Source organism: Gastrolobium bilobum, unplaced genomic scaffold (assembly GCF_033153095.1).
Source record: "Gastrolobium bilobum isolate Gb01-03AN ecotype WA unplaced genomic scaffold, APGP_CSIRO_Gbil_v1 utg45908, whole genome shotgun sequence".
Lineage (NCBI taxonomy): Eukaryota > Viridiplantae > Streptophyta > Magnoliopsida > Fabales > Fabaceae > Gastrolobium > Gastrolobium bilobum.
Window position 1 is genome coordinate 16,439 of NW_026899248.1, and position 62,569 is coordinate 79,007.

Sequence of the window (62,569 nt, forward strand, 5' to 3'; positions counted from 1 at the left end):
TTATTAACCATTTTTCCTTTATTTATAAAAATTTATCAATTTGCCCCCTATTTTTAAACTATATATCAATTTGTCATTGTTTGACCAAAATTATCAACATTTATTCGAGTATATAGGATCACTTACTCGAGTAAATGATTTGCTCGAGTAACAAGCTCCCTTAATTGAGTATATCGTTTACTCAAGTAAGTGACCTCATTTACTATAGTAAATGTCAGACACGGGGTTATGCTTTAAAATCATCATTTACTCAAGTAAGGCATAACACTACACACTTAAATATCTCCCTTCGAACCTAAGGTCTGAAATCATTTTCTAAACCCTTGAAAACTTCCAAATCATTTGTGAAGGTTGATTCGCATCTCCAATCTCTATTTTTGGTCGAACTGTTCACAATTTTGGGTGGATTGTAGTGCAAAAATCCTGATTTTGATCTCTAACCTATTCTGTTCTTGACTTAAATTAATTTGTTTTATAGTTTTCGATCGTCATTGTTTGTATTTGGTGACAGATCAAAGATTATTAGTGCTCCCATATTGCTAATAAACACTCACAAAAGCGCCTTGCTAATGGCAGACGCACGTACTAAGAATAGTCATGATCGAGCTGCCAATTCATCCTCAACTTTAGTTGATGCTGGCGATATAGACATATCATATTGTTATTTGTTTCAGAATAGTTAGTCTGAGACAAGTTAATTCATCATCGATTATTTTCCTAGACCATAGTAAAGCCAAAATATTTGGATTCAACATTTTCATAGAGAGAGCTTCAATGTTGTATCTCTATTAGAATATGTCCACTTAAGGATACTTGCGGAGACATCTTCTCTATATTTAGAGGTGAATGTGACATCCTTTTAGAAGAATTTGTGCTACATTTGTGGAGAATTGACATCTAAGATATGCGGCATTGGAATTATCATGACTTCGATGTTTGAGTTGATTTGCTTAGTTTTGTTTTTGATGTTGTTATCAATGATGTGCTTTATAATAAGGGAGCACCATACTACCATTGAGGCTTATAGGCGTGTTGACATTGTTTCGCATTATGAAGAAAACTGATGTAAGACTTGCTCAGCATACACAGTTCGACATTAGGTTGCTGACTATTAAAGCCAAGATCCTTTTCTAAATTATGACTCACATTATTTTTCAACGACCTCATAATCCAAATTATTGGACTATGACTTGATTGTTATGTAGCCATCCATAATGAAGCGCAGGACAAATAGAGGCACTATATTTATTTTCTTATGCAACATATTGTTATGAAGGGCACGCTTCCATACGTCATGCTTGTTTAGAGAATCCTAGAGCACTTACAGGTACCCATAGATGGTGAGACTTTGAAGACTGAGAAGTTTGAATTATAGGTCTGGAAAACGTCTGCTAAAACATTGTGGAATCACTTAGGTTGGGAATGCGTGGCAATAAAAGTATCATCCTGAGCCTAAAATAAATTTGATGGATTAGGAGGATGCACATATGGAGAAGGCCAATGATGGTGCTGATGATACTGGTACTGATCAAGATATCCCTTTACTTTATGTGGATCCACCTGCTCCTGCTGTTGAGAGAGGATATACTCTTCATGAAGTCATGACGTCCACTGATGAGTCTCTAATTTACTATGTATTAAGGGTTAATATGAGCATGAAATTGATTTAAAAGTAATTAAAAGTTATGAGAATTATAATTAAATTGTTATTTTATTCTCAATAATATTCTCATAAAATTTCTTATATTTTGCAGTAAATTTCAGCTCAATAATGAGATAAATTGGAGAGATCAAGTAGAGTTGCTTTGAATTTCTAAATCATTGAAGATCTTATCAAATCTTCCTTTGAATATTTGTAAGGAAATTTTTCCATTAAATAAAAAGGGAAAGATTTAAAGGATTGGATCAAAGATATGATTAGAGATTTTAATGAAGAATCCATTGAAGATATTACGAAAAATTAAAAGATATAGTTTCATCCCTATAAAAATACATCTCTTGGAATCACAGAGACACATTTGGACAAAGGCAAGCAGATTTAGAGGAAGAAAGAGAACACCAAAAACCAGAGTTGGAGATCTCAGAGAGAAATGAGCTTGAAGGAAACTGAGCAACATTGATTCTTCTTCTTCTTCTTCTTTATGAGTTATTCTTCTTTTTATTCCTTTATTTTGTTTAAGCCAGTTATGTCTGGCTAATTTTCTTTTGTAGTTAGGGTCATGGATCCAATGTGAACCCTTTATGAATTCTGAATTATTTTTATAATTATTTTAATTCAATTAGTTTTGTTTTACCTTGAATGAATTTTTTCATATCCTTATTAGAATTGATCACACTTATAGGGCTTTGAGGGTTATAGCTCACTATAGACATATTGGAGTTTTAATTCAGACTGGGATAAAATAACAATTTGTACATGATCGAGGCATAGGCTTGTATGAATTGCAGACTTTTTAATTCATCCACTTAATGTTTGATTCAAGAGGGATTACTAGGACATTAGGATTTGAATTGGGTTAAAGGGTTAAATACATTAAGATATTAAGGTTTAACTTATAGATTTGAGAAAGATAAATTGTCTGAACTATTGAGTTAATTAATTATAAGAATTAATTCAGATTTCTAAGGGAAGATCAAAGGTGAAGTGTATCCTGGCTAGAGCTTCGTATTACAATCTTTATTCATATCTTTCTTTGCGTTCTTGATTATTCTTGGATGTTCTTGATAATTACTGCATTTAAATTTAATTACTTTTATTTTGTTTCAAAATCTATTTTCTCAACCAACCGAATTTTCCAAATTAAGGGGACTAGTTATAATAATACTTGGTGCATTAATCCTCGTGGGAACGATACTTTTTTATCACTTTTATTACTTGAAACGACCGGTATACTTGCCATAATCGCAACATCCACCCATGCAATGACACAATAGTCAAGGGGGATGAGGCGGTAACATAATTTAAGGTGGAGATCAGTTGACACTTGCCTGATTAGTCTTATGAATTGGATCCGGCGCTTGGAGGTTGCGTATATGGAGTCTGTTCCAATTGAAGATGATGGACAAAATGGCGACGATGAATAGGAGCATAAGGAGCGCAATGATGATGGTGATTTAACGCCCCAATTTAAAAATTGGATTGTTAACTAACTTACTGATATAAAGCTCCTCTAACTAGATTAAATTAGCGGAAAACTTAATAAAATTTTTAATTATCCGACGTAATTTTGCAGTATAATTTTTTCTTTCAATTAATTCCTACTTATCGCTATAACTATAATATATTTCTTATTTCAAAAAATTGTACAGTCCCATACCTGTACAGAATTCTAAATTAAATTCCAAGTGACCATAATCAATGACCAGTCACTATCCGGATATGATAATTTATACCATTCCGTATAGAGTTTAATGGACAACATAACGGTTGTAAATCAAACTATACCAGGGATTAAATCCCACTATTTTAACCTGTTCCTGATATACAGAAAAGTCTAACCAATATATATATACTGAATATGGCTTCGTACCAATACAACATCAAACTACTGGACTTGCTAATACACACATAGGCAAACACATGCCTCTCAAAATGATTACCAACTATACACATGCATGATCATATACTTCATGCACTAGCAACATAATTAGGTGTTTCCTCATGTTGAATTCACACTGCATTGGTCCAATGTTCCTACGACTGATGTACCTGTGATTTAAATCACAGCCCCACGACGGGGTGAGAAATGAATCCCAATAAGACTCTGAGTTTATGGAATAGTCTCCACCCTAGAGTTCACTTTCTGCATGAAAGGTCAGATATAAAACATATAATATAACATGTAATTTTATCAGTTTATACTACTGATTATATCTCACTGACTATATCTCACTGACTTGTTTCGGAAGCCTTTATACTCCCTTATATCTCACTGCTTTATATTACGGAAGATTTATACTTACCTTCCTGTTGATAATACGGAAGATTTATACTTCCCTGCTGATATAATTTAATACCAATATATTTCTAACCGAAAACACATTTCTACGTCTTGATTACTCAATCACATTTCTACGTCTTGTTGATATTAATACTACGGAAGATTGATTTGTATCTCCGCTAGATATCTATTACTACGGAAGATTTGTACTTCCGCTATCCCACTTTCTACCTGTCTACTTATGTTATATCACATCACAATATCAATGTACATAAATTAAACACATCATCAATGTACATAAATTAAATACATCATCAATGTATCTGACTATATGAATGCACATGCATGAATCTATACTATCTCACTTTCAATCATATATACAATTTAACCATCATCCTTAATGGACTTTGGTGGAACAACAAGAAGGTTTCGAAACCAAGAGCTTACCTGTAAAAGCTCAAAACCAATGCTTACTTGCCTGTTCTTCATCCTATTGTATCACCCAAATTATAATTAATACCAATTCATGCCACCACATAAGTCAAATAGGTTCGATCAAGATTTGTTTCTCTGGAGTTCCAAAAGCAAGCATGACATCATTATGGACATAAAGTCCCAAAGTATGGAACAGATTTATTAATTACATATTGTTATTTCCACATAAACAGTAGGTAAAAAAGGTTTTTAATACATTAAGCCTGTATACAAGACCCAAATAGAACCTCACTCATTTTCTTTGTTTTAAATACTAACCTATCATTGTTAAATATCGTACGAATCATTGTTTTACATAGTCAATAGATTAAACACTTAATTTGCACAATTATTTCAATATGGCCGAAATGCACACAAAATTTTCAACATTGACATCTTGTACCATTTCAATCACGCAATCTTCGTTTCTTATCCAATTGATCTGAATTTTTTTTATATGTTATAGTAGACACAAGTGCCTTTAATTTGCAACAAGCCAAGCTTCATTTGGAGTCCTATATCTTCATATATGATTTTCCTAAAATGATAGCCCCAAATTGACATATAACCAAATTCAGGCATCATTTTCACTTCTTTTGATTTTTTTACCACTTGAATCTTAAATCCGATCATACCATGACTTCAATTTCACTTGACATTATTAAAAACACATGGTACACTCTATTTAACACTATATGGCTGATTGGTTCATTGAAGAATCACTAATCCCACATGCTTGCTTTTAATCTTTTCTATGCATAGTTTTACATAGATTTAATAAACAACCTCAAAACCATATAAAACCACATGAAACAACATCATTTAATCATGATATTATCAAACCTTAACCCATCATAAAACACTTAATAAAATAACTTTCAACCATCAAAATTTAGATGTAATACCTTATTAAGCTTCCTTGTGAACTAGGCAACACTTTCCATCCAAATACTTGTCAAAACTCTAAATTTCTCTCTGGATAAATAGTACCTTCCCTCTTTGAATGAGTGTTTTTCTCACTAAAAAGCTCTTCAAGAAGAAAATAAATAGGATTTAGGTTCACAAGACCAAAAGTTACAACTTTTGTGTAATAGATTTTATCTAAAAATGCCTAGAACCACTTGAACTCTCTTTCTCTTTCTTCCACCATGCTCACGGCCTCAAGGAGAAAGGAAGAAGAAGAAGTGTGCATGGGATACTTGGAAGAAGAAAGATGACTACTTAAGTATTGAAAAATATCTTAAAAGTTAGCTTACTTTAACATTTTCCAACTTTGCAACTTGCTAAAATCATATTGGTTCTTTAATTTTCCACACACCTTGCCATCATCTTATACAAGATTCTAGAATCCTTCCAAGTCACTTAGCCACCTCACGTGTAGAAAATGACTAAGCTTGCTTACTTGGACACTTTATCACCTTTAGAGTTTCAAACTTTCCATTCATTGGTCCATTTGTTCAAGACTAGTCAACCTTGATTGTAATTGGTTGGTCAACACTAGACTTTGACCTTTAAGAATATAGGATATACAAGGTCACAAAGAATCAATCATCCATAAAAAATCATGCAAAGAATTCACAAAGTTAAGTTATGTTACTAACTTAACAACTTTGTATTCATCTTTAACCTAAATTAATTTCCATTGGTTTATTAATTTCCTTACTTTTACCTATTTTTAGAAATTAATCTCGACATTGTTTGATCACAATAAGATCACTTTGGATCCATGAAATTAACTATAAAACTTAATTACATCATTAAAATCAACCTTTGACTTAACCTTGGTCAATTATCAAGTAATCCTAACTTTTTACATATTGACATCTATGTCCCCACATATACCTTATACTTATTTTAGGGTCCTATTAGACTTGTTTGACATGAACTGTATTTTTAACCTATTTATCATGTCAATAGCAAAAGGTTGAGTCAAAAAGGACTTGGGAACCTTGAAAAACATTCAAATGATGGTATGAAACCTTGAAATAGGATAATTACCATCCACATGTGTGCTGGGCCCACAAACACCCATTCCAAACCCATTTATACATATAAAAGACATTAGAACTTACTACTTGTTTGTTATACTCTAGTAAATTAGACTTATTTACTTGAGTAAATGACTCACTTGAGCAAGTAAATCTAATTTACTTGAGTAAATAGGATATTAATTGGAGTAAATGTTGGTCAAACTTGGATCAAACAAAGCAGATTAATCTATATTTTGGGAAAAGGGCAAAGTTATAAAAAAATTAAATGGGGACACAATGGTCAATCAATCTTAAAATTAGGCTTAATTTAACTTGATTTTAAAATATAAGTAATTTAAATTCAACTAAATTTTAATGACTTTATACTGTGTTATGTGTCCAACTTATAGGCACTCACATCTTGACAACCCATGTAAGAACCTGCACCGTTAATTAAGGAAGTTAATTAATTAATTATGTGAAATTAGAAAATAATTTTATAATTGACCCTAATAATTATTATGAGGCTCTAATAATTATAATAAGTGATTAAGAATGCTGGAAGTCGCTTTTCGGAAGAAAAGTGCAGATATTGGTTCTGCTAGTCGGTATAAATGCGTACCGATAAAGTATCCCGGAAAATTATGAAAAGTGAGTATATATTACTAGAATAATATATATATATAGGACTTGTAAAACGAGTTTCAAGTTAAATTAATGAGAACTAGTGCCAGAACTAATACTGTCAGCGTGAAAAACGCGTACCGAAAAAGTGTTGCGAAAAATAAAATAAAAATATAAAAATTCCTAGAAAAATATCTAGGTTAAGAATATAAAATTTTAGAGTTAAACGAAGAGCGAAACTAATTCAACTAATACTGCTAGTTTAACTTAAGTGACTTTATAAATAAAAAAAGGGAGCAAAATCCTAAGTTTTGCTTTTAGAAACTCAGCAGCTGATCGTGGCTCACATTTGGGGTTTTCTTGGGGTCTTGGTTTTTCTCTTGGTAAGCCTCCAAAGATTTCACCTTTATCCTCCTCTTCTCTATTGAAACAACACTCATCCATTAAAGCTCTAGTCTTGTTGAAGGAGAATCCATTGTTGAAGAAAGATTTGGATATTTTCTCAATCTCTAAAGCTTTCATTTTTCTGCTCTCAAAAGAATCTAGATAAATTGAACTACCCCTTTGTAAATCCATAAATTGAATATAATCCTTATTATATTTTACTGCTACAATAGCATTCTGAAAATGACAGTGGGCTATTTTCTTCGGTTACACCTTTTGTTTTTTTTTTTTTTTGATTTCATCGATTTACCAACTGTGTACTCAAAGGTTTTATTTTGGTTTCATCGATTGTCTTAAATTTCCGTTGGATGCTTATATATATATATATATATATATATATATATATATAAGTCAATATGTGAACCCATTAGAAAAAGCATGCTTACACTTTTGTTGGTCCAGGGAGCCAAGCCATTACTTTTGTTTATCCATGTTTTTATATATTATGTATGCGATTTGAACCCAGGGAGTCAGAGGCGTGGTTTTTGTAAAAGGTCACGTAGTTTTATATATATATATTAGTCTTATACTTATATTGTTATATATATATATTGTTATATTAGTTTTAAAAGGTCACGTTTCTTTTTAAAAGGTCGCGTAGTCTTATATATATATATTAGTCTTATATATATATTGTTATATATATATTCTTATATGGAATCGTTAGTTATATATATTTATAAGACAATAATTATCTAAAATTAGATAAGTTAAATGATATGTCTTAGAAAGAATCTCCAGGTTCGAATTGGAAAAGAAATAATATTCAATTGTCTTGGAATTTTAGAATATGTATATTAATACTATGATGGTCATTGAACTAGATCTGTGAGTGCATTGGATTCTATTTGTGGTGTGGACCCTTCTGATACCGAGTTCGAGTCGGAGGGGCATACGGGTACAGGTAAGCTTTTGTGTCCTCGGTTTAGCCATGTTGTGGTTCCACCATGTCTCATGGGGGTATAGTTATATGCATGTTGCGTTACATGCTTTTGATGTTTTGGAAATGTTATTGAGCTGTTATATGCCAGTGTCTTTTGGATATGCATGTGGTGTTCCACCTATACGGTAAGCCTGACTATGTGGTACATACAATATGGTGAGGTTGTGGGTGAGGTGCAAGCGGTGTTCCTTGTACTACATGTAGGAGATAGACGTATTCCTGCATTTCTCTGGCCAGTAGAATAGTTATACACACATGGCATGGATATCTGTTGCACTGCATAGTTTTGGAACTTATATTGAATTACTGCTTTTAGAACTTATATTGCACATGTAAGTGAGCTTGGGATGGAAGATCCTTGAGGACCCCTTGTCTTACTGAGATTTCTGTTTAGAGATCTCACCCACGTTTGGGGCACCATTTCAGGTTCAGGTAATGCTGGGGTTGAGACCTCAGGCGGCAGGAGGCCGGAGCTGAGATAGATTTGCTGCTTATATGCTGACATGTTGATTACTGGATATGCCTGTTGCTATTATGCTTTTAGCTTCATTTAGTATTATGGATTATCTTGTTGAGACGCGGTTGTTATTTGGTGAGCATGGGGATTGTCCATGTCACGTTGACTTGGCTATGTCTTAGTTTGGATTGGAGTTGTAATAATGTATCAGGATATTGTCTGGACTACGTGTTGTAGATCCGTGATTTTGGATACTCACTGTTATTATATTATGAGGTATTTCAGTTAGTTGTCTTTGCAATTACATACAGGCAATGTTATTTTGAAAACGATTAAGTAATCAACTTGGCTAAGTGTAATGACGTCATAATTGAAAAGAAAAAGATATTCCACATTTTTAAATTAAGCGCAGCTTAATACGATGATATGATAACAAACCGGATGTATACGGGGTGTTACATTTTATGGTATCAGAGCAGGGCCTCTCTTCCAGTACGGTGTGGTTCGAGGACGAACCAGGTGGAAGCTGGTGGGCATGTAACATCCCGAGCGCTGACGAGGGAGGGGAGTGAGCGCCGGTGCGAAAGGGCATGGACAAGGAGCGGCTCCTGACAGGCTTCCAGCGGGGGGTTACATGCATGAATGAATCGAATCGACACCCGAAAGAGAGGGATTCCAAAGACTGTGCAGGTATGAGACTGCACAGTTTGTGATAGCTTATAAGAATTAATTGGTACTACCTATACTAACAAGATGCATCTGCTTTTCAGTAGCCCGGATCGGAAGAACTTCACAGTTAAGCGTGCTTGACTTGGAGCAATTCTGGGATGGGTGACCTCCTGTGAAGTTTTCCCGGGAAGTGTGCGAGTGAGGACAAAGCACGCTGAAAAGTCTCGTGTTAGTATGTGGGGATAGTCATTGATTCTTGAAGCGGTCGGGCGTTACAAGTGGTATCAGAGCAAAGGTTCTAGGGACAAGCCTGTATGTATTGCAATAATTAGGATGCTTGGTTGTGTCTGTCTTGTGTGTTTGCTCCGTTGGGTGTTATTATGAGGATGCATATGTTATCACACTGCATGGGCCTGATCAACTCATGATTTGTGTAACTTGTGTACAGTCATGGTAATACCCAGGAGAACCCGTGAGACTGTTGAGGGTCAACCCGACCCAATCCTGACTGCATTGGCTGAGATGCAGGAGGCCACTAGATTGGCCAACATGGCAATGATGGATGCTGTTAGAGAAGTGTACCAGAAGGCCACGGAGGATGCTCTTGAGGCGAACAGGTTGGCGAACATAACTATGATGAGGGTTATGTTGGAGGAGATGAGAGCTGGTCCTGCTGTTGGTCAGTTCCCACCGCCACTACCCCCGCCGCCTCCACATGGTGTTCAAGATGAGAGCCTGAATCACGTTGGTAGTGCTACTCAGGTCACTGGGGTGATGGAACCCTTTTTGGAGCCTGCTGAGGACCGTGATGTGATTGATCGCCGGCTTAATGCTTTTCGCAAGCATAAGCCACCTTCCTTTGATGGATCTTACGATCCTATTGCTGCAGCGAGATGGCTACAGGCGCTGGACAAGATCTTCTGGGTCATGCAGTGTTCAGATCCGCAGAAGCTGATGTTTGCAACCTATATGTTGGAGGGCGACGCCCATGAGTGGTGGACGAACACCTCTCATGCTTTTGAGATGCAGAGTCATGTTATGACATGGCCATTCTTCGAGGATTGCTTTCTGGGTCGGTACTTCCCGTATGACGCGCAGGAGAGGAAGCAGGGGGAGTTCGACAGGTTGGTTCAGGGCTCGTTGTCGGTTGACGAGTACCTGGCCAAGTTTAATGAGCTTGTGAAGTTTGCACACTTTTAGATGGAGAGACCTACTCCGATCTTCTTGGCTGCTAAGTTCCGTAGGGGACTTAGTGAGGATATTGCTGGTTACCTCGCTGGTTCTGCTTCGAGAGACTTCGGGACACTAGTGCAGCAGTGCCGGGACATCGAGGATTTCTGCAACTCGAGTAGGGCCAAGAGGGCCAAGGTTGCTGAGGCGACGAAGGTAGCTGGTAGTTCCACTTCTTGGAGAGACAGAAAGTTTGGGAACAAGGGCAACAGAAATCAGATGGCGGCTCGGCAAACGTCGAATGAGTTCAAGAGGACTTCTGCTCATGGGAGTGCAGCGAGACCTCCTGCTCCCAGGTGTTCGGGATGCGGGAAGACTCATTTTGGGCCGTGTTCTACCGGGAAGTTGATTTGTTTCCAGTGTGGCAAGGAGGGCCACTTCTCTAGAGATTGTCTGTCGCCGACGGCGAGAGCTGCAGCCGTTCAGGCAGTTCTTTTGTAGATGATTCCCTTGGCATCTACTTCGGCACCTGCAGTGCCACCTGCTACTGGGCGTGTGTACATGTTGGATTGCCAGCAGTCGGATAGAGCTCCGAACCTTGTATGAGGTACTATGTCTTTTGGGTGATTCATCTGTTGATGTTTTGTTTGATTCCGGGGCTACGCATTCTTTTGTTGCAACCCCGATTGCTTTGGGGCTTGAGTGCCCATTGTTGTGCCTTCTCCACCGTTGCGGGTGACTACCGCCACCGGAGAAACGTGTGATGCTACCACTGTACATCGAGATGTCGTGTTTCAGTGGGGTGGTCGTGACTTCTCGGTAGATCTGATAAGATTGCCGATGGCTAACTTGGAAATCGTCCTTGGCATGGACTGGTTGTCCAAGTATTGTGTTATGATTGATTGTTGTGCCTTGCGAGTGGTGATGTCTCCGTGTGATTCCACAACCAGTTCCTCGCCTTTTATTGCTACGGGATAGAAGAGCCTTGTGAGCAGGGACATTGTTTATGTCATGTTGGGAGGTTGGTGAGTGGGACACAAGAGGATTTCACTGGCATTCCTGTGGTGAGAGAATTCCTCGGAGTATTTCCGGAGGAGATTCCTGAGTTTCCGCCTCAGAGGGAGATAGAGTTCTGTATTGAATCGCTGCCTGATGTGGGGCTTGTTATTAGCTCCATACCGGATGTCGTCACCAGAGTTGGCCGACTTGAAGTAGCGTTATGAGGGTCTTTCGGCGAAAGAATTCATCCAACCGAGCGTGTCCCCTTGGGAAGCACCGGTCATGTTGTTTTTGAGGCAAGATGCCTTTCGCCATTACTTAAGCGTGATGGTGCTCTGTGTGAGAATGTGAAACTGAGTGTGTAACACTTGGAATTTGTGGCAAAGGCCATGCGCGATCTTGTATATGCGAGGCAGTGCATGTACAATTCGTTTGTGAGTTGAGTGGTCTCCATAACTCTAGGTTCACTTGTTATTATTGATATGTTTCATAGGTAACTGACATGTAGATACCATGGATAGTGCTGAACATGAAGTAATTATGATAAATCATGGTAATGCATCGATGTTATTTCACCGTTATTGACTTTCAATTTTGCAGAGGCCATGGAGATTGAGGTATATTGTTGCATTTAGTATTCGAATTATTATGTTACAGAGATTGAAAATTTTGCAGGTGTACGTGAACTAAGGTACGTTATTATGTGAATGAATATGCTAAATGACATGTGATGGTTGAAATGAATATGATTTTGATTTCATACAATAAACATGAATATAAAGTTATTTTGAAAATATTGATTTATCAAATTGTGAGACTAGTCGATGTTAGAGTCATGGAATAGGACCAAACTCACTCGAGTTTTGCGTGGATTCTTGAGTTGTGGGGTTAGGTCACCGCTATTGAGAGAGTGACTGGTGATCCCAGAGAATTGAATGACATTTTTGATGTCATTGTGAAACTTCGAGTTTTGTCTGTGACCTCTTTGTTGGGGGTACACTTCTCGAGATGGAGACTGTGAGAGTCAAGAATGAGCTCATGGAGAATATCCAAGAGGCGCAAGTGCAGAGAGAGTGCCTGGACTACGTGAAGAACCAAGACGGTGTGCCTTGGAATGCGGATGGACTTCTGTTGTTTCAGAAGAGGATTGTGGTTCCTCGAGGTCCTTCGACCGAAGAGGTTATGGCAGGGGCCCATAAGGGCCAGATTACTATCCACCCTGGTGCGACAAAGATGTATCTAGACTTGAAGAGGATTTTCTGGTGGCCATAAATGAAGAAGGACATAGCTGTGTATGTGTCCAAGTGTTTGATTTGCCAAAAGGTGAAGATAGAACAACAAAAGCCGTCTGGTAAGCTTCAACCTCTTAAGATTCCGAAATGGAAATGGGAGAGCATTTCCATGAACTTCGTTGTGGGTTTGCCTAAGACTCAGGCTTACTGTGACTCTTTTGGGTCATCGTGGACAGATTGTCAAAGTCTGCCCACTTTCTTCTGGTAAAAGTGAGCTTTTCTTCAGAGCAGTTGGCCTAACTGTGTGTTCGCGAGATCGAGAGGCTTTACGGGGTGCCCGAGAGTATCATCAGTGATAGGGACCAGAAGTTCACATCTCGGTTCTGGGAGGCGCTGCAGGAGGCTTTTGGTACGCAGTTGAGATTGAGTACCGCCTATCACCCTCAGACTGATGGACAGACTGAGAGGACCATCCAGACCTTGGAGGACATGTTACGGGCTTTCACGTTGGAGCAGGGCTCGGCATGGGATAGGTACCTTCCGTTGGTTGAGTTTTCGTACAACAGCAGCTTTCATGCTAGCCTGGGCATGGCGTCCTACGAAGCACTGTATGGTAGGAGGTGTCGGACTCTTACCTGTTGGTCTGAGGTTGGAGACAAGGAGCTTTTTGGCTTGGACTTTGTCCAAGATACCACCCAGCAGATCCAGATGATCAGAGAAAAGTTGAAGCAGGCGCAGAATCGCCAGAAGAGCTACTATGATGTCAAGCATCGTCCACTGGAGTTCAGTGAGGGTGAGCACGTGTTTGTGAGACTTTCACCTGTCACCGGTGTTGTTCGGGCACTCGGAGTGAGGAAGCTGAGCCCGCGATATATTGGGCCATATCAGATCCTTGGTAGAGTAGAACCTGTTGCCTACCGGCTTGCCTTGCCTCCGAACTTGGCCAACATCCACGACGTGTTTCACGTGTCTCAGCTTCGGAAGTACATAGCAGATCCTTCGCACGTGGTGCAACCTGATGATGTGGAGGTTCGGGAGAACCTGAAGACTCCCGTCGGACCACTAAAGATTCTCGATCGTGGCGAGAAACAGCTGAGGAGCAAGATCATTCCAAAGGTCAAAGTGCAGTGGACTGGAAGAACTCCTGAGGAGTGTACTTGGGAGCGTGAGGACGAGCTTCTCCGGCAGTACCTCGAGTTTCGAGACAAGTATGTTTCTGATTTTGAGGATAAAATCCTAAAAAGGTGGGGTGAATGTAAGAACCCGCACCGTTAATTAAGGAAGTTGATTAATTAATTATGTGAAATTAGAAAATAATTTCATAATTGACCCTAATAATTATTATGAGGCTCTAATAATTATAGTAATTGATTAAGAATGCTGGAAGTCGCTTTTCGGAAGAAAAGTGCAGATACCGGTTCTGCTAGTTGGTATAAATGCGTACCGATAAAGTATCCCGGAAAATTATGAAAAATGAGTATATATTACTAGAATAACATATAGGACTTTTAAAACGAGTTTCAAGTTAAAATAATGAGAACTGGTGCCAAAACTAATACTGTCAGCGTGAAAAACGCGTATCGAAAAAGTGTTGCGAAAAAATAAAATAAAAATTTGAAAATTCCTAGAAAAATATCTAGGTTAAGAATCTAAAATTTTAGAGTTAAACGAAGAGCGGAACTAATTCAATTAATACTGCTAGTTTAACTTAAGTGACTTTATAAATAGAAAAAGGGAGCAAAACCCTAAGTTTTGCTTTTAGAAACTCAGCAGCTGATTGTGGCTCACATTTGGGGTTTTCTTGGGGTCTTGGTTTTTCTCTTGGTAAGCCTCCAAAGTTTTCACCTTTATCCTCCTCTTCTCTATTGAAACACCACCCATCCATTAAAGCTCTAGTCTTGTTGAAGGAGAACCCATTGTTGAAAGATTTGAATGTTTTCTCAACCTCTAAAGCTTTCATTTTTCTGCTCTCAAAAGGATCCTAGGTAAATTTAACTACCATTTGTAAATCCATAAATTGATTATAATCCTTATTATATTTTACTGCTACAATAGCATTCTGAAAATGACGGTGGGCTATTTTCTTCGGTTACACCTTTTGTTTTTTTTATTTTGGTTTCTTACACTTTTGTTGGTCCAGGGAGCCGAGCCATTACTTTTCTTTATCCATGCTTTTATATATTATGTATGCTATTTGAACCCAGGGAGTCAGAGGCGTGGTTTTTGTAAAAGGTCACGTAGTTTTATATAGAGAAATGATAGTGTCATGCTACATAAGATATCTATCTCATGTCATACACCCATAGAATTTTGTGCCAATTTTTTTTTTCTTTTTTCTTTTCTTTTTAAATTGTGGACCCCACATATTTGTATCACCCACATAAGAGTACTATCTCATGTATCATGAGATTAGTAAACCCCTTTTATATATATAGGGTAATAGAAGTATCATGTAACACGATATTTGTTGCATCATGTCATAGATACAATATTTGTGGGGTCCACCAATATATATTTTGTTTTTGAAAAAAACATCTTAATAAAAAAATATACATGTGTGTGCAGGAACGGGAGTGGGGTCCTACAACAGGACAATCGCAAAACCCATATATATATATTAGTCTTATACTTATATTGTTATATATATATTGTTATATTAGTTTTAAAAGGTCACGTTTCTTTTTAAAAGGTCGCGTAGTCTTATATATATATTAGTCTTATATATATATATATATATATATATATATATATATATATTTTGTTATATGGAATCGTTAGGTATATATATTTATAAGACAATAATTATCTAAAATTAAATAAGTTAAATGATATGTCTTAGAAAGGATCTCCAGGTTCGAATTGGAAAAGAAATAATATTCGATTGTCTTGAAATTTTAGAATATGTATATTAATACTATGATGGTCATTGAACCAGATCTGTGAGTGCATTGTATTCTATTTGTGGTGTGGACCCTTGTGATACCGAGTTCGAGTCGGAGGGACATACGGGTACATGTAAGCTTTCGTGTCCTCGGTTTAGCCATGTTGTGGTTCCACCATGTCTCATGTGGGTATGGTTATATGCACGTTGTGTTACATGCTTTTGATGTTTTGGAAATGCTATTGAGCTGTTATATGCCAGTGTCTTTTGGATATGCATGTGGTGTTCCGCCTATACGGTAAGCCTGAGTATGTGGTACATACAATATGGTGAGGCTGTGGGTGAGGTGCAAGCGGTGTTCCTTGTACTACATGTAGGAGATAGACGTATTCCTGCATTTATATGGCCAGTAGAATAGTTATACACACATGACATGGATATCTGTTGCACTGCATATTTTTGGAACTTATATTGATGACTGCTTTTATAACTTATATTGCACATGTAAGTGAGCTTGGGGTGGAAGATCCTTGAGAACCCCTTGTCTTACTGAGATTTCTGTTTAGAGATCTCACCCCACGTTTGGGGCACCATTTCAGGTTCAGGTAATGCTGGGGTTGAGACCTCAGGCGGCAGGAGGCCGGAGCTTAGATAGATTTGCTGCTTATATGTTGACATGTTGATTACTGGATATGCCTGTTGCTATTATGCTTTTAGCTTCATTTAGTATTATGGATTATCTTGTTGAGACGCGGTTGTTATTTGGTGAGTATGAGGATTGTCATGTCACGTTGACTTGGCTATGTCTTAGTTTGGATTGGAGTTGTAATAATGTATCAGGATATTGTCTGGACTACGTGTTGTAGATCCGTGATTTTAGATACTCACTGTTATTATATATTATGAAGTATTTCAGTTAGTTGTCTTTGCAATTACATACAAGCAATGTTATTTTGAAAACGATTAAGTAATCAACTTGGCTAAGTGTAATGACATCATAATTGAAAAGAAAAAGATATTTCGCATTTTTAAATTAAGCGCAGCTCAATACGAAGATATGATAACAAACCGGATATATACGGGGTGTTACAATCCACGACAGATAATAGCTAAGATATATAAGGAAACAATCTTGCCTAATAAGATACCAATCTCATCACATCACTAGTGGATCGAGTATTGGTCCCCAAATATTCTTAAGAGGTCCAGAATTCCACTTCTACCAGGTAATCATCTACAAATAAGAGCCTAAGCCAACCAGGTATGCACTTTTTATGCTCTCTCTTTATTGTCACTGTAGACAATCTCCACTCTTTGACTTCATTGTTTACCATACTACGCCGTTTTGGGTTGTAAGATTAAAAAATTATAATGATAGAGCTTAATATAACCTTGTAATAAATTAAAATTACAAAAATACCTTGATTTCTGTCACAAAATGATGTCATTTTGCGCTTACAAGAGATAATTTATCTCCATTGACTGGAGAAATTTTTTTGTCATATATATATATATATATAATATATATATAAAGGGGTTTACATTTCTGCAACTACTGTAGATGCAACAATCAAATATTTGTCATATATATACGTGAAAGCATTAAATGTATGGAATCATAACCATACAAAAGATGAAAGCGTTAAATATGAAGAATTATAATCATACACCTGTCATTACTGTACGTAAAGCGGCTGTAGAAATGATTTTACCATATATAAGAGCATATCAATTTTATATAAATTCACTAATTTTTTATTAGACATCCTCGACCCCATAGGATCGAATGGAACATTGATTGTACTGCCCCTTTTTGAATATAATATACTTGAATGCCACGAAGTTGAATTTTTTTTCAAACTACCACGACATCATAGTCGCTGAGGTAGTCAGCTACTATGGATGGGACAGTGACGGAGGCAGGCTCAAATTTGAGCCCGGGCCAAAAAATTATATACGTATTTATTTTTCTTAATTTTAGTTAGTTCATATCATAATATATTTAAATTATATTAAATACATAACATATGAGCAAGCAGCACTAAGAAGAGTTATAATTTTATTAAATATTTTTTAATTTTACTAAAAATAATTTATTTATTTTATACAAGTGAAAATTAGACACATAACCTAATACAACTTACCCAAATCTTTCGCCAAAATATTTTAAATTTTACATAGGGCCAAATTACAAATTGTAGCCCGGGTCAAATTATAATTAATTATAAATTATATAATAAGTATAATTTGTTAAAATTTAGTCCGGACCAAAGCCACACCCATAATACATGTGGCTCCGCCACTGGGATGAGACACGTGTCACATCCCCAGCGGCTTTCAGGCCTGTTGCACCAAAGTAGCTACCTTATGTAGCGACTTTGGATTGAATGAGTTGTGTGTCCAGCCACTTGGGACGTGACACGTGTCCGGTCTATAATAGTTGACTACTTTAGCGATTATGGTGTCGTAAATTTTTTTTTTGACTCCATGACATTCAAGTATATTATATTCAAAAAGAGAGCAGTACGGTCAATGCTCAAGATCGAATATATTGGTATATAAATAAAATAACATATTAAATGAATTTTTTATTTGATAATTTTACAATTAATATGTAAATTATATTAATTTCTAAACATTTCTATTCTGATTCCTAATTATACTATAGTTTCAAAGAAAAAGTTAAATTTTTTTTTTTAAACAAAGTTAAAAAAACTTTGAAAGAGACAAAAAAGAAGGAAAAGTCCAAATAATTTTGCAGTTTTTAACTATTGCAGAAGGCGCCATGTGAAGTCCGTGAATCCACGTGCCCTCCACGACGATGACACTTGCTCACTCGTGGCCCGCGCACATTTGGCAGCGTCAAATTACCCTCTCCGCACTTTCCTCCTTCGTCGCTGCCCTAGATGTTCCTCTGCGCTGTAGATACATACATGTACGACTTTTACCCCCCACTACAATTTTACGTTGTATACGATACTCGAGTTGTCAGAATAAAAATATATATTCGATACTCTTTATTATTATCGAAGGAATTTAAAATTTTAATTTTATATTCGCCACGAGCAAGATGGCTTATGAGAATACTTGTAGTTTATTAAAAAAAAAAAAAAATAGGTGAGAAAATATCAAGAAGCCTACTAACTTCAAAAATATCATTAAAACCGATATATCGAGAAAAAAAAAAAAACCGCGCGAATAATAAATAACTAACAAGTAATTAAGTATCATACTCAATTACTCATCAAATCACCACTGTAATTCTCCAATCTATGAGTGAAAAAACAATGTAATTATTTCCTGTGCGGATAAACAATCCGCGGATAAGACGACACAACAGACACTGTAGCTGTTAATTAATTTTCCCGAAGCTGACGTGTTGTGGCAAGGAAACAATTGCACAAAGATGCAATGGTGTACACACAAATAAGTGCGCTGCACACACAACAAGAACAGACAACAATTTCTGCTCATACAAACGAAGACTTAGTTATGCACGTGACAGGATGACACATCTGCAGTGTTTTCAAAGCCTATCACTAACTTGTTAACCATAAAACCAAGGACAAATGATCGAACCTGTGAAATTAGAGTGACCGGTCCAATCAAATTCCGAAAGCTTGAACCCATCAATCACCATGGCTCGGACCCCGCAAGACCACGAAGAGCCACTCTTAGTGGAAGAAGAGAGAGAAGAAACAGCTTACGATTCCTCAGAGAAGATAGTGGTTGTTGGAATCGACGAGTCCGATAACGAAGGGAACAACAACTGGGGTAAGGTGCCGCCATTCTCGTGGAAGAAGCTATGGCTGTTCACTGGGCCGGGCTTGCTGATGAGCATCGCCTTCCTGGATCCTGGGAACCTGGAGGGGGACCTTCAGGCCGGAGCAATTGCTGGGTACTCGCTGTTGTGGCTTCTCTTGTGGGCCACGGCCATGGGCCTCTTGATTCAGCTCTTGTCGGCCCGGCTCGGCGTGGCTACTGGGAGGCACTTGGCTGAGCTCTGCAGGGAAGAGTACCCTAAGTGGGCCAGCATGGTGCTCTGGGTCATGGCTGAGTTGGCTTTGATTGGTTCAGATATACAAGAAGTTATTGGTAGCGCTATTGCTATTAGGATCCTCAGTAATGGGTTTGTGCCCCTTTGGGGTGGGGTCATCATTACAGCTCTTGATTGGTAATTCACTAATCTTCTATGCTTGTGGTTGTTCCTCTTCCTTGATTTTGTTGGATTTTGCATTTTGGGGTTCATTTTTTTTTAATTGCAGTTAAGTATAAGGTTTTTTTTGTTTAGGTGCTTAAAACATCATGCTGGATCTATTCAAGTTCCTTCCTTGGTTTAAGGTTTTTAAATTCCTCTTGGTTTACTTGGACATTGGAGTGGAACTCTTTTTTATTTAAGTTCAAAACGGGAATTATTAGAGTACTTGAGTTTTTTTCCTGTAACTACATTTTGAAAGTTACTAAAACTAGCAGCATTTGTATTTGTTGAACTATGTATGGTAATACCGGAATAAACATTGACGTGTATGTGTTTTGTTGCCTTGTTTCAGTTTTATTTTTCTATTTCTTGAGAACTATGGTGTGAGGACATTGGAAGCTCTTTTTGCTGTCCTCATTGGTATAATGGCACTCGCGTTCGCATGGATGTTTGGTGAAGCAAAGCCCAGTGGCAAGGAACTTCTTCTTGGTAAGGAGTTTGTTTAATTCATTTGGGCTTTTGCAAACCCTCTTTGCAAAAATGCAAGGGTAAAGTGGATTTCATGGGGAGTGGTTTATGAGTAAATTGTTAGTTGTTGTTCTTGCTTTAAATCTGATACAGAGTCTGATTTTAACTTTGTAGGCATTTTGATTCCTAAACTCAGCTCCAGAACTATACAGCAGGCTGTTGGAGTTGTGGGATGCCTTATTATGCCTCACAATTTGTTCTTGCACTCTGCTCTTGTTCAATCAAGGCAGGTTGACCGCAGCAAGAAGGGCCGAGTTCAAGAAGCTCTTAATTATTACTCTATAGAGTCCACCCTTGCCCTTATAGTCTCCTTTGTCATTAATATATTTGTCACAACTGTGTTTGCTAAGGGGTTTTATGGTTCTGAACTAGCAAATAGCATTGGTCTTGCAAATGCAGGACAGTACCTTCAGGAGACGTATGGGGGTGGACTATTTCCAATATTATATATATGGGGTATTGGGTTATTAGCAGCCGGCCAGAGTAGCACTATTACTGGTACCTATGCTGGACAATTTATCATGGGAGGCTTTCTAAATTTAAGGTTGAAGAAATGGACGAGGGCATTAATTACCCGAAGTTGTGCAATAATCCCAACCATGATAGTGGCTCTTATATTTGATACCTCAGAGCAATCATTAGATGTTCTGAATGAGTGGCTTAATGTTCTTCAGTCAGTCCAAATCCCCTTTGCACTTATTCCTTTGCTCTGTCTGGTGTCAAAGGAGCAGATAATGGGCAGCTTCAAAATTGGCTCTGTCCTCAAGGTATGGCGTCCTTTTATCTGCATTTTGGTCACACTGGTCATTTACCAGGTACCCAATATTGGTTTATATATCTGGTTTGTGATGACAAGTTAATTCATTTTGTATGAAGTTGCTGTCTGTATATGCCTATATTATTCATCAGTGAAAACAAACATTATTTTTTTTTTTTTTGATAGTTAACAAACAATAATTTAATTAACTAGGATATAATTCAGAAGTGGCCCAATATAGACCTTTTCTTGTTGCAGTTCAGACAGGAGAAAATTTAGAACTGAATCAATTTATTCCTAATCTCTTTTGCAATTTAGAGTTAGATTCTAAAGAGACAATTTGGTGGGCGGGATTTTACTGTCCTGTCTTGGGATTGAGAGGAGGTGCGGTGTATCCAGCGGATTGGTTTCGTTACTTTTTTTTCCTTTACGATCATACTGTGTTTTGGACTGTTATTTTTCTTGCAAATAACTATATCCACAAGTCATTAAGTAGTTGATGCATTACTACGGATTTTTTTTTTAATCCTTTTTGTTATTTATCATTTTGATCATGATGTATTCAATATTACTTACATGTTATGTAGTTTATTGAGTATTCCTACTGTTGGAAACTGCTTATGATGTCAGCATGGACATCAGTTATGGGTTAAACATCTATAATGCATTTGTTCCTCTTATCTTGTGGGTGCAGTTCTACTTTTATCCTCATTTACTTCAAGTTTGTGTCATCAATTGACTTGATTTCTCATGTTATACATGCAGCCATCATCTATAAAGTAGTCTGTCATCCACATGCATGGAGGCGTTGATACATGCAGGCATAATTATTGATTTATAATTTAAATGTATGTGTTAGAAAACTAACAGAATATTGGGGATATATTAGGAAATTAGGGCATTTTGCAACTTTCCTGCATTTTACTAGGGTCTCTGGACTGTATGTGCTGTTATTTTGGATATTTTTAAAAATCAAACTTTAACATGCAACATTTGAAGTTTGGAGAAACAGATACATTATTTATATTGACTTGTATTCATGTATATAAGAAAAAAATGTTTGTCAGTGTAGTCTCACCTGGGAAGGTAGAAGGTTTGTGTATACTTGATATTTTGATAACATATCTCCAGATATGGTGAACAAGATTGACTAACGTAGTCTGAAGACATTAGTTTCAAACCTTCCCCCGGCTTGTTTCTTTCCTTTCTGTTCTCATTTGGATCTTTGATTCTAGTGGTTTGATGCTGTTTGTTTCTCCATTGAACTTGCTCAGTGGGGTTTTACTTTCAGTTTGATGCTTTGACTTGGTGATAAGTGTTCTTAAACCATAGCTTCTCTATATCTTGGATTCAATTGGTTTCTGTACTAACCCCCTTCCGTCCCATATTCTGCTCGTAGTTTGTTTTGATTAATAAAGTACTGAGTGGTTTCTGATATGGATACAGACTATTTCTTGGTTTGTGGCTGCTCTGGTGATACTGATTAATGGCTATCTTTTGGTGGAGTTCTTCTCCTCTGAAGTGAATGGAGCAATAATTGGCGCTGTAGTGTGTGTAGTAACTGCTGCATATGTTGCATTCATATTATACCTTATTCGGCGGGCCATTACCTTTTCACCTTGGCAAACCATAACTCCATCAAAGACAGCTGCTCAGTCAGAAAGTTGATGCAATGGGTAGTGGCACCTTACTGTTTGTCTGTAAATTATGAAATAAATAGATTTTAGCGTTGTATCACTTCAAATTTTGTTGTCAAATGCCATGGAAACACACTGATATAATGTAGTTGAGACACCTTGATAGCTCTAGTTTTCGAACAGGCAATGTATCTCCTATTTTTACTTTCTTTTTTGCTCATTTTTTTAAGGACTGGAGCTACTGTGAACTATTAATTTTAAAATTATGCAAGAATTCTCTCTTAGCTTTAAGGTGTGAAAAATGCACATGTTTGTATACTTTTTACTTTAATTTCAACTCTCTCTTTTTTTCTTTTTTTCTTTTTTTGTAATAAACTCTCTCTTTTTTTAATATGTACAGTAAGGGTAATCAAGATCAAATTTTTAATATCATGTGGTGAAATGATTATTTTAAAAGCTTAATTTATTATAGGAAGTTATATAAATGATTTTATTATATTTGTTAATTAACAGTGGAATTTGCAACTTTTGAGACCAAATTCGGTACCAAAGTTTGTCAGGAAGTACTGGAAATGGAAACAGTGTATTCCTACCTCGTCGATATCCTTTTTTAACAGGCTTCTTATATTTAATTTTAATATAAAAAATTTATACTTACCAATTTATACTACTACAGTATTTAGTAAGCATGACAACTCATACAAATTATTGACATAATCAAACTTATTTTACGAATGCGAGTGTTAAATATTTTTACATTGATAGTAGATAAAAATAAGAGTAAATATTTTTTTTGATCCTCAACAAATTTCACGATGCCCGTTTTAGTCCCTAGCAAATAAAAAAGGCTATTTGTGGTCCCTAGGAAATTCAAAATGGATCTATTTAATTGAAATCGTGGTCTCTCACAAATTCAAAAAAGATCCACATTAGTCCTTCAAAAGTATTAAAATTGGTCCACTTTGAATTTCTCAGGGATCACGAATAGCCTTTTTATTTGCTAGGGACTAAAGCAGACATCGTAAAATTTGCTGAGAATCGAAAAATGTATTTACTCTAAAAATTAAATTCCTAAAATATTTATCCATTTGAATATTTGATATAAAATTGATATTTTATTCCTATTTTTTCATCTATTATCTATTATTGCAAAATAATCATCCTTATTATTATACTCGATTACGTTAAAATCCTTTTTTTTATGTGAAATCACGTCAAATACTTATTTTAAAATATAAAATAATAATCAATAATATTTGGGATAACTTCATTTTCACCCGTTGTGATTACATGATTTATCACTTGACCTTCTATAGTTTCAAACTTGTTATTTGGACACATTGTGATTATAAAGTATGATATATATACCCATTTTGGCTATTAAAATGTTTCACTTAAATCTCATGTGATTTTATATATGGAAAAAATGTTTATCCTTTTAAATGACACAACTTATATACTTTCACTCTCACAAAGAAGTGAGATCCACACCTTTATTTTTTTGTCAACTCTTTCTCCTCCTTTATCTATCTCTTTCTCTCTCTTAAAATGACACACACTTTTCCCTTTATATATATACAATTTTTTTATTTTCTTAGTTTTTATAATAAGATTAAGTATTAAAGATTAAAATAAAAATTATATGTTTATGAATTATTTTAATAATTATCTTAAAAATATATATATGAAAAATATATAATAAATAATTTATATTTATATTAAAAATCAAAGATATTATTTAAAATATAAAAAACGTTTTATCTTAAAAATTTATTTAAGTTAAATTAGAATTTTTAATATATATATATACTATTTATTTTTAAATTTGTTGTAGTTAATAATAATGTCAGTAACGGTGAAAGTGGGTCAGGCCGGCCTACAGGATCCTATGGCCTAGCCTATATTAAGCCAGACTCGATCTATTATACACAGTCTCTAAAGCACCGATACACAATTTTTTTAAAAAAATTGTGCGTGTCGCTCCGACCCGTTTCAACACGCGGTCAACGATCTGACACGTTTTTTTTTTTTACTTCTTAATTTTATTTTATTAACTAAAAATAAAAAAGTAATTTATAAATCAATTTTTTTCTGTTATGAAATTTACATGAAAAATTAACAAGATACGAAAAATTATTTTTGTTTATATTTATGTTAGGAAATTTGAATATTTGATTGGTTATATAACTTATTATATGCTGTTATATGTATTAAATATAAATTATATTATATATAGGGTTTGGTGTTTGTCATTTTAAATGACATAAGTTATGTCATTTTAGTAGAAAGATAGACACAGAAAAATGGAAATCATGGGAGAGAAAGTGGGTGGTTTTTTTAGTTTAATATTTAAATAATTTTTTGTGTGTGTCTGTCTCTCTCTTAAAATGACATAACTTTATGTTATTTAAAATGACAAACACTTTTTCCATATATTAAAAATATTATTTAATATCAAAATGTGTCCCAACGTGTCGAAAATGACAGTTTTTAAAATTAACGTGTTGGCGTGTCGTGTCTCGTATCAGTGTCGGTGCATTATAGTATACAATCAAATAGAACAGGCTCGGGCTTTTAAACAAGCCTATTTTGAAAGTAGGCCATATGTTTTTTTTTTACATGCCGGGCGTATAAGCCTACAGGCCGACCTATATTGTATTATTTATTTTAAATAACATAAAATATTATTATTCATAGTAGTATCAAATGATGCTAGCTCAGTTGATGCATGTGAGCTGGGTAGGTAGTGGAAGGACCTAAGTTAAATCCCCACCAATACCACCTTTGAGAGGGGCATAAGATCTGTATCAGTCTCTACAATAACATCAGAATCAACATTTAGTGCTGGAGAAAGAGTTATTGATGCTTATCATTCTAGTTTGGCTGAAGATACCATTCAAACATTAATATGCGGAGGAGATTGACTACGTAATAAGTATGGCTTGAAGAAAAAAACAAAAGACATAAATTTAATCAATTGAAATTATTTTATAATTTATTAAATTTTAATAGAAAACTGACTTTATTTTTTATGTAGGAGGAACCAACATCTCAGCATGTAAGATTGTTTATATGAATGTATTAAAATGTTTTTTGTTTCTTAATTTTTTTTATTCTTTAATCTTGTTTTTGATTTCTACATTTACAAATTGTTTGCCAACTTATGTAACCTTGGAATTGTATTTGCACGGGAGAGAAGATGATGAGAAGTTTTTTATTACTACAAGCATTATGATGTGTTTGTTGGATTCATATAGTTATTTCAATTTACACAGTATGAATTGGTTTGTTGGATTTGATGAAACATATGTTATTTAGTTTGAGCATTTTGCTTCATAAAGTGATATAAATGCAGATTGTGATGAGTTGTTATTGTGATTCATGATTCTGTTTGGATGTTGAAATTATGATTTTTTTTTAATAATAGATTTTAAGTATTTTGTGAAGTTGATTTATGGTTCTGCTTGGAAGTTAAAAGTTAACAGGCCAGACCAGACCATTTGTTTTTTTTAAATAGGCCAAGTCAGGCTAACAGTTAGACTTAGGGGCTGTGTAGCACCGATACGACACGCGACACATGACACGACACGACACGACACTCCGACACGTCAATCCTAAAAAATTATGAATTTCGACACGTTGGGACACGTTTTAATATTAAATAATATTTTTAATTTATATAGTGTATATTTCATTTAATATTTAATAATTTAACAAAAAAAAGAAACTAAATTAATAATACCCATCAACACATTATAAAGATGGAAGTTTTAATAAAAAAAATAAGAACTGAGATGAGAGAGATATAATATCAGATAGAGAGATCAAATCATATTAGAGAGAGAGATCAGAGAGAAGGAGATACAACAAGAGCATAATAGGAATTGACAACAATGATGCTAGATGATATCTTATCTACTTAAGGGAAAAAAAGACAAAAAAAATAAAATTGATATGATCAGGTGGAGGCTTTATTAATATATTTTGATTTTTTTTCAAAAAATAAAAATAATTTTTTTTTAAAAAATAATTTTAAAAAAAGATTACGAAAATGACATTTGACCGTGTCGGACACGGTCAAATTCGTGTGTCGGAATGATCAACGTGTCGGAAAAAGTCAACCGCGTGTCCGACACTGTGTCGGAGCGTGTTGCAGTGTCGGACACGACTCTTCCTGTTTTTACAAGTGTCCGTGCTTCCTTGCTTAGGGGTGTAAATAGGCTAGGCTAGGCTAGACTTTTGACTTAAATAGACTAGGCCTATGTAAAAAATATTGGGTCTGGCCTGACCTGTTAGCCTATGTATACCCCAAATTACAAGTTTGGCCTGACCTATATTTAAAAAATAAAAGCTTTGTCCTATGCCTGTTAGCCTGTTTAAACCTATTAAACATTCAACAATTAAAAGAATAAAAATAATATTACTTTATTATTTAAAATTATTAAAACAATAATTTTATTTATTTTATTTAAAATAAATAATATGATATAGGCTGGCCTATAGGCTTATAGGCTCGACATGTACAAAAAAGCCTATGGCGTGTTTTCTAAATAGGTTTTCTTAAAAATCTAGGCCTGTTCTATTCTACTATTTATAATAGGCCAAGTCTGACATAATATAGGCTAGGCCGTAAGCTCCTGTAGGTCGGCCTAACCAATTTACACCTCTAGTTAGACTCATACTATACTATCGGGCCATACCAATTGAAATATTTTGACATAGGCTTGGACTTTTCGGTGCAAAGTTCAGCTCACTTTCATCCCTAGATATCAATCAGATATATATGAATTTATACACGCTAAATATTTTATTTTTATATTCTATATTGATATAATAGTATCAATTTACATTATAATAAAATTAATTATTAAAATAAAATGAAAAATTCAAAATTATATATTTGAAATTATGCTAAAGTTAACAATTTATTTAAAAATTATCTTAAAATAAACAATATTATTTAGGAGAATAAAATGCCTATCATGCCTATAATTCAAATAAATTACAATAAATTTTAAAAAAATTATTTATATTTATCGTAAAAATAATATTTGACACAAATATTATTTTATTTTTATCTAATATCGTTATAATATTATAAACTTTTTTAACATAAATAATTTGTTTATAATATTTCTAATTTTAAATATATATTTTAAAATTAAGATCAATATAATTTTAAAATAAATAAATTTTTAAATATTTTTTAATTTAATATTTAATAATAAGTTTGAGGAAGGTTATATTTAATCCTTTTTTTCCTTACAACTATTTTTTATTGTTATTGAATCAAAATCAAATCAATTGTTACAAAATGACGTTAAATGAGAGTCATTGATTTAATTTTGTCAAATAATCATAATAGTGATTGTGAAGAAAAAATGATTGTAAGTATAACCTCTCAAATAAGTTTTATTAAAAGTTTATTTAATAATATCATAATTATATAAAAAAATTATATTTATAAATCATAATTATATAAAAAATTATATTTATAAATTCACAAGAGGCTAAGTGACATAGTTTTGTAACTACAATAAATATAAGTAAAAATTAGAAACCACATAAAATTAAAGGGTTTTATAAGAGTTATGTTATAGGAAAAATGATTTTGTTATGTTATAGAGATTCGTTTTGTGTGCCATAACTTTTTTTTTTCCTTCAAAATATGTGGGTCCCACAAAATATTGTGTATGTAGGAAATTTTTTATAATCATATTAAATGATGGAAGCAAATCCCAAAATTAAATAATACACAATGAAACCACAAGGGATGAAAATTTTAACTTATTTAACCACAGTAGATATAAATATAAGTAATAAATTTGAAACCATGAGATATGGAAGTGAAGAAAACATAGAATACAGATAATTAGGGATTCAAGTACATGATATATCATTTTGTCGAATTCAATACCCTTTTCTCCATAGAGCTTATCCCTTGTTCTTTCGCCAGTGCCCTTCGTCCATTTGCCCCAAACATGCACCGCGAAGCATAAGTTCTCAACTTCCAAGCCACGAACTAGGACACTCAAAATTTTCAAATTGGGGGCAAAAGCAAGAGCTTGCACAAATACTTGCTAGTTTGTTATAGCAACGACTTTCTCGCATCAGAATTGAGGTATTTTCTATTTACCTGATTCGCCCCTACTTCTTCTTCTAGGTTTTTAACTTAGCTTTTGGATTGTGTTTTCATTCTTCTAAATTTCTAATCCGTGGTAGATTTCATAGTTCTGTTTCAAAATGAAGGGTTCTTCTATTTCGTTTCGGTCATTTTTTATTTTTTATCTTTATTTTTGTTGTGACTGTCGAAGAACTGCAATTGCGATCTGTTCAACGGCAACGATGCGGTGGTGCGTCCGCAAAATGCCGCAATGGTATTGTTGCGGCTCCGCAATTGAAAACCCTAAAAATAATCATCATTACTTCTTAAACCATATGAAGTTTGTTGTGTTCCGTTAACCTGCTGAAGACATATATGTAGGAAAATTTTGCCAAATTGTTTGAGTACATTTGATAAACTGTTAATATTTTTGGTGTTTTGATATGTAAAACATAATTATTTAGATAAATGGTTAAGGAAGGTATGAAGAGGGAGGTGGTAGGTACTCTTAGATGGAAAATTATGAGAAAGAAATGGCGTTATTAAATATCAGGTTAATTTTTATTTCAAATTGTGAGCATATAAATTGGTCTTTCGAGGGATTTAGCAGCAATTACTGTTTTTGTTTTTCTCATGCTATTATTAACGTTCTAACCATTAAATTGAGTTGTTCTTGAAGCGCTGTTGACCAGGCTGCTTGAATATGGGTGATATGGAGCAAGGTAGGGAAAATAAAACACAGTCTATGATAGAGCAACTTGCTCAGGCATTTGTTGGATTGGAAGCTCGGAAGGGGGCTTATGAGAATGAGGTTCAGTGGGTTGAAATTAAGCAACATTTTGAAGACCTTGAGACGACATTGAATAAGAAACTAGAAGAGCTGGAAGCTAAGGAGAGGGAGTATAAAGAGAAACAATTAGAAATGGAAACACTACTTGCAGAGAGAAAGGCAGCAGTTACTTCAAAAGAGCAAGACCTGTTAGATCGGCTGCAGGAGCTTAAAGATGCTGCTGTAGCTTCCATTGCAGAGGCTCATGCAAATTACCAGGCTGCAACTTTGGAGTCTGTGTATGATGGGGAGAACAAAGATAACAAGGTAAACAGCTCTCTTGGCGATTCGAATTCCTCAGACGAGGATTTTCCTCATAAATCAGGTGAAAAGTCTGAAGGTGTGGCTGTTGAGGTTAGGCCACATCCAGAGCTGACACATTTTTGTGAGCAAATGGATGCAAAAGGTCTTCTGAATATTATTGTGGAGAGTAAAAAAAATCTGTCCATTCTTCGTGAAGAAATTTCTATTGCATTAGAAAGTGCAACTGTTCCGGCACGATTAGTGCTGGATTCACTGGAGGGGTTTTACCCCACCGATGAAACTACCCAACTAAATGATAAAATGGGTGCTGCCCTTAAGGGCATGCGAAAATCCTGTATTATAATTATGGAAGCCATGGCCACCTTATTGGCAAGGGTTGATCCAGGTGCAGATCACCTTCTGAACCCTGAAACCAAGCAGCAAGCCAAAGCAATTGCTGATGAGTGGAAGCCCAAGTTAGCTAGAGCAGACATCGATGCTGCCAATGGAAATACATTGGAAGCAGAGGCATTCTTGCAGCTTCTTTCGACTTTTAGGATTGCTTCAGAGTTTGATGAAGAAGAACTCTGCAAGCTTGTACTTGCAGTTGCTCAGCATAGGCGGGCACCTGAGCTCTGCCGCTCTATTGGGTTAATTCACAAAGTGCCAGGTTGGTGTTCCTTTAATAAACTGACCTGTGAAGTCTGCAATGAAGGATTGTCCTGTCAGATATCATCCCTGTACTTGATGAATAGTTTTCTTTTGGGGCTTTATAGTTAGATTACCTGACAAAGTGTAGACACGTATGGCATATATTCTACTGCTTTTGGTATGATTTGACATGCTAAGAGGTAATTCAATTATCAGATATTGATTATTCTAGTTTTCACTATTTATGCAGCTATTGTGGATTTATTAATCAATAATGGGAAACAAATTGCGGCTGTACATTTTATTCATGCCTTCCAGCTACAAGAAAGCTTTGCCCCTGTGCCCCTTCTGAAGGTATACCTCAAGAACCGAAGGAGAAATTCACAAGTAAAGACTGGAAGTGTGCGTGATGTTGCTACTGCAAAGGTATGCTTTGTTGCTTGATTGAAGTTCTAATTGAATAAATGTCTTCATTCTGGATTTCTCTTGTTCTGCATTTCTTATTTTGTCATATTAAAATTGTCATTTGTTTGCAGAATGATGCCAATGCACAAGAGCTTGCAGCACTGAAAACTGTAATTAAGTGCATTGAAGAATACAAGCTCGAATCTGAATACCCACTTGATACACTGCAGAAAAGGGTTAGTCAACTAGAGAAATCGAGGTCAGATAAAAAGAGAAGTGGAGATTTTTACAAACGTCAGCAATCAAAGAGGCGAAGGCCTAATGAGAGATATTTTTCACTCCATTCATCTGGTGGTGCCGCTGCTTCAACTGGAGTTATGGGTAGGCAGGCTCCCCCAGTTAGGGCTGCATATGCAGGAGCTTCTGATAGATATCCCCATACTGCTGGTGCAATTACATATGATTATCAAGTTCCTGGCCAAGCTATATACACCCAGCCAGCTAATGCCCCTCCTTCTAACTATGCTCGTTATGTAGGTAGTAGTTTGCAATCCTCACATCAGCCATATATGTGATTTTTACATCCGATATTTATTGGAAGGACTACAGACATGCAAGCGATTAACCCATTAGTGATTCTACCTCCGCATTTGAAAATTTGCCTTTTTGTTTTGGTTTTCTTTATGATCTTGTTATGATGCCAATGGGCGGGTGTACTCTTATATTTCTATCTAATGGCTATTTACTTTAAAGTGAAATTGATATTGGGAATCATGTTTATCTACGTTAGGTATAAGGATTATAAAAGTTTTTCTGGAAAAATCAGTTTCCCGGGATTTCAATTTGTGAAACAAAATGTCATCCAAGAATATCATGAGGAGGATGGTATTTTTGGATTTCCAGGAGATGGAAAAGTTTTTCATATTTTTTGGGACAAAAAAACCCTTGTTGAACGATCCTAACGCCGCCAGCGTTGCTACACCTCCCCCGTTGCCGGCAAACTTTGGCATATCCTATCTAACTTGTGCCTAACCCTTCCTCTCTCTCTCTCACAGCCAAATGCTCACAACACCAGATTTCAAATTAAACACGCATGCACAAACATTACATATCATATATATAGAGAGAAAATGCAACCTAGAAAGTGATGGTTTAGAGAGAGAATGTGAGGAAAAAGAGAAAGAGAATATATGCTTTTGGTTCTCGCTCTCTTCTTCTTCAGCTTGTTTTGTTTTGTCTGGTTTCGATTGGGTTTTAAATCTGGTTTTGATTGTGTGTTTGTTTTAGAGTGAGTGAGATTTAAGAAATGAATAAAAAAGTGTTTAAGTGAGTAAAGTTTGCACTTTGCAGAAAGAGCTTTGTTGGGTTGTTTTAATACTAACTGATTATATTTTGCGAGGTTAGTTTTATAAAATTATCACATTTCTAATAATATTTGACAATCAATCAAACATAAAATTAGAAAATTTGAAATAACATTCTTGGTAAGAATTTGGCTTATCAAATAATTTTTTGGTAACATTATTAGGAAAGTAACTTTTTAGCATATTTTCGGTAATTATGATTTCCGGGAAAAAAAAGTTTCTCCTATAATATCAAGGTATGAATGTTTCCCAATCTGATATATAAAAGAGTATACAGTGTACTGTTATATGGGGTTTCTAGGAAGATGTTTGAACTTTTACCGTGTGTACGTTCAAATGTCTTATTATTGTGGAATCATCCAATTAGCCCAAAATAGAGCTCGTTACTGGTCTTACGAGAATATTCGTATTGAAGAAGAAAAAAAGAAAAAAAGAAAAAAACAAAACGAAACGAAACGGAAAAATAGAGGAATTGTGACTTGCAAGTTGCAAGCTGTCCCCTTTGTCATTTCCTATGTACATAAATCTAAAATATTAATACTTTAAGCAAATTTAAAAAATTATAATACATTGAGGATACTGTACAATTTTCCCATTGTAACAGGTAAGCAATTAAGTTTGGCAAACTTAGACACCCGACAATTGACGTAGTTGAAACGTAGTTTGGCAGTGAAATGGAAAGAGAAGCTTCCTAAGTTTTGGCATGATTGTATAAAAATTACAAGTAATATTTATAAAAAAAAAGTTTTTAATATGAAATAAACTAATCTACTTTTGGAGATTCATTGCAAGCGGAGCGCCTATTTGTTTGAGATTGATGTGAACATCACCTGACGCATAAAGAATGGAACTCCAGCTCACCAAAAAAGAAAGAAATCAAAGAATGGAACTCCATTACTTTTGTTGAACATGCATCAGGAAGTGTAAATATTCCTCTAGTTTACTTGTAATTTTTTTAATTATTTGATTTATCTGTTATATCAATTATTTTTATCACGAATCTTTATCTAAATTTTTTATCAAATGATATCATGTCAAACCATCTTTGATAGGGTAGTTTTATCTTAAAATAGGAAAAAAGACTTAAAATGTTGGTAATTAATAAAATAATTTGAACATCCAATCCAATATAGTTATTAAACTAAAAAATCTATAACAAATAAATCAAACAAACAATCATAATTATTAAAATGAAGATAAAGTACGAAAAAAATATAAACTTAACCAAAAAAAAACTAAAATCCTAATATTAAAATAGGAAAAAGTATTTGTTATTTTAAATGACATAATTTTATGTCTTTTTAATGAAATTATGTTATTTTGATGTGTGTTTTATATTTTTTTACATTTTTTTTAATGAATTAGGAAAAAAAGAAAGTGAAAAAGAGAGAATACAAAAACATACAAAAATAACACAATTTCATTAAAAATAACATTAAAAATAAACCATTAAAATATTAAGAAGGGTAACGTAAACTAATGAAAATCTTATTATCTTTCCTTGAGGGAGACGCTGACTCGACTTCCCTCCTTTCTCTAATTCACAGAGAGGCCTTTCTTTTCTCTCTCGTTTCGATCCGTTCGCGCGGAAGCATAACTCGGATCCTGACTCGTTCGACCAGCCCGAGTCACCAACTCATGGCGCGGGCATCAATTCACCTCATCTCCACCCTCTCCCTAATCCTACACCTTGCGCAGCTCGGTCCTTGTGTCGTTGCCAGCGACGCCGCGCTCCTCCGAAATCGCCACCATGCCTCTCGTCCTGCCATGGTTCTTCCCTTGTATCTCTCCGCTCCCAATTCCTCCACGTCAGCGCTCGATCCCCGTCGTCAACTCCAGGGATCCGAGTCCAAACGCCACCCTAACGCTCGCATGAGACTCCATGACGATCTCCTTCTCAACGGGTGAACCTCTTACGTCATCGCTGCACGCACTTTCTTCTTCTTTATTTATTTATTTTTTTGAAATCAAATTCGTAGAATTGAGATTTATGTATGTTTTGTGTATTTTTCTTGGCGAATTGGATCGTGTAGGTACTACACAACGCGGCTTTGGATCGGTACTCCTCCTCAGATGTTTGCTCTTATTGTTGACACAGGGAGTACTGTTACGTATGTTCCGTGCTCCACTTGCGAACAGTGTGGTAGCCACCAGGTAATGCTTGATTGCTTTTATTTTGTTATTTTTAATTTTTTGCGTGTAATGATGTATACATATTTGGATGATGTGTGCATAGGTTGATTCTCTTTACTTTTTTCAGACGGATCCTTACTTTATATCAGTTAATTGTATTCCTATATGTTGCAAATGGACAATGAAAATTAAATTGTGTAAAAGAGCTTGTATTGGGTTGTAGATATGTTGATGACTCGTGATTATGAAAATACGTGCCTGGGGTATTATAGGATAGTTTGATTTGTGGTCAAGGCTTTTGTAAATATTGATGCACAACCAGCATGTGCTTGGTAAGAGTAAAAATGGAAAGGTGGCCTATTAACTTATTTGAAGTTCATAATTCAATATAGACCTTTAAATAAGATTTCGGAATAATTTTGGCTTTTATATTTTCATAAAAAAAAAAAAAAACGAAGCCAGGCCTTTAAATAAAACTTATATTATTTAATAGGCTATGCTAGGGAAAGTGCTTTGCAAAGGTTGGTCTAACCTATTCGATTTCCACCCCTATTAGTGCAGTAGACTACTTACGTCTTTCATATTGTGTTTCTGAATACCATCAATGCCATGTTGAAAGAGATGTGAAAGAATGAATTTAATAAAAACTTGTTGTACCTATGCATGTATAAGTTGTTACACGTCCAATTTATCTGAAGTAGATTGGATGTTGTGTGTCCAATTTTATTTTAACAGGATCCAAAGTTCCAGCCAGACTTGTCTAGCACCTATCAACCTGTTAAATGCACAATTGATTGCAACTGTGACAATGATAGAATGCAGTGTGTGTATGAGAGACAGTATGCTGAAATGAGTACTAGCAGTGGTGTCCTTGGTGAGGATGTCGTATCCTTTGGAAATCAGAGTGAGCTTACCCCACAGCGAGCAGTTTTTGGCTGTGAAAATGTTGAGACTGGTGATCTTTATAGTCAGCATGCTGATGGCATCATGGGTTTGGGCCGTGGAGATCTAAGTATCATGGATCAACTGGTTGAAAAAAATGTAATAAGTGATTCATTCTCCCTATGCTATGGTGGAATGGATGTTGGTGGGGGTGCAATGGTTCTTGGTGGCATATCTCCCCCATCAGACATGGTATTTGCACATTCAGACCCTGTGCGCAGGTTTGTATTTCAAAATTAATTATCTTGTGGATATGAGATGTAATGCATTTTCTTAACAAATGCATTTTATTAATCTCACACATTTACTCTAGTTTCGGGGTGCGACAGCCCATATTACAATATCAATTTGAAGGAGATACGTGTTGCGGGGAAGCGACTGCCTCTAAACCCAAAGGTTTTTGATGGGAAACATGGAACTGTCTTGGATAGTGGTACAACTTATGCATACCTACCAGAAGCAGCTTTTGTTGCATTTAAAGATGCCGTAAGTTCTTTCATTAATATTTTCTTAGGAAGTTTTTGAAGTTGCATTTTTTAGTCTCACCTTCCATTTTCTAAACACCTTAGATTATTTTCCGATTTGTGAGTTTCACAGTATCATGCGTGGAGCTAGAATAAATTGTTCAATGGGCCAATATATAATTATAACAGTATTTATTTATTTGTTTATTTTTGAGGAGGCCATCTAGACATACTGTAAGAATTATAAGTTTTCAGGGCTTCTAGTTAATGGGATGCTAAGATTGATACTGTTTAGCCTTTCTTAATAAATTTCTTTTAATATACTTAAAGGCTCTATGAATCATCATTGATTTTCTTCATTCAAATAGGCAGAATATGTATGCCATACTTTTAATAGGGCATATATGACTTTAAATACTTCGTAGTTTGAAGAATCTCTAATTTGTTAATTGCAGGCTTCATCCATGGTTTTCTGTTTGTGGTCCCAAGCATATAAGGATTTTTGAAATATTTAATTTTGCTTTTATCAGTGAACATCCTTTAAAGTTTATTTTCTTTTTTCATGTCAAATTTCTAGCAAAAAATTGTAACTTATATACCTTATGACTCTGATTTTGTACTTTATCTGTTTGCAGATTGTGAAGGAACTTCAATCTTTCAAGCAAATCGGTGGTCCAGATTCAAATTATAATGATATATGTTTTTCTGGTGCTGGAATGTATGTCTGTAACCTTACTAAAGAGTCCACTTCACTCTTTCATATTGCAGTTTAATTAACAGTTTGGGTTTACTTGTATTTTAGTGATGTCTCTCAACTCTTAGAAAGCTTTCCAGTTGTTGACATGGTATTTGGGAATGGTCACAAGTACTCACTGTCACCTGAAAATTACATGTTCCGGGTTAGTTATATAAGATCATTAGTATCTTTAGCTGTGTGTACACGCAATTGTTTTATCAAGTCTTACTGATTTCATATTCCCTACGTTTCATGGGGCAATCTTTTATGAAGCATTCAAAAGTGAGAGGTGCATACTGTCTTGGGATTTTCCAAAATGGAAAGGATCCGACTACTCTTTTAGGAGGTAACTTATTTACTTTTGGGAACTCTGCCATTTCATGTTTTGCCTTCATGTGAAATCTTCTTCCTCTCTAATTATGATCGGATGGCTAGCTTCTATGGTATGGGTTTCTACAATATTTTAGTGATCATTCGCAAGTCATTTTTATTTGCGTAGGTATCATTGTCAGAAACACTCTTGTAATGTATGACCGTGAGCGATCAAAAATTGGTTTCTGGAAAACAAACTGTGCTGAGTTATGGGAAAGACTACATATATCTGATGCCCCACCACCAATACCTACAAATTCAGAAGTAAGAAATTCAACCAAAGCATTAGAGCCTGCGGTTGCTCCATCTGCATCTCAGCATAATGTACCTCCAGGTATTATAAGCTGCTGCCTGCTGGTATTCAATCTGTATTTAAAAGTATATACAGAGACATCATGTGTTAACCAGGATCGCGGGTTGCATTTTTCACTAACATATTTCTTCATGCTTTTAATAGGTCTCTGAAATTAGTGCAATCTCTTTAAATGTATATACTCATTGATGGCTGATGTACTTTAATCAACTTAAATGCACAGGTGAACTCCAAATTGCTGAAATAATAATTGTAATTTCATTTAACATCAGCTCGGCTGAAATGAAGCCTCACATTACAGAATTGACTGGACTCATAGCTCATGAGTTAGGTGTTAATACTTCCCAGGTTAGAAAATGGTCACTACATTGCGGCAACATTTTGTTGCATGATTACAGCTTTAAGTTTAATTAACAATTTTAATGCAATTAAAAAGTGTTTGATTAAAAATATACATCACATGTACATAGCCATCTTGGCTAGCTCATGGGTTATGCCATTACCATTGCATGATTACAAAGTCATGGTGATAACTTTGCAAAGTACCCAAATAAGCTTTGCATTTTCAGCAAATTTTACCCGCTAATGTGTTTTTTGTTACTTTATGGTAATGGCACTCTTCGGTGGATGTTCACAGGTTCACTTACTGAATTTTACTTCGCATGGAAATGATTCCCTCTCTAGATGGGCCATAACCTCGAGGCCATATGCTGATTACATTTCTAACACAACTGCAATGGTAAGCTGACATTTTTGCTTTTGTATTTGTTTGAACACTGCCCATTTGATGGCGATTTTCTATATGCAGGGTATAATTGCCCGGCTTGCTGAACATCGCATGCAACTTCCTGGCACCTTTGGAAGTTATAAGTTGATCGATTGGAATGTTGAGCCTCCATCAAAACGGTAACTATTTTCTTGAAAGTAAAAATAGGCTTAAATTTGGAAAGAAACATTTTACCCCTTACTTTTTTGGGGTAAATGTTAACCCTTCAAAAGTGTATGGGGTCTATTGTTGAATAGAAATTCTGGAGAAATTCTTAGGTGGGCATTCCATTAAGCAATTAACATGCGTAAGGGCATTGTTTACATATAAGTTTTCTAACATGACCCACAGTCCCACACAACTTTGCACCTGTTTAGATATAAGTTTTCAAATATTGAATCGAATGCCTACGGTAAAAAGTGTGTATCCGAAAATTTCCAATATTGAATTCACCTTAGCTACTTCAGATATTATTAACACATTTTTCTAAAATGGTGCAGGAATTGGTGGCAGCAATATTACTTGGTTGTGAGTTTAGGTGTTTTGCTCACATTGCTTCTAGGATTATCAATATTAGGAATATTCTTAATTTGGAAAAAAAGACAGCAAAGCTTGCATTCGTACAAGCCAGTGGATGTGGTTGTTCCCGAGCAAGAACTTCAGCCATTATGAGCTAAGTTTATGCTACTGCTGCTTAATATCTTACTTGATTAGTATCAGTAGCATATTCAACTACTATCGAGCAATTTATGCAGACCATAGTCACTCAACTGATCAAGTTTTTTGTTTCAAGGAAATCGCTGTCCACAATATCCAGTGATCATTGAACCTTGATAGAGGTACATGAAGAATTCTATAGGTATCACATCATCTGTGAACTCAATTTTGTTTGTGAATATTGTAATATACAGGTGAATCAAAGGATGGCAGCATAAGGTTGACATACAATTTCATATATTGTAATTGCAGTTTTTACATTTCGTTCCAGCTGTTGCTTATCACTGATTTATGTTAATTTCTTTGTTTCTATTTTTGTCACTAGGGATTATGGTCTAAGAAATTATTCAATCTTAATTCTTGTATATTTCTCACAAGTTACGAGTCGGGCACATTGTTACCCAGATGCTGAAAATGAAAAATTGAAAGAAAAAACAGAATTTCAATTTTAAGATACATGGCTTTTCATAATCTTGCACGATATGCCGCCATTCCTCTTTTTGAATGTCTACGCTTGTTTCTTCTAAAGTAAATTTGAAGTTATTTCCATATTTTAAATGACATGTTAAAACTTGGGCCACCACCACAGGCAAAATTCACTTGTATAACCTCAATTTTATGACCATGGTTTATTATGCAAACGAATGTAAAGGTTATTTATTATGGTACTTGTAACGAGAAAGCGAGGATGGAGTTTGAAGCCATTAATTATAACAGCGGTTAATGCCATTAATTAATGTTATTTTATACTAATTTTTTTTTGTAATTTAATTTTTTCAAGAATATTATTATCGTTACTACTGCTACTGCATGATTAATCTTTTATCTTTTACATATGTTCCATCTCAATATTATTATCTTTTTTTTTAAGAAAATAATTTTACTATATCATTACTACTTAATTTGTATTTTTATTACCAGCACTTACATCTTAATATTATTATTTTTTATTTTATTATTCTATTTTTTTTTTTTTAACATGATTTTTGTTTAATTCTTAATACTTTTCATTTTTATTAAGAATAATGTTTACTTCTCAACACAATATTACTATATCCTGTTACTATTATTTAGCTTTTTCTTTTTAATACCAACACTATTATCATTACATTCTTTTATAGTTGATACTATTCTAATTTTTCTTTTAAAAGTCAGCATAATGGTTATTTTTATTTATTATTTATTAATCTTATTTAAAAAAGTTACACTTCAAAACAATTTTATTGTATATTATCAACATCATATGATTAATATTTTTCAGTCATACTTTGTCGTTTTTTATTTCATTATTGCATTTTTATAGAATAAACATGCACGGTGTTGTTAAATGCTTCTCAAGCCATTTAATATATAAAAGGGTTTTATGTTTATCATGTAACATGATATAACATTACTTTCCTACACACACTTTAAAGAGGTGGGGTCCACATGTTTTTCTTTCTCTTTCATCATTCCACTTTCTCTCTCCATTTTTTTGTGTGTGTTGGAAACAACACTTAAATCATGTAACATAACACTAATAAAACCCTATATAATATAGATATATAATTTAACAGGACAAAGTTCAAAAACTCCCTATAATTTTTTTTTGAATTACTTATATCTTTATTTATTTTTTTAATCACTTACTCCTTATGGTTTTTTTCCATTCGAATTCACCTTTAAAATTGTTAGAAATTAAACTGATGTGCACATTTTACCCTTCTCAGAAAAAAAAAAAATAGACTCATGACAAAAAAAATAAAAATAAAATAAAAATAAAATCAAATATATGAAAAGTATACAATGCTTCTTAAAAGACAAAATCAAAAAAGAAGAAAACAAAAGCAAATTGTTATAAATAATATGAGATAAGTTATTCTACCTATTTTTTTTTTTTTCTGTTTGCCTTTGCCTACCATTCTTCAAGACCATTAGATCATAATCTCACCTACCTTTATTATTTTTCTCTTTTATTGAGATTATGATATAACGTTGGAGAGTGGTAGACAAGTCTATAAACAAAGACATATACCTTATCTTGTGAGCCTATAACTAAATACATGTACAAATCTTCAAAAGGAACTACAATACAAGAATCTCCTACTGTCTCTTATCTCTCTATATTCTCCTACAGTTATTCCTCTCCTAATTATTTTTTATTTACAATACGTTATCCTCTAACGAACTGAGGTAATAGGCCTCTGCATGGATACGAATTCAAATTGTGCAGAGTCAAGTTGCACGAGAAACTTGATCCCTCTGTCGTTCACGGCGTCACCAAGTTTTCCAATCTCTCTTCGTCAGAGTTTCGCTGCCAGTTCCTTGGCCTCAAGCCTCTACACGTTCCCTCCAACGCTCACAAGACTCCGATCCTCCCTATGAATGTTCTCCCTAAGGGGAAATTCATTTTTCTTGTTTGGTTGTGTTTCTTTCTGCGTAAGAAGATCTGAAAGGTGACATAGCTTCTGCACATAATGTTCTGCTTAGCAATGGAATGAATGTTTTCTACAAAGGAACCTCTCTAAAATACAAGATCATTTGAGGTGTATTCGATTTTTACGTCTTTTCTGGGTACTCGCTTTTGAACCTCCTTAATTGGAAGGCCTGCTCCAATGCCTTACTGGGCTTTTGGTCTGATTCACTATCGTTGTCACTTGGAATTATGTATAATTATCGTTGTCGCTTTTCTGAATTCCTAATCAGAAAAATATATTATTATAATTATGTATAATCTGATACAAAGGGGTCTTTATTTATAAAGACTAAAAAAATCTAATTCTTGACCTAATGGGCTTGGCCCAATACAACAAATACTAATAATAATAAAATACCTAATATTTACAACACTCCCCCTAAAGCTGAGGAATAGATATTTATCATTCCCAGCTTGCTAGTAAGTTCTTGAAATCTGTCTGAAGGAAGTCCTTTTGTCAATAGATCCGCTAATTGACGCCCAGTGGGAATGTATGGAGTGGTAATCAACCCGCTATCAAGTTTCTCTTTGATGAAATGACGGTCGACCTCAATATGTTTAGTCCGATCATGTTGAACCGGATTATGAGCTATACAAATCGCGGACTTATTGTCACATAACAGCTTCATGGGTCCCTCACATTTTATTTTGAGATTATCAAGTATAATTTTCAGCCACAGTAACTCACAAATGCCTTGAGCCATAGCTCGAAATTCAGCTTCTGCACTTGACCTGACAACCACATCTTGTTTCTTACTTCTCCATGTCACTAAGTTACCGCAAAGAAACATGCAATAACCAGTGGTAGATCGACGGTCAGTCACGGATCCAGCATAATCAGCATCAGTGTAGACTTCTAAAGAGAGATTGCCATCACGTCGGAATAACAATCCTTTACCAGGAGTAGCTTTAAGATACTTAAGAATTATCTCTACTACCTGCATGTGTTTCTCCTTTGGATCGTGCATAAACTGACTGACAACACTAACAACATAAGTTAGGTCTGGTCTAGTATGAGCCAGATATATCAATTTCCCAACTAGCCGTTGATATTGTCCTTTATCAACTAGAGGACTCTCCTCTTCATAGCCTATCTTGTGATTCTGCTCAATAGGAGTATTAGAGGGTTTACACCCGAGCTTTCCAGCTTCTTTGAGAAGATCTAGAACATATTTTCTCTGGCTGATAAAAATTCCTTTCCTTGAATGAGCTACTTCTATCCCTAGGAAATATCTCAGTTTCCCAAGGTTTTTGACTTCAAACTCAGAGGCAAGCCGTGTTTGCACAATCTGTTTCTCCACAAAATCATCACCTGTGATAATAATATCATCAACATATACAAGGAGCACAGTAAGCTTCCCATTATGGGAATGCTTGAAGAACAGAGTGTGATCTGCTTGACTCTGTTTGTATCCTAAGGTCATCATATAACCTTAGTAAACCTTCCAAACCAGGTACGAGGTGACTGCTTCAATCCATACAAGGCCTTTTTTAATCTACAAACTTTATTTTCTCCTTTCACAGAATCAAAACCAGGCGGGATTTCCATGTAGACTTCTTCTAACTCACCATTGAGGAAAACATTTTTCACATCAAATTGATTTATATCCCAATCGTAATGGGCAGCAAGGGACAACAAGACTCTCACCGTATTCATCTTTGCAACTGGAGCAAATGTTTCTTCATAATCAATGCTATAGGTTTGAGTGTAACCTTTGGCAACTAATTGAGCTTTGTATCTCTCAAGAATTCCATCAGAATTATATTTCAGGGCATAAACCCATCTGCACCCTACTGCTTTCTTTCCATTAGGTCTATCAATAACCTCCCATGTTTTATTTTTCTCCAACACATTCATCTCCTATTGCATGGCTTGAGCCCAATTCCCATCTTTCAAGGCTTCATGTACTGATTTTGGGATTGCAATAGAGTCTAGTGCTAAAACAAAGCTTTTGTGCTGCACAGAAAGATTAGCAGAGGAAACAAAATGGGAGATAGGGTATTGAGTACAAGAGGGACAAGAGGAACAAGATTTCTTAGAACAAGATCTTTTTTCCTTTTCTAAGAGCAATGGGTAAATCATCAGAATCAGTAGTAATGGGTAAGTCATCAGAAGTATTAACATCAAGATCAGAAATATGAGATTCAGGACTTACCAGTGGTTCAGACGATTGAGGTTGCTGCTGAGGCAATGTGGGTTGTTTCCTTCTTTGATATACCAACTCAGGTGTCATAATCTTTCGTATCTCTGGTGAACTTGATGTATCAGTCCCAGGAGGATCAGACACAGAAGGAACAGGAACAATAGGGACAAGAGGAGAATACACTGACATAGGTAAAGGAGTAGACATTGAAGACTCAAAGAAGGGAGGTGATGAGCTTTCTGGTGAAGGATTCTCCCACTGAAGATGAGGACCTTGGAAAAAGGACTCAGATTCCTGAAATGTAATATCTATAGAAACAAAAAATTTCCTACTACCAGGGTGATAGCACTTGTAGCCTTTCTTATCGGGAACAAAACCAAGAAAAACACATTTAATAGCCCTAGGGTCCAACTTACTGCAATGATGTTTATGAACATGAAAAAAAGTATCACACCCAAACACTCGTGGAGGAAGACTCATAGTTGGAATAGAAGGGAAAAAAGAAGTTATAGAGTGAATAGGACTTACATGGTCAAGTACCCGAGTGGGTAAACGGTTGATCAAGAATGCTGCAGTAAGAATAGCATCTCCCCAATAGTATTTGGGTACATGTGTCTGAAACATTAATGCATGAGCCACTTCAAGAAGGTGACGATTTTCTCTTTCAGCAACCTCATTCTGTTGAGGGGTGTCAACACAAGTAAGTTCATGAATCATACCGTTATTTCGTATAAATTGGGAAAAAATGTTATTAACATATTCAGTACCATTACCTGTTCTTAGTCTCTTGATTTTTTTACCAAATTGGGTCTCAACCATTTTATAAAATTGAAAGAACAGATGTGGTACCTCAGACTTTTCATGCATTAAGTAAACCCAAGTTACACGAGTGCAATCATCAATAAAAGAAACAAACCATCTATTTTCAGAAGCATGAGGGACTTTAGAAGGACCCTAAACATCAGAATGAATAAGATCAAAAGGTTCAACACTCTTAGTACTACTAGAAGGAAAAGACTCACGATGATGCTTAGCAAACTCACAAACATCACAATGAAAAGACTCAACAGACTTAGACAAAAACAATGATGGAAGTAAAGACTTGAGTAAACTAAAAGGAGGATGTCCCAAACGCTTATGATGAAGCCAAATCAAAGAATCAGCAGTTGATTGACCATGAGACATAAAGATGTGATCTGTTACTTTATTTGCGGGAGATTGTGGCACCAGATAGTATAGCCCACCTTGCTCTTTAGCATTACCAGTCGTCTTCCCCGTGGCGAGATCCTGAAAAACACAATGGGTAGGGAAGAAGGTTACAGTACAATTCAAATCTTTTGTAATTTTATGAATAGAAAGAAGATTTGTGGAGAGTTTAGGAACATGAAGAGCATCTTTAAGATGTAAGGACTGCTGTAAGTTTATGTCACCAGAACCCGCAACTGATGTATGTGAGCCATCAGCTATGGCTATCGTAGGAGTTCCAATGGTAGGATGATAAGAAGTAAAGGAGTCAGCACAACAAGCCATATGACCAGTAGCACCAGAATCAACAACCCAAGAATGTTTAAAATCATTACATGAAGAAAGGAAAGAATGAGTTTTGGAGCTCATACCAGTCATAGCCAAAGCACTAGTATTAGATGGTTTACTCAGATAATCAAGGATGGTTCGGAGCCGTTCCAATTCATCTGAACGAAATGCAGGAGTTATTTCAGAGGAAGGAAAATGCGCTTGACCACGCATCCTTGCCATCTTTTCTAAGACAGTTTGCTTTCCATGGAGGCGAAAGCATAAATCCTTGATATGACCTGTTCTTTTACAATAAGAACACCATCGATCATCTCTCTTAGGTCTAGAAGATGCCTCATCATAAAACTTTGTAAAGGAACTCCTTTAAGAAGAGGCCATACTGCACAAAAAATGGTCAAAGAAAAGCTCCAAGAAGCCAAAAAATACAGAAAAAATACCAAACGATGTCCGATCAGAGGGGAAAGCACAGATCCAGAAAGAGGGTGAAGAGACGATCAATTTTGCTTTTGGTCGGAACTGGAAAAACACCTCCACGCGCCGGTGGAGTCGTCGGAGAGTAGGCTTCACGCGCCGAGAGAGAGAGAGAGCGCGTGAGCGGTTGGCCGGAGTTGGGCTTTCTACCGTGAGATCGTCCGGAGGTGGCGGTCCCTTCTGTGTCTGGTCGGAGCTGAACGGCCGCCGAAAAGAGGGTCAATCGCGATGAACAGGGGGCTGCCTCTTTGAATACGGTGATAAAAGGTCTGTAGATAAAATAAAAAGGTTTCGTAGGCGCGGAAGCAGAGCCCTCATGACCGAGAGCTCTGATACCAACTTGAAAAGAGTAATCAGAAAAATATATTATTATAATTGTGTATAATCTGATACAAAGAGGTCTCTATTTGTAGAGACTAAAACACCTAATTCTTGACCTAATGGGCTTGACCCAATACAACAAATACTAATAATAATAAAAGACCTAATATTTACAACATTGTCCTATATTATTATTGCTTAATCTACTTGCTTAGCAATTATGGATTGACATGATTATTGTAACCGAACATTATAACTTTGAATTAGCCTCTTTTCTTTTAAATAAAGAAAATACAGATAATGAATTATTATGGTTCTTCAAAGCATTACATTAATTAGACTTTGATGGGGTGTTTGGTATGGAGAATCTGATAGGATTCTTGGGAAAATGTTGTAGGTAAAATATATTTACCATGTTTGGTATGTGTTAAATTTAACAAATACCAGTATATTATTTTGCCCATGAAAACCATTATGTACTAGGCTCTGGAAAAAAATACATTTTGAACCATGGTATTATTTTAATCTTGCGAATGGACAGACCATGATTTCAATATTAAGATTAAAGTGACCTCGAAAGGTATGATTTGACAACTTGTCTGAAACATCAGAGGGATCTACTTTTGTAATTTTGTAATTTTAAGACCAAAATGCCCTGTGCTGAGTGTGCTTCAATATTTGTACATAATGGATAATTTTATAATTTTATTACACATTCCCATCAATATTTCACCATCAACCAAACATAGTATTAGTAAAAATAACCCAATTTTCCTGAAAAATTGGCGCCTACCAAAAACTTTTTTGTAACTTACCCAGTCAAACAAATTTCCCACCATATTCTGGGATTTTTTTTTTCTCCGGTAATAAAAAATTCTCTTATACCAAACACCCCCTGAGTATCTTTAATGCTCAATCTATAATATGAATTATCTTTATTTGAATCATTATGCATATTTATTCAATATATAGTTATTATAGTGTTTTATATAAAATCGTTATCAATTGTCTATATACAAAATGATTTTAAGCCTCCATATGTAATGTGTTTAATCATGTAATCACACATATTGATATGGAGGAAGCCAATTTCAAAACAATAATTAGCAATATAAAAATTGATTGAAAGCTCCAGTAGAGCTAATCCTTGATTACCAAGGGGGACCGAGTTGGCCATAAACTATATCACATTGAGACCAGTAAAATTGACTATTATTACTACAAATGTTCCAGGTAAGGAATGTGTATCGAAAAAAAAATTACATGCTTTTCTTCCGATATGTACTACATTAATATTAGCATGATTGAAAAACATGTCTTGGTAAATCAAAAGAATATTGATTATAATAACTTTATTATTTCTTCTGATATGTACTACATTAATATTAGCATGATTGAAAAACATGCCTTGGTAAATCAAAAGAATATTGATTATAATAACTTTATTATTTGGCATGACCAATTGAATTATCCCGAATCAAATATGAAGCAAAATATTATTGAAAATTCATATGATTACTCATTGAAGAATTAGAAGATTCTTCAATTTATTGAATTTCCTTGTGTTGCTTGTTCTCAAGGGAAACTATATCAACTAAAGTTGAGATTCAATCTCCTGCATTTTGAAATGCATATAGGGTGAAATATCATGCCAACAAATTATCATAAAATCTCTCCATTACACTTGGCTTGTGGTCAGGAGCCAAATATTTATGATCCTATAGTTTTTAGATGTGTAATTTATATTCTAATTACTCTACCACAGCGCACAAAGATGAATCACAAAATATAGATGTGAATATATATTGGATATGAATTTCTTTATACAATATCTTGAGATAATTACTGTAGATTTGGTTAAATCAATATTTGATTATTATTATCAATATGAGGGTGAGAGAATAATTAGTTGGAAAAATATATTAATTAGAGTGCATTATCATTACCTTATATTCATCCTCGTACAAAACAAATATAAGAAAATATATTATACATCAACTGCCAGATGGTTTAACTAACCAATAAGTCTAATATTCCAACTGTAAATGCTTCAATTCATATTATACATGGAAGAAAGATCGGTTCCAAAGATAAAAATCCTCAAAAAGGAGGAAAGGAGCAAATAATTAAGATGGTCATAAAATAGAGACAATTGTTAATCTTGAAGACATAACTTTGATTAAACATCAAGGGATATTCAAGTACCTGAAAATAATGAAAATTAAAATATATATATTAATTATGTCATTACACGAAAAAGTTGGAACCATAAAGATATAGTTGTCGATAATATTTTCGAAAATAATGAAATAATGAAACAAGACAAAGATCTTGAAGCAAAAAATGTTGATGAATGTAAATAGAAAAATAATGGCCAAAATATAAAGACACAATTCAAATTTAAATTTTTTGGATCTATAATCCAATCACATGAAGGTATAAAGCCAGTGGGGTACAAATGTGCAAAAATATAATGAGAAAAATGAAGTCGTAAGATACAAAACACGACTTGTAGCACAATAAAAGTCTGGCATTTATTATATGAAATATATATTCTCTTGTGGTGGATACGATCACCTTTAGATATCTTACTAATATATCAGTATACGAAAAATTGATATGCATCTAATGAATGTTATTATAACCTATTTATATGGCTTTTTTGAACGATAATGATATTTATATGAAAATCCTAAAAGGATTCAAAATTCTTGAAGCATATAAAAATTTTCGGATAATTTGTTAAATAAAACTTCAAATATCATTAAAAGGATTAAAGAAATAAAAGGCGTATGTGGTATAATCACCTTAATAAAATATTTATCTATTAGTTGAATTTTAATTTAAATAGATTTTACATGGATAAAACAAATCTATTGAGTACCCCAATGGTTATGAGATCGCTTGATATAAAGAAAATATCCATTTCGACCCCATGAAAAATAATGAAGAATTTCTTGGTTTTGAAATGCCATATCACAGTTCAATCAAGGCATAATATATAGCGTGATAAAAGGATTAATTATATGACTCAGTTAAGGGGGGTGATATTATGATAATATGTACTCATATGATAAATACAATAAATATTCAGAGGGAGAGTTATACGAATTGCACTCTTTTTTCCATTACAAAGTTTTTATCCCTTTGGTTTTTTCTTGTGAAGATTTGTAATGAGACAATCTTATTAGCGTATAATTAAGGTGAACATCCAAGGGGAGCTATAAAATATTAATAAAGTGGATGTTCAACTCTCTAACCCCACATCTTCTCCCCTTTTATCCTTACATTTTTTCTTTCTTGTTTGTGAGTCTATTACCAGGATCTAACTCTTCTCCAATACAAAGATACTATAAAAATAATAATAATAATAATGCAAGATACTTACCTAAACCACACAAAGGCAGATCCTAAACAAGATTTCAATCACAAGTGGAAGCACAACTATTTCATAGCATTCAATAAATTTGCTCAAAAGATAATTTGGCACCCATCGCTTGATTCATGTTTTGAGAAGCTGATATACAAGACTAATATTTGGTGACTTAGAGACATTAAATGATGTTATAATTAGGGGGAGTAAAGTATCTGCTGCACTCTTTTTTCCTTCACCGCAGTTTTGTCCCCTTGGGTTTTCCTGATAAGGTTTTAATGAGGTACATTATCTTAATGGATATCCAAGAAGAAGAATTATAAATAATAGAGTAAATACCTTTTTTCGTCCCTGGCAATTTTCACGAAGCCCTTTTTGGTCCCCAACAATAAAAAAGGCTCATTTTGGTCCTCAATTCTTAAAAAAAAGTGCCACGTTTGTCCTTCTGTTAGTTGGCATCCAACGGCCCAACTAACGGAGCACAGGTGGACCATTAGTTTGCTGAGTCATTAACGTCACAAGCCACGTTGGATGAAAGAAACGACGTCGTTCACAACATGCCTTATGTCTTGTTGGACTTTTTGACAGGTGACCCTAGCATCGAAAGGGTAAGTGACCCAATATGGTCCCTGTCCATTTCAGAACCCTAAATCAACCATGAACAAAAAAATTCCCCAAAAATTCCCCACGTAGAAGACTAAAAGTTGAGGAGAGTAGAAGTTATTTACTGGATTTGCTGGGGCGTAGGTAAAGGTGAGTCTTTCATCTGGCATGGGGGGCTCAAGTGGGAGTACGTCAATAGGGTGTAGAACTACCTCACGGAATGGAGGTCGAAGGTGCAAATGTGGGAGGCAAACTATCATCTATACCTCCAAAACAGAGAGAAATCCAAATAGGGCATTCTTTTGGTGCCCTAATTTCAAGGTATACATTTGTAATTTGAAGTTAATTAAATTGTAATATTTGCTTACCGTGGTTTGCAATTTTGGCAGGATAAGAAGTCGTTTTGTGATTTTTTTTAGATGGGTAGATAACGTATGTAATGAAAGGTTGGAGCTTGAAGATGGAAGAACACAGAAAGTGGAGTTGGATGTTACTGAAATGGATTTCAAGTTGAAGTATGTGGAAATGATGATGAGTGAGCAATTGCAAGTTAAGCTGAAAGACCAAGGTGTGAAGATTATTGAGCAAGAAGTTAAGATTAATGACGAGGAAAGAAAGCTGAATGAGCTCTACCTGAAGATGGTTTCAGAGTTAGATAGGATGGACAATGACATTAGGCATGTTAGTAGGTCAGCCAGGGTCATAATTGGTGCTTGTGTAGGTGTGATGATGATTTGTATTTTTGTTGCAAGTGTGGTAACAATCAAATATAGTGTACCAAATGTATTTTTTCTTCAATGAAATGTAATGAGTTCTGTGTACTTTAATGAGTAAATGAATGAAGATGCTTTTATTATATGGCTGATTCTGTATTGGTTGGAAAAAAAATTTGTGTAGACTGATTTCTTTGCTCAAGCTTACACTATATGTCAATGGCAATGGAACAAGGTCATGGATTATTCCTTGCCTTCTGTTTGCATAATATGTTTAATCCCTGTTATGAATCCACTGCCATGATGAATTATAACCATTTTATCTACATAATCAGGGTGGAATGAATGTATCTGGTGGAATAATGGTCCATAAACCACATACCACACCTTTTTATATTAAGTAAATCAATCTGCATATCAGAAGTTGGAAGTTGGATGCAGTCATATTTGTTTAAAAATGGGATATTGTGGACTATTTTTGGTCCCTGACAAATTACACGAAACCCCTTTAGGTCCCTGACAATAGTTATCGAGGCCCTAATTGGTCCTTGACACACAAAAAAATGGTGGAGGGACAGTTTAGTAACAAGGTATATTGCAGCAATGGAATGGCCTATTGCAGCAAAATATATCCAGAGATGTATCACAAACCACTAACCACCAACCACAAACATTTCAAGTCACCATTTTAAATCATGACATCATTGTATCACAAACCAGGTTCCACAAATGTATCTAGAGACATATTGCAGCAAAAAAAGCAAGTGATCTTTGTTGATAAATCAGTTGATAAATCATTTGATAAACCACCAACCACAAGTCTTTGAAATATTAGTTTTTGAATCAGAGACTTTTTGCAGCAAAGAAAGGGAACAAAATTTGAACAGATAAAGTGATCAAACAAATGGATAAATCATTTGATATTTGTAGCCATTTACAATTCTAAACCCATCTATCAAACAATTTACACATGACTAAATCATGATTACAGGCACATAACAAAAAGAGGGCCTGTCAGTTGTCATATAAATCAACATGTAATTCACCTAAAGGCCTTAAATACAAAAAAATGCGGGGGGTACAATTCACCATGCCAACAATACAAAAAAATGGCCTATCACAAACCAGTGTTGCCTATACAATAAACACTGAACCTACAAGTGATCATCTTCATTCAAGATGGTCTTGGTGGCCTAAACCCAGGTGTGGTCATGAAATAAGTGGCTCATCCTGTTCATCCTCTGTTTTGTCCTCATAACCCGGTGGAGGAGGCTTATATGGCTCATCTTCTACACTGTCATATGAATCACTTGACAGTTCATTGCCCTCTCCTTCTTCATATTCATCAGCAGAAGTCATATGAAAGTCACATGAGCTGCCAACGGAATCACCTAACACCCCCTCCTCATCAACACTTTGAGGTACAGACCCATCACTCCCTTCTGCAGGTCCAGCCAAAATGTCAGGAACTGCAATGCAATCTTCGAAATAAATTTCTATTTTGTTCCCATTACCTAAAGCAGCCTTAACCATTTCTAAAATGTCTAAGTCTTTTTCAAGAAGACATAACCCAATCTCTAAATCACTCTCAGTAGGCTTAAGCCACCATATCCGTCTACATTTTTTATAACCATACCCCTTGAACAGTGTTTCAAGGTCACGAAGGTTGACATAGTCTGCATCCATCTCTGGTAAATCATCCACTCTCCCATTTACATAAGTGAGCTTCCCTTCATCATTCCTAACCAACACACCCCCATGATGATATCTTATGACTATATATTCGTCCATCTGCATAGAAAACAGAACACAAACATTTTTTACACTAATCTTGCATTATTTTACAGTATCATCAAACCAATCATGATTTTTCACTATTACAATAATACTGTAACAGACAGGGACAACCACTTAGAGATTTTTGAAATGGCCAAGTCGTCCATTGCTACAAACTCGGGACCACAAAACACTACACATAGCAAATATAAAACACGAAAAGGGGACCACATGCAACAAGTTCCGTACAAAGTAAAACCCTAACAATATCTTTACCAGGTACCGCACATGGGGGACAACAATAAACAAAAAATAATGACTCATTCACAAGGGGGGACCACAAATAATAAAGAAATGACTTGGCAACACGTACCTTCTAAGAATGTCACCACAGTCACAACCATTTTTCTGCTGTTGACCAAATAACCACACTACTTCCAAATCCTTCCAACTGCAGAGGAGATGTAAACCCACAACCCACCGTTCCTCACTACCTTCACCCTCTTGTAGCTCACGACCAGATGAAAGGGGGGGTTTCGAGAGGCTCTTGTTCTTGTCTGAGTGTGTCAACTAAGTCAAGATACCAGTGTTGAAGATGTTTCCTCTACAGAAACGATGTCGTCCTCTTCTAATTACAGATGCTACACTTCGCATATACAGAACGACGTCGTTTCTTTCATCCAATGTGGCTTGTGACGTTAATGACTCAACAAACTAACGGTCCACTTGTGCTCCGTTAGTTGGGCCGTTGGATGTAAACTAACAGAAAGACAAACGTGACACTTTTTTTTAAAATTGAGGACCAAAATGAGTCTTTTTTATTGTTAGGGACCAAAAAGGGCTTCGTGAAAATTGTCAGGGACGAAAAATGGTATTTACTCTAAATAATATTATTGTGGATGTCTTGTAAGCCTATAAATAAAGGCATGTACAAAGCTTCAAAAGGGAATATAATACAAGAAGAAGACATTCCCCTACTTCTCTCTCTTATCTCTATATTCTCTTACAATTATTTCTTCTTTGTATGTTTTTCTCCTAATTATTTTTTATTTTACAATACAAATATATTTAAATCAAAAAGAAAAAATAGAATGAGAACAAAAAATAAAATAAAAAATAAGACTAAATATGTTGAAAACTTATAACAATAATAGAAAAGACTAAAAGTAAACAATAAAAATAGTTTAAAAATAAAAAAAATTGAAGACAAAAAAGAAATAGAAGGAAAATAAAATTAAATACGTCTAAATAAAAAAATAGATAGAGGACAAAAAAATAAAAATAAAAATAACACGAAATATGTTGAAATTTTACAATATTGATTTCTTTTTTTATTTGTTTCTTTGTCTTATTTTTTTTCCATTTATTTTAACTGTGATAGAAAAGATTAAGAGTAAAAAAAAATAAAACTATATGAAAAAAATCAAACATGTCTCAGTCGAAAAGAAGAAAGTAGTCTGAGGACAAAAAATGAAAAAGAAAATAGAAGAAAAAAACAAAGCAAAAAATGTTGGAAATTTATAAATTTATTTTTCTTCAATTTTTTTTTTTGTTTTTTATTTTTTTTCTTATTCTTATTTCTTTTTTTTTTCTTCAGTCTATTTTAATTTTTTTTTTAGACTTTTTTTTATTTTTATTCTTTTCTTATCACTATTGTAAGTTTTCAGTATATTTGATTTTTCTTTTCTTTTTTTTCATTAGTCTATTCTCTTATTATAAGGAAATATAAAACAGATAGATTAATTAAGTTTCTAATGCTGGAAAAAATCATAGGAGATAAGTAATTAAAAAAAAAATAAGAATGTAAGTGATTCAAAACAAAATTATAAAAAAAAAAATTAAACTTTTCCCAATTTAATACAACAGTTGACTGCTTCAAGAAAATTTTATTATAGGAATTGTATACGAGTGTCTTGGACATTACTTCAGAAAAATAATAATAAGTATCACTAAATAAAAAGTGAAGCACTTATATAAAAATATAATAATCATTTAATATTTGTTACTTTAAATAATTAAAAATATTTAATAGAAACTATTTATTTTTTATAAATAACCTGGAGGTAAACTCACACAACCTCTTCTAATCACCTTATTTTCGAAATACGGCTCTTAAGACTAGCTTTTCATTAAAACAAAAAGTGCATTGAACTATTGTCATTAAAAAAAGATGAGACTAATCTCTCTTTCAGGGAGATATGATTTTCCTTTGATTCCCAAACAAGGTCAATATTAGATGCAACATAATATTTTAAGGGGCTGGCTCACGCCTCACAAGACGTCCCTAGGACTTTTGGAAATCATACAAGAATTAATATTTATATAGATTACATGTATCCCTCCAAACATTACTGTAACATATAACATGATTTTTTAAAATTTTAATTAATCCAACATCTGATACTGTCAACATCTCAAAAACTTTAAAAACATTAAAAACATAACATGTAAAGTATTCACAAAAGCCTCCAGTAAATTTTTTCAAACTAATCTCATGAAAAACCTCAATAAAACGTCAATAATTATAAAACCATTCTAATTAGTCACAAGCCCAAACTTCAATTAAATTAAAAACCCTCCAAAACTCACAAGAAAAGTATGACATACGCTGCCTTCACATTTTACGGGTCCACCGCTGCGTCAACTAACTCTTGGGTCACAAAAAACTTCTGGGATGTTTGGTAGAGGGTTTTGTTATAGATACCTAGGCAATTTCTATTGATATTTTAATTTGATCATGTTTGGTACAACACTTAAAAAAATTAACTAAGAAAATTCATTGCCCATCCATCTTGATTTGTTTGTAAAATTTCATGAAAAATACTATTCCAAAAACCCAAATAAGAGGTGGTATTTTGAACTGTAATGGGGAAATAAAAAAGAGAGGTTGAAATGAAGACAAAATTGACCCTAGTGGAGTATGTTTTCTCAATCTCTTTCTTATGTGAAGATTCAAAAGGTAGAGTAGTTATTTTTGTAATTTTAACTCATTTTTTCATCAATATTTTACCTTCAACCAAACATAGACTTAGAAAACTTTAATCAATTTCCCCGATAATATTTTATCCTTCCAAACAACTTTTTTTCAATTTTACCATCAAACTTTGTTTTTTATCATTTTCCCATTAATTGTATTTACCTGGTATTTTTTTTTTCTCCTCTACCAAACGCCCCCTTAAGAACTGTTTAATCATGTACGCATAACACATACCATTCCTCAACATTGTGAGAAATTTTTTAGTACGATTGGAAATATTTTAATTAGTTCATCACTTTACGATTAGTCCGATTCAGAGCGAATCTAAGATTAAAGTTTTAAATTCATCTCAAAAATAATACTAGAAGGATCGAACACGTATTCTCACCCTCACCTGCTCAGTTTCCATACGCGAACTGAATTCCCATTATTTGATAAGTCTTCGTCATCTCTAACTGCAAAGGAGTGATTAGAATTTTGCCTTTTATGATAGCATTTAATAAACGCATTAGAAAAGAATAAAGCATAACATATATATAAGTTTTATGACATTATGGTGTCGTGTAACACATTACCTTGGGCCTGACAAATTTAATTATTCTAACCATGCTATCTGTTACATTGTGTCATCCGTGACAATAGAAATAATTACCTGCAGGGTGCAGCTGTAGATAGTAGATTGAAGCCATTACAAGAGACTCCTACCAGCTTTTTTATGTGTCTGGCAACAATAAGTCGTATACGTAGATATTTCATTGTCACCATCATACGCGGTACGAGAGAATATCAAAATCCCTATGGAACTTAAATGATACATCGCAAACATCTACTTCAACTCGCTCTTTCATCAATTCAAACGAATTAATTAGGAATCAAATTTGATGAATGCGCCTCTTTATTTGTTGAACCGTAATTGCATGCCATAAAAACGAATAAGGTTCGATCTAATCAAAGAAAAGAAAAATAATGGAATAAAATTAAATGTGGACAAGTAAAAAGTTAGCACTTATACCTAAAAAGAAAGATGACACTTGATTAAATATATAAAGATTCTATATAGCTTTTGCCAATACTTAAGGTTGATCCAATAAAAATTATAAAAAAAAAATCTCTAAAATACTTCATTACTTAATATTTCAACAAGTACATAAATGTAAGAGTATATTTAGGGTATTTTTATTATATATTTAGGATATATTGTACAATTAATTAATTATCCAATTAAAAAAGCAATTTTAAGAGTTGTCTTTTGAATTTATTATATTATATTATGTATATGTATATATATTGTAAAGAACCAATTCAACCAAAAAGTTTAAGCTAATGGATGAGGCTACATTAATGGTTTTATATATCTCAACATGTCCCCTCACACGAGAGCCCATTGGGCTTGAAGGGTGAACAATGCACAGGCCTACCTACCTGTGCTAAGAAATTTCACAAGAGAAAGTTGGGGGTCGTGAGGATCGAACCCGAAACACGGAGCAACGAAGATGTCTACTGTTCGCCATTGGCCTCTCCACCAACTTGATATTAAGGATGTTTTTCTTCACGGTGATCTGGAGGAGGAAATTTATATGGAGCAACCTCCTGGATTTGTTGCTTAGGGGGAGTCAGGTCTTGTTTGTCGTCTTCGAGGGTCTCTATATGGTCTCAAGCAATCTCCAAGAGCTTGGTTTGGTAAATTTAGCAGTGTTGTTCAACCATTTGGCATGACTCGGAGTGAAGCTGATCATTCTCTCTTTTATCGTCATTCAGCTTCTGGATCTATTTACCTGGTGGTATATGTGGATGATATTGTCATCATAGGTAGTGATAGTCATGGGATCACTCAGTTGAAACAATATTTATGTCACCATTTTTAGTTTAAGGATCTTGGGAAACTTCGATATTTCTTGGGAATCGAGGTGGCCCAATCTAAAGATGGAGTTGTGATATCTCAGAGGAAATATGCTCTGGATATTCTTGAAGAAACTGCTTTGTTAAATTCTAAGTCTGTTGATACTCCTATGGATCCAAGTATCAAGCTTCTACCAAATCAAGGGGAGCCCTTTTCAGATCCTGAGCAGTATAGAAGATTGGTTGGAAAATTGAACTACCTCACAGTCACTCGGCCTGATATTTCATTTGCAGTTAGTGTGGTAAGTCAATTTCTTAATTCTCCATGTCAAGAACATCAGAATGCCGTCATTCGTATTCTTAAGTATATCAAGGCATCTCCAGGAAAAGGCCTTGAATATGAAGATAAAGGTCATGTTAAAGTTGTTGGGTACTGTGATGTTGATTGGGCTGGTTGTCTAGCTGATAGAAGATCTACTTCTGGGTATTGTGTCTTTGTTGATTTCCTAGAAAAGTAAGAAACAAAATGTCGTTGCCAGATCAAGTGCTGAAGCAGAATACCGCTCCATGGCTACTACTACTTGCAAGCTCATCTGGCTGAAGCAACTTCTTAGAGAGCTTAAGTTTGACGACACTGGACAAGCAACTCTCATTTGTGATAACCAAACAGCTCTACACATTTCGTCAAATCCAGTATTTCATGAAAGAACCAAGCATATAGAAATGGATTGTCACTTTGTTCGAGAAAAGGTTCTTGCTGGTGAAATTACAACTTGTTTTGTACCCTCTAATGATCAATTAACAGATATATTTACAAAGTCTTTGAGGGGTCCTCGAATAGAGTTTATTTCTAACAAGCTTGGTGCATATGATCTATGCGCTCCAGCTTGAAGGGGAGTGTAGATAGAATATATCTTTTGTATATCTGCAAATATCTATTTCTTGATTTCATTAGTATTTGTGTTAGGTTTGGGCTAAGCCCATTAGTGTGTTGATGGTCCTCAAAAGTTGAGGCCCATTAAGTGTAAATTGTTTCACAAAACCCATGTTTGGTTATAAATCACTCCCTTCAACCTTCTTCTCTCCATATAGAGCAATTGTTTTGAATAGTGGACAAGAGCAATACTGAAAGTAGGAATGAAGGTAGACCTGGAGCAATTTTAACATTATCATTTTCACATATGACTATTGGGTTAGTTTTCTTTGTTCAGGACACCTAAGGCCCATCAGAAGGAACCACAAAATGAAGAGAGAAGAAAGAGTGTTGCGCATAAAGGAAAAGAAAAACCTGATGTAGTACAACAGCAGTCAAAGGAAGCAATGGGAAGCCGCCACGTCAGCCACATCAGAGAAGGTGGAGGTGCTACCTCTGCTACAGTACGAAAGCAAAGGAGCTGAGCAATAAAAACAGCCACGTCAGCTGCAGCAAAAGGAGTGGAGGTGCCTCCCTGAATCCGATACTCCTACTCACAAAGGGAGCCAAAAGCAAGGGGGACCATCTCCATTTAAAGCCAAGCTGGCAAAAAGCAAAGCTACCATTGGAGAGGATTTAAACAAAGCACAACCCTTGATGAAAGGAACAATGGAGATCAAATGAAGAACCCTATAAAAGGAACAAGCAATCCTCATGAAAGGGGATCAGCGCCCATCCTAGGACTCGTTATTTTTCTTTGTTTTTTTTCTTTTTGTAAAAATGCTCACTAGGAGCTAACTTTCTCTAAGTAGGTGAGGGTTCCATAGAAGTAATCCCTTTTGTCTTAGGATAACTTTGTACGGAACACATATTTTATAAATGAATTTTGAGTTGCTCTTTGGTTTAATTTATTGATTTTGTGAAACCCTTTGGGCTGACAACCTCATCCAGGGACCACTCGGTTGATGAAACACTGACAAAGGCGTGTGGAGCATTATCAAGATCCTGGGGTAGTTTAGCCTGAAGAAAGGAGGGAGAAACACCTGGAATGGGGAGCACTGCCATGTGAATCCATGCTCTTTTGAGAAGGCAACATGGTTTCCTTGCATATAACTCCAAGTACTATGGAGTAACGTGGAGAGTAAGGCCTTACCCTCTGCTTACCTACAGCAAAACAAGGGAAGGAGCAAAATCCACTTATAAATTATGCTACCAAGCAGGGTTAACCAAAGGGATGAAAACATGGAACCCGTGACACCTACTTGATTTTTTCTGAAATTAATCTTAACTCGAACTTCTAGCACAACCTTTTCCTCACGATAACTGAACTGTGTTTTACCAGCTGATGCTCTTACTCTCATTTCGTTGACTGCTCTTGAAGTTACTTAAATTGATGCCTTTTTATTCAATGACCGTGCTAAGTCATTCACTGCTCTCATCTGGTTCAGAATGGTTAACATTGTTTAACTAGCTGCCCAGAGATTGCTCTTCGTGAAGCTTAGCTGAGAATGGTACTTTCTTTTATTGCTCCATTTTACAAATTAAGTTTCCTTTAGCGCTTCTTACTTCACAACTGCTCCCTGAGGACGATAAATCTGGGGCTACAATACCCTATATTGCTTGACACGTACGCTTGCGTATAGTTGAAGAGGGTTGCTCTTAGTCAGAGTAGATTGCTCATGTTGGCAATCCTGATTATTACTCTGCACTCTTGCTCTCTGAAAAAATATTCCCGAGCAGCTCTCGGTTCGACCAAGCAATTGGCGTCGTTGCCGGGGATCATTTGGCAAGAAAGGGTGTTTTTAAGGAAACATTTTTATTGTTTAAATTGCAGTCTTTTTGTTTTGATAGACCTCTTCCATTTGTATGAGCACAGAACCTACAAAACTTGGACTGGAAATAGTACTTTTTGATCCAGAACCCGAGAGAACCTTCAGAAATAGAAGAAGAATTCAAAGGTTGAGAAACATTACAATGGAGGAGGTTGTAAACAATGATAACAATGGAAATCATAATCATGAGCCTGAACAAGGACCGAATGAAGGAAGATGGCCATCATTGAATGATATGGCTGCTCCATTCAGAAATGGTCCAGAACGAGGGTATGTTCCCCCTCCCTTGAATATCCTGAACTTTGAAATAAAACCTGCAATATTCCAAATGATTATGAACGCTGGTCAATTCCATGGAGTGCCCATGGAAGACCCTTACATTTATTTGGACAATTTCACTGAGATAGTTGATAATTTCAAAGTTCACGGTATTTCAGAAGAAAACATGCGGATGCGGCTTTTTCCATTTTCCTTAGCTGAAAAAGCCAAAGAATGGAGGAGAACATTGCCCCCAAACTCCATCACCAGTTGGGAGCAATTGGCGGAACAGTTTGTTACCCGATTTTTCTCCCAAGCAAAACAAGCCCAAGTGAGGGCTGATATAGCTTCCTTTCAAATGTATGATGGAGAAAGTCTGTATGAAGCGTGGGAACGCTTTAAAGAGTTGATACGAATTTGCCCGAATCATGGAGTTTCTGATTGGGGCATCATTCACACGTTCTATCATGGCTTAACCCCACCATTGAAAGCAACTGTTGATGCAGCTGCAGGGGGAGATCTTTTGGATTTTACTTATCCAGAAACCTACCAGTTGTTGGAAAAACTTTCAAAAAAACATATTTCATGGCCTACCTCACGACACAGTGCTCCTAAGAAAGCAGGAGTTCTTGAGCTAAGCTCAGCTGATGCTCTTTCAGCACAAATGGCTTCGCTCCAGAACACTATAAAAAACTGGAAGCCCATGGAACAGAAAAAACCAACTGAGCAACTTCTCTTGACTCAATCAAGTCAGAGTTGCCCCACTTGTGGAGGTCCTCATGAATATGAGGACAGTAACAATCTAGCTGCTGTATGCTATGCAGGAGGGTATGACAACAACAACAGGAGCAATGACAACTAACAAGGGAACAATAACTGAGGCTGGAGGAATCAGAATAATGCTGGAGGTAGTGGAGGAAACTACCAGAACCGACCCCCGTATCCCAGGCAGAACCAACAAAACTGGGATAAGGGTGAAAGGAAGTCCCAATCCTTTGAGACTTCTGTCAAGGAGTACGTGAATCAGAACAGCGCAGCCATGCGAAACCTAGAAACCCAAATTGGTCAGCTGGCTGGAGCACTCAAGCAGAGGCAACCAGGGACACTCCCTAATGACACAGAAAAGCCGTCTCAGAATAACCAGGAGCATTGTAATGCTATAAGCCTACGAGATGGAAAGACTTTACCACCCCTAGATTTAGTGGCACGACCTCGGAAGCGCGAACCAGACAAACAGCCCATAGGAAAGGAAGCTGAAGAAGCCACTGACCCTTCACACCTTGAGGCTCAGACAGGACCAGAAGAGAAGGTCCAGAGCAATGAGTCTGCTGAAATCAAACCGGATGACACAACACCTGTAGCAGACCTTAGAGCAACAAAAGTCGGTGAACCAGTTTCAGTACCAACCTATGTTCCCCCATGCAAGAGAAGGAGTGAACCGATTGAGCCTCCTTTTCCACAGAGGTTGAAAAAGCAACACGAGGATAAGCAGTTTAGCCAGTTTCTCGACTTGATGAAACAACTCCACATAAACATTCCTCTAGTAGAAGCTCTGGAGCAAATGCCTTCGTATGCAAAATTTATGAAGGACATTTTGTCAAAAAGAAGAAAGATCGAAGAGTTTGAGACCGTAGCTCTCTCTCAACAATCATGCAAGTACCTGACTAAAATTCCTCCCAAACTAAAGGATCCTGGTATATTCACCATCCCGTGTACAGTTGGGAAGAACTATCTTGGTCGGGCACTTTGTGATCTGGGCTCAAGTGTAAATCTAATGTCAGCTTCCATCTTCAAGCAGCTTGACATAGGAGCAGCAAGACCAACCACAGTCACTCTTCAACTTGCAGACCGATCTATAGCCAAGCCAGAAGGAAAAATTGAGAATGTCCTTGTCCAAGTAGACAAGTTCATTCTACCAGCTGACTTCATCATCCTAGATTTTGAAGCAGATCAAGAAGTTCCAATAATTCTGGGCAGACCATTCCTGACTACCGGTGATGCTATCATAAATGTCAGAAAGGGTGAACTTTCCATGAGTGTAAACGGAGAAGAAGTGAAGTTTAATGTCATGAAAGCAATAAAATTTGATGAAGATAACACTGAGGAATGCTCTAGCATTTCGATCCTTGACTCGGTCATAAGAGAAGAACAGCAGGAGCATTTGCAGCCAGAGATAGGCATGAAGGACTTTGAAGAGCTGGAAGAATACCTTGCATCCATCAGTTTCCACCAACCCCAGGGAAGGAAAGAAAGGGTCTTTGAATCCTTAAACCGATCAGAGCAGGAGCAAAGACCGAAACTGCCTTCAGTAGAGCAACCACCTACCTTGGAGTTAAAACCCTTACCTGAACACCTGAAATACACTTATTTGGGTAAAAACAACATTCTCCCTGTGATTA

At 35.3% G+C, this 62,569-nt stretch overlaps 3 protein-coding genes and 1 non-coding gene across 6 annotated transcripts; 3 read left to right on the forward strand and 1 right to left on the reverse strand.

Annotated features, from left to right (window-relative positions):
• Positions 1 to 19,225: 19,225 nt before the first annotated feature.
• Positions 19,226 to 23,210, forward strand: LOC133288738 (metal transporter Nramp3.2-like). Its single transcript, XM_061486552.1, has 4 exons — positions 19,226 to 19,978; positions 20,355 to 20,491; positions 20,645 to 21,297; positions 22,734 to 23,210. The coding sequence occupies exons 1-4, from the start codon at positions 19,443 to 19,445 to the stop codon at positions 22,953 to 22,955; spliced, it is 1,548 nt and encodes a 515-aa protein (XP_061342536.1). The 5' UTR covers positions 19,226 to 19,442; the 3' UTR covers positions 22,956 to 23,210.
• Positions 23,211 to 28,837: 5,627 nt separating this feature from the next.
• On the forward strand, positions 28,838 to 31,889 carry LOC133288740 (FRIGIDA-like protein 3). Of its 2 annotated transcripts, XM_061486556.1 has the most exons (4): positions 28,838 to 29,045; positions 29,707 to 30,769; positions 31,001 to 31,176; positions 31,287 to 31,889. In XM_061486556.1, exons 2-4 carry the CDS (start codon positions 29,731 to 29,733, stop codon positions 31,728 to 31,730), a joined length of 1,659 nt encoding a protein of 552 aa, XP_061342540.1. In that variant the 5' UTR covers positions 28,838 to 29,045; positions 29,707 to 29,730; the 3' UTR covers positions 31,731 to 31,889. The 2 variants fall into 2 exon arrangements, with proteins under 2 accessions (XP_061342540.1, XP_061342539.1); XM_061486555.1 differs by having other exon boundaries at positions 28,838 to 30,769.
• A 2,148-nt stretch (positions 31,890 to 34,037) lies between these two features.
• On the forward strand, positions 34,038 to 39,365 carry LOC133288739 (aspartic proteinase 36-like). Of its 2 annotated transcripts, XR_009748398.1 has the most exons (13): positions 34,038 to 34,423; positions 34,553 to 34,673; positions 35,388 to 35,815; positions 35,924 to 36,080; positions 36,694 to 36,776; positions 36,861 to 36,957; positions 37,068 to 37,140; positions 37,294 to 37,500; positions 37,703 to 37,827; positions 38,117 to 38,218; positions 38,288 to 38,385; positions 38,746 to 39,104; positions 39,288 to 39,365. XR_009748398.1 is itself a non-coding variant. In XM_061486554.1 (12 exons), the coding sequence occupies exons 1-12, from the start codon at positions 34,158 to 34,160 to the stop codon at positions 38,915 to 38,917; spliced, it is 1,929 nt and encodes a 642-aa protein (XP_061342538.1). In that variant the 5' UTR covers positions 34,038 to 34,157; the 3' UTR covers positions 38,918 to 39,321. The 2 variants fall into 2 exon arrangements, 1 of the variants encoding a protein (XP_061342538.1); XM_061486554.1 differs by having other exon boundaries at positions 38,746 to 39,321.
• Positions 39,366 to 60,500: 21,135 nt separating this feature from the next.
• On the reverse strand, positions 60,501 to 60,605 carry LOC133288742 (small nucleolar RNA R71). The gene has a single exon (XR_009748399.1). It is a non-coding gene; the product is annotated as a small nucleolar RNA R71 (small nucleolar RNA).
• Positions 60,606 to 62,569: the final 1,964 nt, after the last annotated feature.

What these genes read in the sequence shown, in the direction of transcription:
- LOC133288739 (XM_061486554.1), top strand. Translation starts at nt 34,158, where the DNA reads ATGGCGCGGGCATCAATTCACCTCATCTCCACCCTCTCCCTAATCCTA. An exon ending in TTTCTAACACAACTGCAATG is followed by an intron (nt 38,219 to 38,287) that starts GTAAGCTGACAT and finishes TTCTATATGCAG; the next exon opens with GGTATAATTGCCCGGCTTGC. An exon ending in GTTGAGCCTCCATCAAAACG is followed by an intron (nt 38,386 to 38,745) that starts GTAACTATTTTC and finishes AAAATGGTGCAG; the next exon opens with GAATTGGTGGCAGCAATATT.
- LOC133288740 (XM_061486555.1), top strand. Translation starts at nt 29,731, where the DNA reads ATGGGTGATATGGAGCAAGGTAGGGAAAATAAAACACAGTCTATGATA. An exon ending in GTTAATTCACAAAGTGCCAG is followed by an intron (nt 30,770 to 31,000) that starts GTTGGTGTTCCT and finishes CTATTTATGCAG; the next exon opens with CTATTGTGGATTTATTAATC. An exon ending in GTGATGTTGCTACTGCAAAG is followed by an intron (nt 31,177 to 31,286) that starts GTATGCTTTGTT and finishes ATTTGTTTGCAG; the next exon opens with AATGATGCCAATGCACAAGA.
- LOC133288738 (XM_061486552.1), top strand. Translation starts at nt 19,443, where the DNA reads ATGGCTCGGACCCCGCAAGACCACGAAGAGCCACTCTTAGTGGAAGAA. An exon ending in TGGCAAGGAACTTCTTCTTG is followed by an intron (nt 20,492 to 20,644) that starts GTAAGGAGTTTG and finishes TTAACTTTGTAG; the next exon opens with GCATTTTGATTCCTAAACTC. An exon ending in AAATTGGCTCTGTCCTCAAG is followed by an intron (nt 21,298 to 22,733) that starts GTATGGCGTCCT and finishes ATATGGATACAG; the next exon opens with ACTATTTCTTGGTTTGTGGC.